Consider the following 70049-nt stretch of genomic DNA (forward strand, 5'->3'; position numbering starts at 1 on the left):
CCTTTCCCCCACCTATAAAGGATCCAATCCTGGGAGTAAGAGAGATTGTGAGAGAGCGAGCCGGTGAGTGTTTCCAGCCCCGAAGAGAAACACATATGGCCCCATGTAGGATAGGCACACTGAGGTGGGGTTATATATACATCCCCGAGTTCTGAAACCGCAGCTCTATTACTAGTAATTTGTAACCTGTCATTACAATTGTGTATTGTACATGAAGATTGGAGGGTGGCCAATGCAAGACAACAGGTATGATCAGGGAAACTATAGACCAAGGACTTGAGTTCTGGGAAAAATCATACAAACGTACTCTAAAGAACAAAATCACAGAACCAAAAGAAAGATATGCTTTAACCCATTACGTCCTAATGTCCTATTTAGAGGACAGCCTCTTAAAACAATTGGGACGTAATGGGTTAATGGGACACAGGCAACATGGATTTACCCAAGGGAAGTCTTGCCTCATCAATCTGCTACACCTTTTGGAAGAGTTTACTAAACATGTGGATAATGGCGAGGTTATTTGGATTTTCAGAAAGCATTTGTCAAAGTCCCTCCTGAGAGACTCCTGTCCTATTGTGAATTGCAAACCACGTGGGGGAAACACTAATAGAGCTGGCCACTGTGTTGGGAAATGGTGACTCAAACAGGTACTCTTCAAGCTGCTGTCCTTTAGGTGGACGTTCCTAGATATCCCAGAAAGGGACATGCCTATAGTACCTTGATATCAGTCTCATATTCCTTTCACTGGGTACCAGATTTATGTATTATTCTTTTTGCAATATAATTTTTATTGAATGCTTTCAGAGAAAGAAATGTTAACAGATTACGACATTACAGACTCCTATCGTGCTTACACATGCCTGCCAAACAGACCTGGTTGAGTGAGTGCCTGCATTTTTGCTAGGACCTCTGGTCACTGCAGAACACGGCTTTCTGAGCGCGTCTCAGAGAAAGGGGCAGAGTTCAGAATCAGGTTAAACACTTTCACTGGCTCTTCCTGGCCCTGTACATGGTCCTGTTGGGGCACTTTATTTAGTGCCAGCTTTCTCTTAAGACACATACAGCTTTCTCTCACTGTCTCAGCCTCATCCTCTCACATCCTCACTTAAAACAATTCAAACCTCCCCTTAAAATGCACAGACACAACCCGACTTTTATAATTTATATTCCGCCAGCATTCACCTGTCCTCGGAGGGTTTAGCCCCTCTGTGTGTACCTGAGGCAATTGAGAGTGAAGTGACTTGCCTAAGGTCACGAGGAATGTCAGCAGGATTTAATCCCTGATTCCCCTGGCTCGCAGCCTGCTGCTCTAACCACAAGACTGAAAGCAGGAAGTCTTCCGATACAGACCCCACACACGATTCTGGTCGCCCTTCTCAGGATGGAGATGGTCCAGAGAAGGGCGACCAAAATGGTGTGGGGTCAGTATCGTAAGACTTACGAGGAGAAGCTGAAGGATCTGAATATGTAAACCCTGGAAGAGAGGAGGTGCAGGGGAGATATGATGCAGATCTTCAGATACCTGAAAGGTTTTAATGATGCACAACCGTTTCTGTAGGAAAGAAAACAATAGAACTAGGGGGTCACGAAATAAAACTTCAGGGGGGGGGACAACTCAGAACCATCAGACAATATTTCTTCACAGAGAGGGATGGAGATGCTTGGAATGTCCTTCCAGAGGAGGTGGTGAAGACAAAAACAGACAAAGAATTCAAAGGGGCATGGGGTAAACACTGTTGATCTCTAAAAGGCCAGAGGATGGACATGAAGAAATGCGTGCAATGAGGTAACTTGCTGGTGTGGCGGTTACTACCCTTAGCAGAAGGCATGGAGATTACTACCCTTAACCAATAAGCTTTGGTGCATTTAATGCAATTGCAATATTGCTCCCCACTTCTACTGCAGGGGGAAAGGGGGAATTGGATTCAGATAATAACCACAAGGGCCCCGCCTTCTATGGTCTGGGATCCTGATATGCAGACATAAGGGATAAATCACAGGACTGCTTCTATGGCCAAAACGTGAAGCAGCACTCTGAATTGTCAAGAAAGCTCAGCACCCAGTAAAAAATGTTGCTAGCTGCAATTTTTATAAGTTATCATAAAGCTTGGGATAACTGCATGGAGCAGCATTTACAACATTGGGGTAGCCTGCACAGAATGTCAGCTTGCTGGGCAGACTTGGATGGACCATTTGCTCTTTTTCTGCTGTCAATACTATGTTACAAAGCTACTCTTCCATTCTAATAAAAAGAGAGAGCGCTACACCAACATATGCACACTGACGCAAACGTTCTGTCATTCACACCCACTCCCAGCCTTCTCTCTGTCACACACACACACTCCTGGAATCTTCAGCTGCCTAATATTTCCCCATTCATGTTCCTCTTCCTCCATTTTGGCTCCTTTTTGCTCATCTTCCTGTCAAGCTTGTCTCTCTCTCTCTCTCCTGTCTTCCTCCTCTAAGCTACTCTTCCTCCCATCCCTTCTTTCAGGCTTCTCTCCTCTCTCCCCCTCATTCCCTCTTTCCGGCTCCTCAGGATGCAGTATGTTCCTTTCTACTCCCCACCTCAGGTCACAGCAGAGAAACAGGAGATAGGCAGCATGGGGACACCGCGAGAATGCTCCCACCCTAGTCTCCACAGCCAGCCCTCGTCTGCATTTCCTTTCTAAAGAGGGAGTACTCAAGAGAGGAGCAGCAGCTACGGGGGATGGGAGCGTGCACTCTCACCTTGTCTCTCCTGTGCTGCTAGCCTCCTGCTGCTAGGTCTACAGCTGCCTGAGGCGACAGAAGACAAATCTCTGGGGGCCCTGTAGAATGGACTCTGCTGAGCCACAGCTGTTCCTCCTTCCCCAGCCCACCCCAGCGCTTCCCTCGTTATTCAATAAGGGCTGTATAACATAATCTGGGTAAAAACAAATAACAAATAAACAAATAACAAATAACAAACAAACAAATAAGCATGGGTGTAGCTTGCTTATTGCGGCGGTTACTACCCCTACTACCTCTAACTAATCAAGCTAGATATTTCACTTGGATGCAGCTCCTCCACCGCTCTCTACATTAATGGCGGGGGTGGAAGGGAATTAGAACCAAGAGCTAAGAGAAACAGATAAGTATGGGAGAAGAAATGAGGGAAGCTTGCTGGGCAGACTGGATGGGCCATTTGGTCTTCTTCTGCCGTCATTTCTATGTTTCTATGTTTCTATGTTTCAGACTCATACTCTTCCTGCCTGCCGGTGATAGTCATGGCCATTAACTGGTGGGCTATATTATGCAGGGCTGGTGTTTCTATTACGCAAATGAGGTGGCTGCCTAGAGCGCCAATATTTTGGGAGCAGGGAAATCTTGTCAGCATAAGGCCCAGAGGGGTGCAGTGCCAGGGCCAACACCACCAAAGAAGGGAGTGATGTGCTGAAGCTACTGCTGCCGGTAGGAGGAAGTGCTTTGCCGAAGGTAAGTTGGGGGAGGGAGGTACATGACCAACAGTTTGCCTAGGGCACCAAATACTCTTGCATCAGCCCTGGCTATGGACCATATAAAAAAATAACATGTAAACTCCATTTAACATCTGGGCAGTCTATTGGCCATCTCTGCCCTGAGAAAATTAGGATTATAAATTCAGGAATACAATGGAGAAGCAAAGTCAGGGTTTAGCCAGTGTTGTCCTTCATAACATAAAGCCACTCACAACCCTACTCTTATTCTATTCTTTTTCAGCATCCCTACAGAGGAACCTCCCCATCCACCCCAGCAAATCAGTCATAATAAAAATTCAAGTTACCACTTTAGCACAGTCACGAGTATGAAAGTTCCCCCAAATCACTATGGACCTATCTTGACAACATCAGCCAGTCTTTCTCACTAATGCAGTCATTTATCAAATTTTGGGGCCGATGCAATAAAATTTGCAGAAAGCGGGCACTGACTTTTCAGTGCCCGCTTTCTTAGTGCACGCATGGTGCCAGCAAGGGGGGGGGGGGGCGCCATGCAATAAACAAATTAGGGGAGTCATGCTAGTAAGGAGGCACTAGGGATGCGACCCCGTGGTTACCGGCGGTCTGCCGGTTATGAACACCCATGCCGATAAACCCGGCGTCGGTTTTCATTACTGCAGCCGGCCAGTTATGAAAATAGACGCCGAGCATATCGGTGTCAGTCTTCAAAGCGGCCGGCAGATTTTTTTTTCTTTAAAAAAAGTACAGATAAGCAGTTTTTTCTGCTTTTCTGTACTTTTTTCAGTGCGCTCGGTTATTAACGCCGTGCGTCTGAGACGCACATTTATTTTTTTACATTTGGAGCGAATGAGTAATAGCCTCTGTTAATAGCTGAGCGCACTGAAAAAAAGTACAGAAAAACAGAAAAATCTGCATGTGATGAGTGCTCATTCACTCCGCGCCAGACGCCGGTTATCTAGGCGCTAATCCCCCTACTGCATTAGGGGTTGGTTTAGCGCCTATTTAACCCGCTTCTGACAGCGGGTTAAACACTGCGCTCGGCCCCTTATCGTGTGCATTAAATTAGGGCCTTCCCGCACGTGATAACGGCCGCATCACAGCGGTACAATGCAAATGAGGGGAAAGGGAGGAGTGTGGGCGGGCTTATGTCCCGGCAGCGCTGCGGGAGATAATGTTTAACAATTTATGGCCAGCAGCACTGTGGGAAAATAACTGTACCTTTTCCCATGGCACTATGGGTGCGAAAGTGTGTGCGGCAGGTGAAAATGCACCATGGCAATGTGGCCAGCTGCACATTTTCGCCCGGCTCATCATTCTGCTGTAAATATAGCACGTCCAATCGCATGTTAAGCCGTGCACTAGCCGCTGCGCTCGGTTTTGCATCGGTTGTTGTTGATGTTCTTTGGTTTTCCAATTGCTTTTTCCTTTTAATGATTTTTTTGTTAAGTCAGGATTTGCTTACTTTGAATTGAAACTTAACAAATAAATAATTTGAGAATAAAATATGTGGGTGCATGCGGCCAGATCTTGTAGGCACCAATCCACTGAACGTTTGAGGTTAAAATCCTGCCTGCTGTTTCTCCAGGCAGCCTTCGGTCCTAGGGCCGGCAGTTATAAAAAGTTACCTCTAAAAGGCCAGTTCTGTAAACTCTCGCAACTCTTGCCAGCAGCTTCTCCCCCTGCCTGTGGCCCGGGAGCTGGTGCTCTAGGTGGCAGAAACTGACCGCAGAGCCCAGCATTTCCCTCTCCCACGGGGGGGATGTGCCGAGGGGAGGGGGGCGGCTCCTCAGGAACCACTTCAGCGGCTTTCGGGGAAACTTGGAGTGGCAGAGCCGAGGTGGCCGACAACGGCGAGACGGCCGATCGGTGCAGCCCTGCCCTGTCCTGAGCTGCCATGCTGCCGGCTGCAGCTCGCTGCGGAGCCGCCCTGGGCCGGGCCCTGCTGCCCCTCCGGCTCTGGAAGCGGGGGCCCGCCAGCGGTCCGAGCCGGAGCGCCGGGGGTGAGTGGGGGGGGGAAGGGGAGGGGCGCCGATCCCCTCTGCGGGCCAGGAGGCCCCCCCTCCCTCCCCCCTTTGATCCTTTCTCTGCCCGTCCTCTCCCAAACGGAACCGATATTCGCGCCTGATCCATTGCGTCCTGACCCGCCGCCTCTCTCTCCCTCTTCCCCACAGCCCAGAGCGGGGGCAAGGTGCCCGGCTACCAGCCCTCCCGCTTCGACAAGAAGGTGCTGCTGTGGACCAGACGCTTCAGGGCGGAGGAGGACATCCCGGCGACGATCCCGTGAGTGCCCGCGTCCTCGGGGCAGGGCTCCCTGCGGTGCCCTGGCGGCTGCAGCCTTAGGCGGAGACGGCGGGTTCGCCTTTAAAGCCGGGGTCATTTGCAGTGCAGGATCTGCGTCTCATCTAAGGGACGGTTAACTTTCTTCCCAGATTACTTTAATGTTCTCTCCCCTGCCCCCCACCCCCCAAATGTTTTCTAGAGTTCAGTTATAAGGCTTCTTTGGTTGCAGGTACTGTTTCCCATGCTTTACCGATTCTGTTCTTTTTCAGGATCTCTAAGGGGAAACCGCCCCCCCGCAGCAGATTCAAATACCCTTTGATCCTTTCAATCATAAAAAAAATCATTCCGCATTACCACTTTGCATTGACCTCTGACAAAGTACTTAGGGCCATACAATTTAAACGTCGTTATTTACATTATAACCAGAAAATTTAGTTTTGCTTCAAGAAAATGTTAACCCGATGGCATTTTAATGCAACGTGCATACTTAATTTGATTTGCAACAACTTCTCCTGGGTTTGTTTGTTTTTTTTAACCTTTATTATTCCAGTAAAGATATTTTTATGATGGGAGAAAACTACTGGTTTGTAAGAAGTACTATTCGTGGCTTATCAATGCAACTGCTTTTGCACCACTGATTAAGGGCGACAATCGCAGGTTTGACTTTGCCCCTATAAAATAATAGGGCTGGTATGGATAAACTGAAATAAGAAGCTCCATGCATTATATGTTTTATTTCGAAGTTATAAATTCTGGTTTATTGGTACATCTTGTTCCATTATTAATAAAACAGATACAGGATAGGATAAGCTTAACTAATAATTGCTAAGTTAACAGAAGTTGCCATACTGGGTCAAAGCGAGGGTCCATCAAGCCCAGCAGCCTGTTTTCAAAGGTGGCCAGTCCAGGTTATAAGTACCTGGCAAGTACCCAAACATTAAATAGATCCCATGCTGTTAATACCAGTAATAGCCCGTATCTCTATGTAGTTAAAGAGATCCTTGTATATTTTAAGCCTCTGTACCCCTTCCCCGCCCTACTCACCCTGCCTCTCCTCTACCCTCCTTTGCTAACCTTTGACCCCCCTTTTCCCTCTAATGCCGCCCGTTAAATCCTTCTAACCCCTCTTATCTCATATTTAAGTGAATACTGTTAAGCAAATGTCTCTCAACACCTCATTAGCTCTACAATCTGATTGTAACTGTACTTATCGTCAACTGTATATAGTTGCATCTATTTGTGTTTTTTCACTCCTTCAGTCCAGCCTTGCCCTCCCCTCTAGCTCCCCCTCTCCCACCCTTCCGGTATCCTCGCTTCCCACTCCCCTCCCCTGTATTATTGCTCTATTGTGCTATTGTTTTATTATCTATTTATCTGTTTTACTGTTTTATTGTTATATTGTAACTTTCCTCCGTTTGAGTTTTTTGTAAACCGGCATGATGTGTTTCACGAATGTCGGTAAATAAAAGTTAATAAATAAATAAATAAATAAATAAATAGCCCTGGCTATTTCGTCAGTCAGCTTTATTAATAGCAGTTTATAGATTTCTCCTCCAGGACATTATCTAATATCTAGACTTTTAATAAACCCAGTTACACTAATTGCCCTAACCACATTCTCTGGCAGTGAATTCCAGAGCTCAATTGTGCATTGAGTGAAAAATAATTTTATCTCTAATTTGTTTTAAATGTGCTACTTGCAAACTTCATGGAATGTCCCTTAGTCCTTCTGTTATCTGAAAGAGTAAATGACGGATTCACATTTACCCATTTTAGTCCTCTCATGATTTTATAGACCTCTATCATATCTCACGTCAGCCGTCTCTTCCCGAAGCTGAACAGCTCTAACCTCTTTAGCCTTTCCTCATAGGGGAAAGCGGGGGCCCGCCAGTGGGTCCGAGCTGGAGCGCCGAGGGTGAGTGGGGGAAGGGGAGGGGGGCGCCAATCCCCCTGCGGGCCAGGAGGCTACCCCTCCTTCCTCTGATCCTTTCTTGGCAAGGCCTCCACAATGGCTTGGGTTTTGGCACCTGTTCGAAAGCACAATTCCTGGGACAACATGTCTGGTTGGTAGATGGATGCCTCCATGCCCCTCAGAAGTGAGTCACCAACTACTACTACTACCCTCCACCTCCTAGGTTTAGTGGTTGTTGAGCCTGTAGTTTGGGGGTTTCCTTCTCATCCAGGGATGGTTTCCTCTCTTCCGCTTCCAGGGCTGCATACCAGTTCTTCAGCTGATCAGCTCAAGGTAAACCAGAACTGGAGTGTATGGTCTAGTGGTTATTGTAATCTGAGTCCAGTTATCATCTTGTGATCCCAGTTTCAACTTCTCCTCTGTTTAAGTTTTCCATCTTGGATGCCTCGATAAGTATTTCATCAGGCCCGGCGCAACCGGGTGTGCATACCATGCATTTGCACGGAGTGGCACATCCAGGGAGGTGGCGGGCCGGTGGCAGAGCCTAACCAGCCGGCAGCCGAAGAAGGAGAGAGCGCTGGCCTCCTGCTATCTTCGGGCTGTGCAGCCCATTGATTTTCCTGCTTGGGGGTGGGGTGGGGGGAGCGAAGCTGTGTGCAGGTATGCACGCACCATGCCCATACCCGGAGCCAAAGATAGCAGCAGGCCCGAGGCACCGCGGCCCAAAGACAGAAGGAGACCCACGGGGTGTGGTGGAGCTCATCCCACCACAGCCCGAAGACAGCACAGGAGGAGGTAACAGGAGACCTTGTGTGTATGTGAACTCGTATGTATGTGTGAAAGAGTGAGAGCCTGTGTGTGCCTGAGAGCCTGTTTGGGTGTGCATGTGTGTGTGTGTCTGGGTGAGATCCTATGTGCGTCTGTATGTGTGTGTGTGTGTGTCTGTGACTGTGTGAGAACCTGTCTGTGTATGTGACTGTGTAAGAGCCTATGTGTGTGTCTGTGTGAGAGCTTCTGTGTGTGTCTGTGTGAGACCTGTGAATGTGTCTACGTGAGAGCTTGTTTGTGTATGTTCGTGTGCCTGTGAGAGTCTATGTGTCACATATAGGCTCTCACAGGCACGCATACACACATAATGTATCTGTGAGGATGAGAGAGAGGCAGCCTGTGTATGCTAGAGAGAGGGAGTGTGTGAGAGAATGAATGTGTGTGAGACAGAAGATAATATTTGTGCGGGCCTATCTCCCCCAATCCACAACAATCTCAGGGTGACTGGAAATCAGATCCCAGGTATGGAGAGCAGACTTTTAAATCCTTAGTTTCAATTATTGGGTGTAATTTGATGATCCTGCTCTTTTGAAAAAAAAAAAATATTTTTTTTTGGGGGGGGGGGGGGGGGGGAATAGAACATTTTCTAATTGGATTCTTTATTCTTCAGATTTTTGAAATTTGTTTTGGTGTTTGAGAAATTTTAGGTATTCTGTTAATTAACTGGTTTGAAATATTCTTTTTATGAATATGACTTTACTATTACGTTTAATGTTTTATATTTCTTGATCTTATTTAATGTTTTATGAAGCATGGTAATGTTGCTATTTTTCCATTGTTGCTCTGCATGTAGAGGCTGGCTAGTGTGTCACTGGTGCTGCCTGGTTCCAGTTCAGTTCTTCTCAGCACAATTCCGCTAATATTTTCTGATCTCCTTATTCTGTATTTGGCGAGGGTCTCTCTGTGCTCTGCATATGTGACTGAGGTAAAGTATTTTGCCTGCATGTAATTTTTGTGAAGAGATTTATAGTAACCTGGTTTCCTAATAAGAGTTTTATTGGTGTTCTAGGGCCTGGTGTAATATATGCAGTGTTGCCTTTTCATAGATAAGGTTGTTAGGGTTGTTTTGGTATGGGAGATTTACTATATTGTAATGGTAATTCTGTTTGTTCATGGCTTTCTGAGGGCCAAGCTCACATCCAATATGCATTACAAAAAGTCTAATTCCATAGGAGTTTCAAGTGGCTTTTTTGCAGACTTTTCTGGTTGGCACCACAGGAGTGCATGTAAATGTAATATGCATGTTGTAAGTGATATTTTTGCCTCAGAATACTCTTGAATGTTGTTTTTCATGTAAAATTAATTGTAAATGCATAATTTAATTGTGTGCGTCTGTAAAGGATGTGGGAGTGTGTGTGTATGTTGGGGGGGGGGGGGGGGGGTTCGTGTGTGCAAGGCTGAAAGGTTTGCCTAATTCACTTCCTTATCTATGGGTTCTGAGGTGGGGTGGCTTTTGCCAGTTTTTAAAAATATAAATTGCAGGACGGAGCTGGGCTTTAGTTGATGGGCCCGAGATAGATACCGAATGAATCGGGGGTGGTAATTCTTTGCATTTCATCCATGTAGTCCTCATTCTCCTGGGTGCTTCTCCGTCCTGCCACCTCCTTCTAAGTTCCTCCACTTGTCTCCTGAGGGAGCTGACCTGTCCCAGTACTGTTTCATGAGAGGGTCCTCCGAGAAGTTTAAACAAAAGCCAATAAAACCATGCCGGTTTTCTTGGAAGAAGAAAAAAAAGCTCTTTTTCTCACCCTTAATAAAAAAAAAAAAAAAAGAGTTGTAAACATCCAAGATGAATCTCAGATTTGCTGACTTTTAGGTAACTGTGTGGAATTTTCCAGTCCTCTGTATTATCGCCAGAGATGTCACTTCACTTAAAGAGAACTTTTTCAAATTTTCATTCTTATTGCTAACCAGTCACAACATTTGTTAAGTGTTTAATAATGATATAGTGTATGCCAGGGAACAAAAGAGTCCATGGAGGAGTCTGAAGACTCTCTTAGATGAGACTGGACCCTAATAAAGGTCTATTGAGCAACAGTAAGGTTTCCTAAAGTGAATCCTCTGGCTCTTCAACTAGATCTAGTGTGCAGCATGACCAAAATATGCACATGAACCGGGTTTATAGAACAAAAGAATGCAAATATAACCTCTTCATTATGGAAAAGAGATCGTGGGTGAGGGTTCCTACCAAATTTGGGGAACCTTGAGCCAGAAGAAATGTTATTTTTTTTTATTCTGAATACTCATTTTGGAGACTTAGGAGGTAGGAAAGTCATGGGGGAAAAGTTGTTAGGAAACAAGCATGGAGGATTGGTTTGGTGTATAGTGTAGTTCAAGATGTACGTGAAACAGGCAAGGAAGTGAGGTGGCGTAACAGCTACACAGGCTGTAAGTGGAAAAAGGTAAAACAATTTTTATTCCAAAGCGCTTTACAATTTATTACTTCACAAATGTGTATACAGCCACCTCTGGAATAGGAAAGGCTTGCTATCATACTGCAGCTGTGCTATCCAACCACTGCTGTCTATGCTAAGAAATGAATTACGGGGTGCAGTAGGATTTGAATTCATTGGCATATCCCCCTGGCTTGCAAATTCACTGCACTAACCACTAGGCCACAATCCTTCCCTGCAAGCTCAATCTCCAAAATGATGCCACTGTTGCAGATCAAGGGCACAGCCAAAATCTGAGCTGAAACAGTTTAAAGAGATTGCACTGCACTTGTGGACATTTCTCTGTAGGTAGCAGTGCTGTCATACAGAAGACTTCAATTTTGTGGAAGACTGAGGGGAAATTCTGCTTCAAGGTTTACACAGTACACTGGCATAGCCAACATTATGCATTTCTGGAGCAGTTGCACAGTATAAAATGGGTCCATATATTATCACAGAAATAGTAAAAAATGAATAAATAAGCCACTGTACATGGGGAAAAAAAATGTCTGTCTTGTTGTTGTGGTTTTTTTCCTAATAAGTTATTGAAAATATTGAAGCAATTATGAGATATAAGAATGCCAAACTGTCTCAGATCTCATTTAAGTATTATCTACAATATTTGGTGAATTCCAAATCTGAGTAAACTGTCTTATTTATTTATTTATTTATTTAGGGCTCTTATATACCGAAATTCTTGTAACAAGTTACAAATCAATTCGGTTTACATTAAAACAAAATCTGCATTAAAAAGCATTACATTAAACAAGGAGGCTGAGAACTTGGGCTAAAATTGACATTTAACAGGGTGAGTACTTGGGTCTTAACCTATCCATGTTTGTCCATTGAGATTTAGCTCTCATGCTGAATACGTGATGCTTAAATTTAAATTCTGATTAATTTTAAATTCCTTTTTTTTTTCTCAGAAAAAGATAACAGAACTTTCGGATCTTTTAAAGGTTTTTCACAGTTTGCCTTCTCTACTTAACGCATTTTTTGCATCAATGCTAAACCTGCCTAGGGCCGCTTCTGAGAATGCTGAATTTGTTTCTGCATAGAGAACGTTTAGAATATGAGCCATTCTCCATTTTTTTCTTCTCTCTTCTTGCTAAGTTTGTAATATAAAAATAGTGTTCAATGTATAGGAAAACATTAAGTGGAAACTCTGTGATCAGGAGCAGATTCTGCAGCAGTAAGGAAATCCTGTATGAAATTCTATGTGTGCGGAACAGTTGAGGCGTTGTTCATCCATAAAAAAAACAGCCAAGTAATTCTGTAGCAGTCAATATAAAATTCCAAAAGTATGCGGGAAAACACTTAGCACACATCAGATATCGCAGAGCAGCAAGAAAAAAGTGAAGAATATTAATATGGCCCTTTGTTGTATTTCTTTTTTGTCTTCAATAATGTCTTATGTGTATAAGAGGCTTTCTGATGCTTGCTTTTGCGGGTAGCCTCAGTTTTTCCTGGGCACTGTTTTGCTGTTTCCCTCTGCACGTGGCTTGTTGCAGTACATATAACAATCTACATGTATAAGTGACATGCCAATCAAAAGAAAGCTGTGTGCTTCGTGTACTGTTCAATGTTTGCGAAGTACGCATAGCAGGTATCAGTAATCAACCTGTAGCACTAAAAATGTACTGCTAAATCAATTCTTTAGGGATCTCCCCTGTAATTTCTCTGAACCTGGGGAGAGAGAGGCTAACAGCCATGGTTAGAACAGTGGCATAAAATGACTTCACATGGACCGGCATCTGATTGGTTAATGGTCTGTGTGGTATCCTTTGTGAAATCATAGCCAGCGTTGACCAATTATAGCAAGAATTACACGAGGTAATAGGTGCCTTTCTTTCTAACATAACTACCCCTAGTGTTCAAGGAAATTAGAGGGAAGTTTCTTAAGATTTAAGGGTAGATATTCAAAAGCCATTTAGATGATATTTGGTGACTTATCTGGCAACGCTCTAGCCGGATAAGTCTTTATCCAGCTAGAATTTAGCAGATTTTGTTGGGCGTGTTCCTGGGGTAGGCAGTAGGCATTCCAGGGAGGAGCGGAGTTAGCTGGTGAACCTAACTTGCTATCTCTGGCCGGGCTGCAGGCAGGTCTAAAGTTAGCCGGATATATTTATCCGGCTAACTTTTAAGATAGCCAGGATTATTCACTGGCACTGCCTTGCTACTGAATATCTCAGTTGTTAGATGGTTAGATGTATCCGGCTAACTTATCTAGATGCTCAGTGGCTGAATATGGACCCCCTTAAAGTACAATGACCCAATATTAACATTTTTAAATGATACAGAGTACTTTATGCTTTGTGCACTTTTGAAAAACAAATCGGTGCTCATTAGTTCCTTTTTAAGAGACCTTCCAGTATTTTTACTGATTTTACTAATCTTTTTTTTTTTTTTTTTTAAATCACAGAGCTACTTATGTATATCTTGTAGAATAAGCGTAAATCTGGACTTCTAAATCTACTTTTTAAAATAATTATAACTTCAAAACCCAATCTGTGTTTCAATCTATATCAAAGACAGATTTATAGAAACATAGAAATTGTTGTGCGTCCCGTCCGCGCTAGGCCTGCACCCAGGCCTGCTCACCTTGCCCCTGCGTTGTCGGTTTCCGGGCCTTCCTTTCCTGCTGCCGCTGCAAGTGCCTCCCATCCGCAGCGCTCCACGGCGGCGTATTCCCAGGCCCTTCATGTCGGGCCTAGCTCCACGCCGGGATGCAGCGTCCACGCCGGCCCCGCCCCCTAGGTGCACACGCGCGGACCGCCTGGTCCTTTAAAGGGCCAAGGATGGGAACCAGCTCCGCGGCGCAGACTGATGATGTCACGTAAACCTCATATAAAAGCGAGGTCCTGTCCCCCAGGACCTCGCCTTGGCAATCGGGTTGACACCGTGGTGTTATTTGTTTGCCTACTCTGGTTTCCAGTGTTCCTTGTTCCAGCATCTCCTTGTTCCAGCGTCTTCCTGTTCCTGTGTATCCATGTGTTCCTGTGTCCTGCCCAGGTAGTACCCCTTCAGACTGACCTCTGGTACTGACCTTTGCCTGCCTGACCATTCTCCTGTCTGCTGCCTGGAACTGACCCTCGCTTGCCTTGACTATGTTTGGACTGACCTTGGTATTGACCCCTGCTTTGGCTGACTACCTCTGGACTGATACTCTGGCTCTGACCCTTGCGCTTCACTCGGATACTCTCTTCTGGCCTACTGTGACTACCAGACCAGCCTGCTGGGAATCCACTCACGGTTTCCACCTGCCTGTCTCGCCCGGAGAACCTTCCTGAACTGTGACCTCCTTGAGGTCTCTGGAGCTTCCAGTTTGGGTCTAGTCCATCCTATCTGCGTTAGCCAAGCACCCTTGCTCGTGGTGGGCACACCTCTCTGCTACCTCTCCAGGAGACCATCTGAGGCCCACCTAAGTCCAGGCGGTCCGGGTACCCAAGGGCTCAACCTGCGGAAACCCTGGACTGTTATTGGTGAAGCTCCAGTTAGCCTCTGTCTCCTCATGTGCTCCGCCTCCTGGTGGCAGGTGCTCTCTGGGTCCGACCAGAGCGCCGTACCAATCCTACACCAGGCCAAGGGTCCACCTCCAGTGCAACAGAAATATGATGGTAGAAAAAGACCATATGGCCTATTGAGTCTGCCCATTCACCTAATTAATAGGGATGTACCGAACCAAAACATTCATTTTGGTTTGTTCATTTGGTTCATTGCGACCCATATTCATTTCATTAGTTTCAATATGAAACATTTCTTTTGTTTTTTCATGTCATTAGTTTCATTTGTTTTCCATTAAAACCTATGTGGAAAGTATTACAGTTTATTATAGGCTCTAGAACATTGGAGTTTTATATCAATTCTAATGAAACTTGTGAGAAGAAATCATCAGAAGGGGGAAAGAACTGCAAGGTATTTAGAGTGTGGCAAAGTGGCATAAATAGTACCATAAGACTCCGCAAAGGGGTATCAGACTTATGGTTTTCGTAAGAATTCTTTAATGCAATATGAGTGGAGCAAAGCATAAGTAAGAGGAGGCAGAACACCCCAAGGTTTAAAAAGAGGATTCTAACCCAGCAATAGTTTCATGAACAATTGATGGCATTACGAGAGGCAAAGTGGCACTAAAAGTGGCTTCAGGACCCTAAGGTACCATGAAGGGGGAATGAAGCAGAAAACAGATAAAGAGACCAAGAATCAGAATGGTATTGTCAAGAAGACCTCAAAGTGTAAGAGATGGAGTATGCCAGGAAGGTACAGTGGCAGAAAGGAGTTAAGAATTTCAAGGTGTAATATCTGCACATGGCAGCAAGGCCATAAGAACATGCCATACTGGGTCAGACCAAGGGTCCAACAAGCCCAGCATCCTGTTTCCAACAGTGGCCAATCCAGGCCATAAGAACCTGGCAAGTACCCAAAAACGAAGTCTATTCCATGTTACCGTTGCTAGTAAGAGCAGTGCCTATTTTCTAAGTTAGCTTAATTAATAGCAGGTAATGGACTTCTCCTCCAAGAACTTATCCAATCCTTTTTTAAACCCAGCTACGCTGGCAACAAATTCCAGAGTTTAATTGTGCGTTGAGTGAAAAAGAACTTTCTCTGATTAGTTTTAAATGTGCCACATGCTAACTTCATGGAGTGCCCCCTAGCCCTTCTATTATCCAAAAGAGTAAATAACCAATTCACATTTACCCATTCTAGACCTCTCATGATTTTAAATACCTCTATCATATCCCCCCTCAGCTGTCTCTTCTCCAAGATGAAAAATCCTAACCTCTTTAGTCTTTCCTCATAGGGGAGCTGTTCCATCCCCTTTATCATTTTGGTCACCCTTCTCTGTACCTTCTCCATCGCAACTATATCTTTTTTGAGATGCGGCGACCAGAATTGTAAACAGTATTCAAGGTGAGTCTCATCATGGAGCGATACAGAGGCATTATGACATTTTCCGTTTTATTTCACCATTCCCTTTCTAATAATTCCCAACATTCTGTTTGCTTTTTTGACTGCCGCAACACACTGAACCAGTGATTTCAATGTGTTATCCAATATGATGCCTAGATCTCTTTCTTGGTTGGTAGCTCCTAATATGGAACCTAACATTGTGTAACTATAGCATGGGTTTTTATTCCCTATATGCATCACCTTGCACTTATCCACATTAAATTTCATCTGCCAAGTGGTACAAGGATTTGAAGGTATAGGATAAGGGGTATAGCATTAAGGCAGCATGGCATGGGAGATGCCAGTCATTCTATTGAATTATACAGACAACTGTATAGAGGGATGCTTCTTCCAGTCAAAGTATGGCTGCACTTGGTTGATACACCAGTCCAATAGGATATGTTTGTGTCATGGAATAAACCATGCACATCATAGATAGGTACCCAAGTGTGCAGTGCAGTGGAACTGCGAATGGGTCATGGGATGCTGTAGCTGGAAATGTCAGACCATGGAGGTGACGGCTGTAGCAAGACAGGCTTATGCAGGATATGTCAGACCTGAGTGGATATGGTGGAGCATGGAATGCTCTAGCTGGATGTATCAGGTCACAGTGGTAATGGTTGGAACATAGTATGACCTAGCTGTAAGTGTCAGGCCTCAGTGGTAATGGTTGAAACACGGCATGCTGTAGCTGTAAGTATCAGGCCACAGAAGTTCGGGTTGAAGTAAGACAAGCTGATATTCTTCAGTGGTGGTATTTGGAGAAAAGGCAGAGGATCACAGTGGATTGATGCTCCAGTGGTATTTTGCACATATCACTCCTGAGGCATGACTCCACTCTCTTCCCCTGCCTGCTTTTCCTCAAATGGAGTAAAGTGGGTGAAGCAGGCAGGGGAAGACAGTGGAGTCTTACCTCACTGGTGGAGCAAACACATAGTTTATCGTACTAAAATATGTTACCGTACTATGATGGCACATGTTTAATTTGTATTCTATACCACTGATAATTTTCTTTATCGTGCCTTTTTGTAAACCGTTGTGATGGTTATCCAACTTAATGACGGTATAGAAGAATTTTTAAATAAAATAAATAAAGCAGGCAGGGGAGGTCATTGGAATCATGCCTCAGAGGTTGCATTTGGGGAAAAGGAGGCAGAAGAACTCAGCAGAGTCTTGCCTCAGACATGCTTTGGGGAAAAAGGAAGCAGTGGAACTGAGTGGAGTCATGCCTCGGAGGTTGCGTTTGGGGAAAAGGAGGAAGAAAAACTCAGTGGAGTCATGACCCTGCATCATAGAATCATAGAAATGATGGCAGAAAATGACCAAATGATCCACCCAGTCTGCCCAGCAAGCTTATGCCAGTATCTGCTGCGCTCACGCTTATCAGTTTCCCAGACTGTAAATGTCAGGGCCCTTGGATGCTGTCTGAATCTAATTTTCCCTAACCCCTGCCGTGGAAACAGAGAGCAGTGATGGAGCCACATCAAATGTTAAGGGTAGTAAAAGCTGCATCAGAAAGTTACCCCCATGTTTATTTGTTCCTCAGACCTTAAAAGTCAGGGCCCTTGGTTACTATCTGAATCCAATTCCCCTTTTCCCTAACCCCTGCCATTGAAGCAGAGAGCAATGATGGAGTTGCATTAAGCCTTGATACTTTTATTTGTTAAGGGTAGCAACTGCCACACCAGAAAGATACCAATTACCCCCTTGCACTCTTTTCTTTATTTTCATCCTCTAGCCTTTAGAGATCCACAGTATTCCATGCCCTTTTGAATTCCTTCACTGCTTTCGTCATCACCACCTCCTCTGGAAGGACATTCCAGGCATTCATAATCCTCTCCGTGAAGAAATATTTCCTGACATTGGTTCTGAGTCATCCTCCCTGGAGTCTCATTTCATAACTTCTTGTTCTATTGATTTCTTTCCAATGGAAAAGGTTTGGCAATTGTGCATCATTAAACCTTTCAGGTATCTGAAGGTCTGTATCTTATCTCCCCCGCACCTCCTGTCTTCCAGAGTACACACATATTCAGATCCTTCAGCCTCTCAACATAAGTCTTCCAATGCTGACCCCTCATGAATTTGGTTGCTCTTCTTTGGACTGCCTCTATCCTGACTTTATCCTTTTTGAGATACGGGCACCAGTAGTGAACTCAGTACTTCAGGTGAGACCTCACCAAGGACCTGTACAAGGGGATTATCACCTCTTTTTTCTTACTGGTTATTCCTCTCTCTATGCAGCCCAGCATTCTTCTGGCTTTAGCTATCGCCTTGTCACATTGCTTCACCTCTTTCAGATCATCAGGCACTATCACACCAAGGTCCCTCTCCCAGTCCATATGCATTAGTCTTTCACCGCCTATCACATACAGCTCTTTTGGATTGCTGCACCCCAGATGCATGACTCTGCACTACTTGGCATTGAATCCAAGCTGCCAAATCTTCAACCACTCTTCAAGCTTTCTTAAATCACTTTTCATTCTCTATGCTCCTTCAGGCATGTCCACTCTGTTACAGATCTTAGTATCATCCGCAAATAGACAAACTTTACCTTCTATCCCTTTCGCCAGGTTGCTCACAAAGATATTGAACAGAACCGGTCCCAAAACCGATCCCTGTGGCACTCCACTTAACACTGTTCTTTCTTCAGACTAGGTTCCAATTTCCATTACACGCTGTCTCCTGTCAGTTAATCAGTTCGCAATCCACGCTACTACCTTGGCATCCACTCCCGAGCTTCTCATTTTGTTCACGAATCTCCTATGTGGGACCATATCAAAAGCTTTACTAAAATCCAAGTAAATCACATCCAGCGTTCTTCCCTGATCCAATTCTCTCTCTAGCCACCAAATCAGAAAAATCAATCAGATTCATCTGACAGGACCTCCCCCTGGTGAATCCATGCTGCCTCGGGTTGAGCAATCCACTGGATTGTAGATAGTTCACTATCCTTTCCTTCAGCAGAGTCTCCATTAATTTTCCCACCACAGAAGTGAGGATAACCAGCCGGTGGTTTCCAGCCTCCTCTTATGCTTCACAACTTAGCGCCAGCACATGGTGTACTACAACTTTTGTCAGAAGGAAAAAGAATAACATTTGTGGAGGTGTTCACTGCGTGAAGCTTTTGGGGAAGGTGGTGAATGTATTTATTCACAAACATTTGAAATGCCCCTTTTTTTCCCCAGGAGTGGTCTCTCAAAGCAGAGTGCAATCAAGTTTTTAATAGACGTAACAGGTGCATTAGCAGAAGCAATAGCCGTAGCATTGTGTGCCCTTATAAAAGCAAACTATCCGGGGTGGGGGAATTTGATTCTTTCCTAAAAAACAGACTGAGGGAAGGCCTGATTGAACAGCTATGCCTTAGCTTTTTTTCCAGAAAGTGAGGTAGCATGGAATAAGGGGGGAAGGTGAGGTGATCCAGAAGACATGTTCAAGGCAAAGCAGTAACACACATGACGTCAGAGAGATGAGGACTGCTTAGAAAGGGAAGAGCACAGATTGGTTAAAATGGCTTCTGACAAAATAAATGAGTGTATGATCACAGGAATTAATGAAGATTGCATCACTCTAAAATTGTTTTAAAGTAAATATACATTGGAAGAATAACTTTAAAACATGTGCACGCGTGTCTCTGTATGCGTGTATAGGGGTATGCTTGCTCATTCACATTATTTTAGATCTGCGTGCAAATGCGCGTACACGGTGCTAAGTGCATTTAAATCTACCCTACAATGTGCTTAGATATCTAAATGATACGTGGCATCTATTTTCAACATAGCTGGTTAATTTTGACATATCTGGCTAAGTAGCACAGTTTAAAACTTAGCTAAGTGAGATAGCCAGATAAGTAAATGAAAAGTGCTACTTAGCTGGATAAGCAAGATAGCCGGATAACTAGCCTTTAAAGACTTTTCTGGCTAACTTACTTTTTATTACATATCTGGCTAAGTGGCGGCAAATGTGCCACTTAGCCGGAGAATTTGAAACTGATCGGATAGGTGACGCACATCTGCTATACGCATGTATTTGTGCTCCTAATTTTAAACATTTACGAATGGAAATTAGACACTAATATTTTACTTAACAGTTATTGGATTTTACATGCACAAGTCCGTGAATTTTAAGAATTACCAGTTTTGCCAATTCGGCCACCCGTCTATTTGTAGGTCCTCGATACCTTCCTGGATCTTCAGCCTGAGCTCGCCCCCCTCCCCCACCCAGTCTGTATTTGGCAATAAATACTTCTATTCTCACACCACGTACTTAGCAGGTGTAATTATACAAAAGTAACATAACTTACATGTGTTGCTTTGGCAGGTTCTAAAATAGCAACGTATAGGTGTAAATGTTGGCCCTGCCCAGGACCGCCCCTTTCATACATGCACTATTTTGCTCGTGCATGCACATATGGTAATGTATGTGAACCCTTTATAAAATACATAGGGCCAGATTTTAAAATCTACACCCGATTATATAACATGCGGACACATATGTGAACCCTTTATAAAATACATAGGGCCAGATTTTAAAATCTACGCCCAATTTTATGCAACTTGCGCACGCCGAGCCGCACAGCCTTCCTCCGTTCCCTCCGCCCCCCAGCCCTACCTAAACCCCACCTTACCTTTAATTTTTAAGTTGCGCCTGCCTTCGGGCAGGCGTAGGTTGCTTGTGCTAGCGATGGCCGGCCCGCGATCCCGGGCACAGCGGCAAATGGCCGCTGTGCCTGGAGGCCCCGCCCCCCCACCCTGCCCACTCCCCGCCCACTCCCCGCCCATTTTTCAAGCCCCGGGACATACGCGTGTCCCGGGGCTTGTGCGCGTCGCCGAGCCTATGCAAAATAGGCTCGGCGCGTGCAGGAGGCTTTTAAAAGGATTACGCGCGTAACCTTTTTAAAATCCGCCCCAAAGTATTTTAGAACACACGCACATGTGATCCTTTTTGCACAAATATCTCTTTTAATTTCAAGTTTGTGTAGATTAAGTAAATATACTACATTGCAGTAGTAAGATCAAAAGTGTATTGTTGTTACACTACAATGTCATATGTTGCATGCAGCCTCTATGCAGGTACGATATTGATAATAATAAAGAATATATCCAGTACTTCCTAATGTACGAAAATAGAGAAACAATGGCAGCAGAAGGAAATGTGCTTGTGAATGGAACTCCCAATACTTTTTTGTTTCTTAAACGCATTCATGCAAAGCCAGTCCTGCCAAAAAAAAACTTCCTTTATGCTCTTTTGATCTTTTTCTCAGTACATGTCCAGGTTTTGTATATCATATTTGCATTTAAACACGTATCTTCTTTTGATTACATTATGCAAGTAATCTGGGATAACAGTTCTGCATGCTTTTGAAATTTTAGAGCAATTCTAGCACGCCCCACTGGTTTCAAATAAGGAATTAACAATGTTTGCTTTGCTATTGGTAATTGAATTTGTGTGACCTGTGTTTGTTAGCAGCAAAACATTAGTGAGTGCAGGCTGCCCGAGGCATCTCTGTCTTAAAACATAAATTAGGTACAACTAATTATCTAAAATAAAGTTGCATGGTGTTTTTATTATCTTTGTTTTAATCCTCATTGGTTTGTTTCTCAGAATCCTCTTGGTCTTACCAGTTAATTCTCTGCATTCTTAATTCATTTTATTGCTGTACTGATTCCAGATACAGTTCTACAATATGCATTATGTATTTCCTCTTTTCCTTCCAATTTTTCAGTAGCTTATGTACTGACATGATTTTGTTTAGCTCTCTTTCGCTTAGCCTCTTCTCCCGAAGGCTCACTGGTCATTCAGTATCTAGCTGCCCGTTATGCAGTCAAGGCCATGGGAGTTTGAACAGGATCCATTTTGTCTATTTCAGAGTTGCAAATTCTCCCATGTCTTGCTTCCATAACATTTTTTTTCCTACTGTTCCATTTAAAGGGAGACAGAGATATTTCCTGTTCTTCTGCCGATATAAATAATTTAGGACTCGTTATGATGTGGAATGATGTACATTTTTTTATTTCAAAATATACTTTATAAAAAAAATAAAAATAATGGTACAATATTATCTATCAGTATCACAGCATTGGTTTATACTGCAGTTACAAACTATAAAGTTATATATCTGTTATGCGCATCTGTTTACATAAAACATATACTGAAAATTTTGAACTATAAGTTAAGCAAATATTGTTCAAATAGAAATAGATACAATTACAATCAATATCACAATATCAGATCCATTGCAGTTAAAACAAGTTATATAATTTATGCATGACAGATTTCAGAAAACATGTATATATTGTACATTAAACAACTTATTGTAGATATATTCACTCCTCATCTTCCTTCTCAGACCCATAAATGATAGCTTAGTTAGGAAGCACTCCATGATCGATTTGTGGCAGGTCTGGATGGATACCACTTTCCTCTGGAGCCTGAAGCAGTTCCTGACAAAGAGGGGGATGTCCTTTTGCAGCAGAGGAACCACCAAGCCCACTGAATGGCTCACCACATGCTTATTTTTGAAAACAGTCTTTAGAACATAGATTGGTCAGCTAAATGCTTCATTGGGATTTAGACTCTGAATTTGGTGTCTATGACCTTGAGTGAGTCTTATGCAAAAAGGCAGGCCCAGAACAGGTGAAGAGTTGTCTTATTTACAGCACAATGCCTGATGCAGTGCTTATTAGGGATGTGAATCGTTTTTCAACGATTTAGATTATCGTCCCGATAAGTTTTAAATCGTCAGGAATCGTCATAGAGTGCGATACAATAGAAATTCCCCCGATTTATCGTGAAAAATTGTTTTCTTGGTTAGTGCGCACTAACGGGAGTAGTGCGCACTAACAGAAAAGGATACAATTTGACACTTTTCAGGTCAGTTAAGGTCAGTTTAGGAATGAATATGTATTCCTATTGGCTGCCCTCTTATTTATTGATGTTACCAAGGTTCCCACTGACTTGATGGTTTAATATATGGGGGATGGGAAATGGAAACGGTTGGTAGCTTGACAAAAAAAGTAATGTGATCAGTCAATGTGACTAGAACTTGTGCCCTATCCCTGTTACCGGGAGTGTTGTGATCTTCCTGCACACAGGGCCCTATCCCTGATACTGGGAGTGTTGTGATCTTCCTGCATGCAGTGCCCTATCCCTAATACCAGGAGTGTTGTGATCTTCCTGCACGCAGTGCCCTATCCCTGATACCGGGAGTGTTGTGATCTTCCTCTCTGCACTGCCCTGTGCAAGATCTCGAGAGCTGTGATCTTCTACCTTGCAGTGCCCTATCCCTGATACCGGGAGTGTTGTGATCTTCCTGCATGCAGTGCCCTATCCCTGATACCAGGAGTGTTGTGATCTTCCTCTCTGCACTGCCCTGTGCAGGATCTCGAGAGCTGTGATCTTCTACCTTGCAATGCCCTATCCCTGATACCGGGAGTGTTGTGATCCTCCTGCATACAGTGCCCTATCCCTGATACCGGGAGTGATATGATCTTCCTGCATGCAGTGCCTATCCCTGATACCGGGCGTGTTGTGATCTTCCTGCATGCAGTACCCTATCCCTGATACCGGGCGTGTTGTGATCTTCCTGTACGCAGTGCCCTATCCCTGATACCGGTGGTGTTGTGATCTTCCTGCATGCACTAATCGGAAAAAACGATTTTTTCCTGAAAAAATCGTGCCAATCACGATTTTCTTCTGCCAGATGAATTTGATCGTTAAGACGAACAGGCACACGATTCACATCCCTAGTGGCTAATGCAGTTTTGTCCATATAAAAGTGGACACACTAATTGTTATTTCCCTGCTTTTTAAAGGGTATTATTGTAACTTTTTATGTTACATTGTGCATGCCATTAATTATTTTGTTCTAAAAGAAAATGTTAAAATAAGTAGCAGCGATGAAATCTGTTGCATTCAAATAGTCTTAAAGTTGCAATGTAAAATCTTTGTTTGATCTGACCATCCTGACACAGGAAGAGCTATGTTAGCTTGATAATATTATTTTCTACTGTTGGAAAACAGGGACCCATTCATTCATTACTTCAGGACTAGCTGCTGTCAGAAGATGCTCGCAACAACTGACAGAGTTTAGAGAAATTTAAGGTTCTAAACACTGCTGTCGTGCGTTGTAAAAGATATTGCTGATGCTATATGCTTAGTCCAGCCCTGAATCATTGCAGATACCATTTAATTGGCAGGAGATGTTAAGACATTGATCAGTAAGGAAGAGGAGGGAAGCTCCTTTGACTATGCTTTACTTAAAGGACTGCTCCATGGAGAGTGGAAGAATGGATGTGCATTGTAAGCTGAGAGCAGTACACTATCTACAGTTAAACGCATTCAAAAACTTGGAAAGAACTAGTGAAAAAAGCAGTGCTGCATTTGTCTCCCATCATAACAACAACTAGTATAAAAAATATGGGAAAGAGTGGTCAGTGGCATGGAAACAAATAAATAGGAGAAGGAAAATCACCGATGATAACAGCCTGTCTTGCGTACATACACTAGAGATTACATGAGCTACCTCTCCCACATATATTTTTGTTTAGCGGAAATATGCGGACCTCTGGCATAGGGAAAGGAGAGAGTCTCTGATACGAGCAAGATAAAGGATGTCGCATAATGGTGAGGTGATGCTTCTAGGTAACTTCAGTGTAACAAAAATGGGTTGGAGCCTCCCTGCTGCAGCTTCAGTTAGGAGCTAAGAGGACCTGGATGCCTTCAAGAAGTTTTTCTCAGGAAAGTAGTTGAGCATCCCAGGCGATCTGGTGCTGACAAATGGAGACTGTGTCCCTGACCTCCAAGCGTTGGAAAATGTAAAGTCAAGTGAGCATTAAGCAATGTGGTTCAGTATTAGACCAGTGAGCAGGGTGGTGTGGAAAGGGGCTTGATATCTAAATTATATTTGTTGCTGACATCTTCTGTTGAGGGTAAAGTTAGATATCAGTTATTGTGGGGAAAAAGATACAGGGGCCAGATCTTGAAGAGGATGACTGGAACGGAGCCTTTTGGTGGACAGTGAAGAGCTCAGTCTCTTATGAGTGATTATATAAAACAGGTATAAAGTATCAATGAGATGGACTGGTCACCTGAGATGTTACATAAAACATACCCAACTCAATCTGATGTGCGCTGGAGCAATTGTGGTCAAACAGGTACTTTCTATCATTTATGGTGGACATGTTCTAAAGTTCAGAGTTTTTGGAAACAAATCAGTGACTTCTTATCGAAAATGCTGTCAATGACCATTGCTAATGATCCAATCGTATTTCTTGTGTCTGTGTTTCTGGAGGATCTTCTAACGTGCATGTTGCGTTAGGTGACCCAAATAGTGTTTGCAGTCAAGTGTGAATTAGCTGCTTTTTGGGCAAAGTATGTTACACCACTGATTTCTCTGGTCGTTAAGAGACTGTGGATGGTATTTTATATGGGGAAATTGACAGCTCTGCATAAAGACAGACTGGAGGGGCTTCTCAGTCTGGGACCCATTTATTTAGTGGAGTGCTCGGGAAATATGGATTTGACAAGTATTTAGGTTTGCTAGTTTCTTCTTTAATGACATTGCCTCACATTATACAGGTTTTGATCTGGCAACAGCTGTTTAATAATCTTTTATAGAACTCTCTTTCTCTGAATCTATTCTATTGTATTTGCAGAACCTATCGATATGTACACTGTATCCTTAAATGTTATGGTATTGTCCCTGGGGAAGATTTGGATTGGGGGGGGGGGGCAGGAGAGAATAATAATACTTTGGAAAAAGGTTGAATTGTATTTTTCTTCTTGTGTGGTATTGTGTTATTACTAGATTATTTTGTAAGTTTGTAAGTTCAATAAAATTTTTAGTTACCAAAAAAAAGACCAGTGAGCAATATCAGGACTTCAAGGCTTGCTTCAAGAGAATAGGTGACAGTTTTCAGATTGGATCCCTGAAGAGATTCATTATTCTCTGTCTCTCAGGCTTATCTATGAAGCAGGGATTCAGTGTTTAGTCCTGAGTTTAACTCCAAGAGGCAGAGGGACAAACAGTGCTCACTCTGATGCCAAGATAATCATCCTGATTGTTATCAGAACCACTGATAAATATAAGACCATAAAGCAACACCAATAGCAAATCCAAAACTTTATTATTATCAAAACCACTGCAGTTATATTCCTTTAGGTATCACCACTAAAGATCTAGATCTAGAATAGAAATCCAAAGTACAGCAACAAAGTGCATTTTATTACCATAAGAAGTAGGCCAGATTGATTCCTCTTCCAAATTTCAAGAGCTCTGTAATGGACAAGAGGTTTCTGATTTTATATATATTTATTTAAAACACTGAAAATTTCCTTCCTCATTCAATCATGACATCAAAATATCTATATATATCTATTTATATCTAGATCTATACCTATATTAGAGATGTGCATTCATTTTAAACAAATTAGACAATTTCAACGAAATTGTCTAATTCGCCATGGTCCGGGGGTGCTCAAAAACGAAAGAAATTTTTCTGAAATTTTGGAAAAATTCGTATTTCGTGTTAGTGCGCGCTAACCATAGTTTAAAATGTTAGTGCTTATTAACTACGGTTAGTGCGCACAAACAGGAGTTAGCACACTAACTCCCGTTAGTGAGCACTAACACGAAATTCGGGAACAAAAAAGAAAAAATCCAGAACTGCGGAAAAAAACGAAATTACCCGCAGGGGACATGAACCGAACCACGAAATGAAAAAAAAAAAAAAAGATTCACATCACTATATGTATACATACAGAGACAGAGAGAGTTTTCCTCATGTATTACCCTGCCTTCTGGTACTTTTCCACCGGCTCATCAACTAGCCCCCAACCCACTTATGTCCCCCCATGAATTGCTTATGTGCCAGGCTTTTGTGCTATATGCAATTATTTTTTGTGTGTGTTATCTTCAACTCTGCAGGCTAGAGCATCCAAGACTCTCTTTCCTCCCTCTGCAGGGTCTGCTGGAGTTTTGTCAAGGTCACACAATGTTCCCAGCCCAAGGATATCAGTGATTTCAGCACCAAAGTACACTGTAGTCCTAGTATTAGTAGATGGGCAGAGTCTTGGTTACATATAACAAAGCACCTATACAAACAGTCAATCTACAAAGTCTGAGACTTGCCAGACAATATGATCTAGGGTCATTTTTATGATTTCCAACATGTAGAATATTGGAAAGAATTATTTAAAGAGGTCCATATCAATATGTCTGGGGGCAAAATAGCTTTCCAAAGAATGGACTGAAATTTGGCTGACTGACTATCACAGATAAGTTTGAAAACCAGAATTATCAGGTCAGTGTTGCTAGAGTATGAACCCTCCCGAAAATACCCATTGCTTTACAATGGAAAGTGGTTAGAAGCTGCAGAATGTGGGCAAGCAACTCCTTCCCAACATAGCCCCCAGCAGCTTGGCCCAGATCAAGGAAATCAGTCAGGGGAAACAAAAACAAACCTGAAGCAGCTGGCAAAGCATGCTGCCAAGAGGTACCTCCTAAACCACCTTACCCCACACCAATTCACTCACCAAGTCACAAACCAATCTCCCAACAAACACACATACATACACACTCCTTGCAACTCTCTGTTTGACTCATGCTGCCTGATTCCAGGTACTGGCAAATTCAGGGCACAGGCTCCGTGTGCCAGTATCTAGTGGTACTCCTGAACTAAATCAGGAAAGCCCAAAAGCCTTTAACATGCATGCTAAACCAGTTTAGTGTGGGCAGTGAACAGCATTGTAACCACTAAAGGCTCACCGGTATTTTTTTTTTAAAGGCTGAAGCGCAAATCCCGAGAGATACGCGCGTGGCTGGGCCATGCGTGCGCCGAGCACATTTTCATATTGGCCCGGCCATGCACGTATCTTTCGGTACGCTTGGAAGTGCCATGCCTTAAAATAGGGGCGGGGTCTGGGTGGGACGGGGGCCAGCTGGGACAATGCCCATTTTGCGCACGCCAGCAGCCGGCCAGCGTGTGCAAATTACCTGCTGCTTTGATCTGAAGTAAGTTTTAAAATAAAAAAATATATAGTAGTTAGGTGGGGTTTAGGGGTCCGAGTGGAGAGGGGAAAAGGGAGGAAGGGTAGTTAGGGGGTTAGGGAAGTTCCTTCCCAGTCCGCTCCTTAAATGGAGTGGACTGGGAGGGAAGTAGGCAAAGGCCCGATTGTGTTGCCTTGCCTGAGTTAAAAAATCCCTCCCCCCGCACATGCGAGTGGGCACCCACCCGCACATGCGTGTGCCAAGATTAAATCGGGTGCGCATGTACGCTCAGGAATCGTATTTTATAACATGCACACAGCGATGCATAGGGGTAGATTTTCAAAGGCCCGTGCGGACGTGCACACATGGATGCGGTGATGTATAAAATACATTTCCTGCGCGCACATGTGCCCGATTTTAATATCGGCACACGCATGAGCAGGTGGCTGGCGTCTCGCGTGCTCAAGGGGAGATTTTAAAAAATAACGCGCGGTGGCGCGATCGGGCCTACACCAGTTCCCTCCCAGTCCGCTCCAATTAAGAAGTGGACTGGGAGGGAACTTTCCTATCCCCCTACCTAGCCTTCCTCTCTTTTCCCCTCTCCTCCCCGACCCCTAAACCTACCCTATCGTTATTTGTTTTGTTTTAGAACTTACTCGCTCCTCCAAACAGGAGTAAGTTCCGCTCAAGGGCAGCCAGCCCCCGGCAAGCCCTTCCCCAGGACAGAGCTTAATGGCTGCTGTCCCAGACTTCTCTAAACAATAGACTTTGGCCACAAAGAAGAGAAAGTGAGATTGCTGGGAGGATTTTTCTGCAAAAATGGGCTGTCTTTGTAACCCTGAATAGTTGAGCGTCAGTAAGGCCAGAACGTTTAGAGAATGAACACAGCTATGGAATCGTTTGGTGGTGTTGGATAATTTGATCGATTAACTTTTTGCAAACATAAGTAATATTAGTGTTTGGTAGCATTTTGGAACCAGCAAATGAATGAACCTAAGGGGCCATTTTCTGACCGTTTTCATCAGTCCATTGCGAGGCAAGAGAAGGGAGATTGTACCAAGTAGCACCGTGAGAAATATCTGATGCTGTGTTCGTTTATGAATGTTTGAAAGTGTGAAGTTTTTGTAACATTTAAAGTTTGTAGAAACAGATGATGGACCTCTCTTTTTTTTATTTATGATAATATTAAGAGGTTCCTGCTCATTTTTGTCATTCAGTTCACCTATATTATTCTGGGACAGAAAGAGAAACATTGCTGCATGATGATGTTATCAGGCAAGGGTCACAGGAATCGTAAAGTATTAAGAATCTGCATCTGAGGCGGGTTTCTGCAGGATGTGAAAATTGCCCATAACTGAACGTATTTCTCAAAACCGGTTCCCAGGAAACATACTGAACCCATGCCAAGTTCTTCAGCAAAGGGATGCATGCTTACATCTTAGAAAGATACAATGCCTCATGAACTGGTCATTAGCCTTTTCAGTTGCTATTAAAATCAGTGCTTATTTGTAGATGTGAAGGTTTGCTACAGGAAAAGAAGAGGCTCAATGCCATTTGTGATCAGCAGTGTGGTTGCCATGTTAGTTCACTTGAGTGTACAGAAATAAAAGTTAAATTCTAAAAAAGAAAGTGGAAAATATATTTTTAAAAAATGATACCTTTTTATTGGAAGAATTTAATGCATTTCATGACTAGTTTTCTAGAGCTAATACTTTTCCTCGGGTCAGAATAAATGAGCAAAAGATGACGTTTCCAAGAAATATAAGTGAATTATAAAAGGGATTCCACTGCTAGGGTGAAAGGAAAGGGGTGAGAGAGGTTTGATGGGTGATCAGAAGGTGACAGGCAGGACATTTTAATGATTCATAATGCGATAAGAAACCTAGGCCTTTATTGAGTCCTTTTTTTGTCAGTTTCATAGTGTTTGATCTTTTTAACTTCAAAAGTATAGTGTTCCAATATTGTTTTAAATTTTCTTTTAATTGTCTTGCTCATAAGGTCATTGGTGTGCAGTGGTTTGATTCTGAAAAGTGCTCCTTCAAAGAAGTCTCACTTTCGTCTCCCCTGTGGTGTCGATTAGGTGTCTGTGTGAAGTGATCGATGCCCCTGCTCTCCCATGGTAGATTTTTCAAGATTCTGTAGCAAGAGCTGGCAAATTCTCTGCAGGATTTTCCAAAATTTGGTGGCAATCATGTGGCAAATCTTCATAATTTTACATACATTTGTAATTTTTTCCTTACTTTATAGAAATAAAGTAATTTTCTGACATTCTGTGTCCATTGTATATAGTTCTTTATTAGAGGAAAAAGTATATGGCGCTGGGGACAAGGAGGGGAAGGGATCTGGGGGATGGGGAGAGGGGATCTCAAAGGAGAGAAATGAAGGGATCTTAGGCAGGAGAGATAAGGAATGGAGGAGGATAGAGGCACAGAATGAGGAGAAGAAAATGGGAGGGAAGGAGAGAAGAGGATACCGGGGATAGGGAGAAGGGGATCTACGATCAGGAGAGGAAGGAATGATCCACTCAAACGTCCCATTGTCATCAGTCTGCTCTCTCACTCCTTTAAATCCCATCACTCACACCCACCCTTCTAAATTCCTCTATAATCAACATATCTTCTCCTCATAGTTCCTTGAGTCCCTCATTGACTTGCCTCCTCCCAATTCCCTCACTCCCTGATCACCTTACTCACTCCCTGTCCCACACCCTCTCCACCCCCCCCCCCAGACTCACTCTTGGCCTCTGCACCTATCACTCACTCTAGTCTCTAGGGGAGGAGATTTCTGAGGGAGGGGGAGAAGGACAGAAGATGGTGGGGATGAGAGAAGAAAAGGAAATGGGGCTCATAGAGGGGGAGAAGAAAGAGGGAGATCCTGGATCAGGAGAGGGAGGGGGATGGATGAATGGAGGACAGATCCACTCCTCCTCACTCTCACATATACACTCCACACCATCTCTAATCCCCCACCGACCATATCACCCTACCACAACCCCTCACAAATTTACCCCACTACCACTTCTAATTCTACCTCATTCACACTCACACACTGCACACACTTTCTAATCCTCTTATTAGCCCACCATACCCTCCCATCCATAATCCCTCCATAACTCACTTCCAGGTCCCCTCCATTCTCTTACTAGCAGCCAGACTGAAACCCACTCTCCCTCCACACCCATGTGTGCCAGTCCCAGGTTCCCGATGTGGCAAGAGGAAAGGAGAAACAGAGGGCCCTTCTACCATTGCCAGTGTATGTAGGAGACTCAGGCTGCCAAAAGGCAAACTGACCCAGGAACAGATGAATGCTGATTCAGGAAAGGTGGAAGGAACAAACAGATAAGCATGAAAAGATGAGATGAGATGAGAGAAGCTGGAGCAAGCCAAAATTCATCAGGAGCCAACCTGAAAGCAAAGGAGGAATGTAACAGAGAGACTTTGGAGCAAAAGGTGCGTATTCCATATGATAGGATGACCCTGAAACTGGAGCTGCAGAAAGAAAAAATGCTGCACAATTAAACCCAGAAACAGAAGCCGAAGCAATCTTGAAGGAGATCACCAAACAAGAGAGCAAGCATGGAGCCTGAGATACTGAAGAAACTCCTGGAACCTAGCTTCACCAACGTGGCACTCTGGACTGCATCCTCTTCCTGTGCAGCCTGGAATCAGAGTGTCACATTTTGAACCGCAGAAGCTGCTTGTTACTGTTTGTAAGGTTTTGGGTAGACCCTTGGACACTGTGGCTGCTGACCATACCCACAGGTGGAAGTCCCGTGAGGGGCCACAGGTCAGGCTCAGCTTTAGGACACACAACACAGATAGATCTTTTATTAACAGTATTGAGGAGCCACCAGAGGTGGCAGCAGTGAGCAGAGATGAAGCCCAGCTGGGCTTGCAGTCCCTCTGGGCTCTGGAACAGCGATCCCACAATGGCTGTGCTGTAGTGAAGAGAAACTGAGATAGTGAGTACAGTGAAATATATGCAGGGTTCTGGAAGAGCCTCATTGGTGGATTACTCACACAGCGGTTTCTCTTGGTAGGAATCACAGGAGCTGGAATAGAGGCAGGCCCTCGAGGAGCAAGTACCTGGTTCCAGGGAACAGCTCTGAGAGAAGTAGATGGTAACTCACTGATGGTGTAGGCAGCGGTATCTTCCAGGCAGAAGTGAAGTCCAAGCAGTGAGTCCGGGAACATGGGCTCTAGAGGAGCGAGTACCGGTTCCAGACAGCGACCTGAAAGAGAAGAGAGAGGCCCCTGAGGAGCGGGTACCCCAAATAGAGTAAGTCCAATAATGGAGAGGCACAGTAGCTAGGTACGGAAAGCGAATCCCATCCGTAAGGAATCCCTTTGCTAACTCGATTAGCTAGCAATAGCGTAGGCTTTTTGAATCCGGGATGCGTGATGTCATCACAGGGGGACACCCCTGAGGTTCACAACAAAGAAAGTATTTGAAGCAGGGCCGCATGGCGTGCACGCCTAAGGCAGCTGGACAGCATGGCGGGAGGCAGCGCCCAAGCCGGACCGGGGATGCCTGAGAGGACGGCAGGCAGACGCCGCGGCAGCCAAACGTCCGTCAACCACGGGAGGAGTCACCAGAAAGGTAAGGAGGGCGGAGTGGAGACGTCGGGCAGTGACAGTCGTAAAACTGCTGTAGTGCAGCACAGTTTAAAGCATGACTCTCGGGCCCTAGACTGCACAGGAAGAGGGTGCAGTCTGGTGAGTTGATTCGCTATTGCTAAACACTGTGGGCCGGATTTTAATACCTACGCCCAATTTTATAATATACACGCGCAGCCGTATGCATGTTATAAAATCCGGGGTCGGCGCGCACCAGGGAGTAAACAATAGTGCACCTTGCACGCGCCGAGCCCTTAGGGAGCCCTGCTGGCTTTCCCCGTTCCCTCAGAGGGAACTTTCCTTCCACCCCCCCCCCCACCTTCCCCTACCGAACCCACCCCCCAGCCCTACCTAAAATCCCCCCTAACCTTTATTTTATAAGTTGCACCTGCCTCTGGGCAGGCATAGGTTGCGCACTCTAGCCAACGGCCGGTCTGCGATCCCAGGCACAGCTTTAAATGGCCGCTGTGCCTGGAGACTCCGGCCCCACCCCATCCCCACTCCACCCCTTTTTTCAAGCCCTATGACTTACACGCGTCCCGGGGCTTTATGTGCGCCGCCGGGCCTTTTGAAAATCTGTCCCTATATAATAGGCATAGGATCGATGTACATGGAGGAGGTAGGAAAGGGCGAGTAGATTGGCGGTTGCTGATATTTTTGTGATCCGGTCCCTGGCTTCCTGTGGCAAATACATGGAGAAAAAGCAATTTCGCAGCCCTTCCCAAGACTGTGAAAGTATGGGAGACTAGGGGACCTGAAATTGAGCCATGCCTTTAATGTCTAGCCTGTCTCACCACTGTAGTCAGAGCTGGATTTAACATTATGGCTTCCACAGGAAGAGCATTCGGAGTAGTAGGATTTTCCAGTGGAACCTGGAAAGTGATTTGGGGGGTCCCAGTTTTCAGGTGCCTTCAGAATTTGGCACAGGCCTGTGTTGCCTATGCCTAAATCTGGCCATGGCTGTAGCATTGAATAATATACCCTACATTAGCAGAGGGACATGAGGAGGATTCCTCTTTCATTGAATATTTTTACCCATGTGAGTAATTGTAGGGTCCTGTGATATTGTGATGCTTTGCACCGGTCTGCAAGCGTCTGTTCCTGGAATCAAATCCCTGGTCAAGCGTCTCTGGATACTCCACAATTCCAAATAACAGTTTACTAGCATTTATCCGGTAAGTCCTCAGGTGGGATTTGAACCCTGTTCCACCTGACTAGAAGGCAGATGCCTTCTCTACTGAGCCACCGCTCAGTTCCTGAAGTTTGGTGTAACAGTTCAGCTTTACAAGTTCAGCTTTATCCAATCTGCAGTTCAATATTCAATGTTCCAGAGTCTGGCCCTGTTGGGCCTAACTGCCACCACCCACCGTATCCTTCGGGTTGGGTATTTCTCTCCCCAAGGATACAACCACCCGCTAGCAGTTCTCGCAGCAAACATGTCTATTTTGTAAGTCCAGACCAACAAAGTCCCCTTGCTCACCTTCCTTGTGATGGGGTTGGTCGTCTTCCACACGGTCAGGATGTCTGGTATCAAAGCATCCTTACAGCAGCCTGGTAGTCCAACCTTCCTCCTCAGTCCCAGGCTGGAGACTGAGACTGCTCTCCTGGCTTGGCCTTTTTATCCTCCCTAGACTCCTCCTCCCCTTGTAGCTGGTTGGCTCTGTACGGCTCCTCCTCATTTGCCACCTCCCCTGGGACCCAGGGATTTGTCTCAGCAGTTCCACCCTCCATCTCCCACACCTGTGGCTCCTCTGCACTTACAGCCTCTGTTGGGAGGAACCAAGGGACGTCTTCAGCTGGGTGTTGCCCTATTTCCATTCCCCCCTTCTCCTGCATCTTTAGTTCCTGGGCTTTTAGGTGCCGTTTCTGGTTTGGGATATATATCCCATCACAGATATGTGCTGGCACAGCTTGCAGCATGGTACATTGTAGGGACAGGTGCCATTTTCCTCTTTTTGAGTTCCTATTAGAAGCTGCTTTTTACTAATATTTGCTTCAGTGACTCAATCTTCGGTAGTGGCTGTAGATCTTATATGCTTTTTCTTAATTTTCCCAGCTCTGGTTTGGATGTAACCCCAAGGGGTACCGGTTCTGTGGTTTTCCTTTCTTTGTCTTGCAGTAGATTTGTCCTGGATGCTTTAAGTGAACAGGCAATCTTTCTGGAGATGATTTTGGGGGGTGTAGCTGTTCTTGTTTGAAGGAGTCAGTCAGGACTTTGAGATATTTATCCCTGCCTTTTCTGATCAGGGCAGGTTTACTTTGATGCAATCTAATGTTCTGACCGGACTCTAGGTGGCGTTGCAGGCTTGCGTCTCTAACCGAAAAGTCATTGCAAGGGAAGTGCTGGGCAGTTTTACACAGATTGCACAGAGGGGCCAATGTAATAAAGCAAGCACAAAATCTATATAAAATTTTAGTGTGGATTTTTGGTTACTCATACGGTAAGAAAACACTTTACACTAAGCATGAGTAAAAATGAAAATCCCACAGATGTTTGTGCCTGCTTTATTACACTGGGTTCTGTCTCAGGTACATATGCAATAGATGTTTCGTGATAGCCATGGAGCACCAAGAAGACAAGGACCCAGCACTCATTCATTCCAAAATAGCATCCAAACACTTCCCAAAACCCAGGAAGGGCAATCCACAGAAGAGAAAATGTACACAGCAGGAGCTATCAGTACCCTATGCTGAGTCTGTGACAGAGATACGGATACCCCAAGGGCAGCCAGCCCTCCAGAATAATGGCCAGCAGGATTGAGGCTAAGCCAATGAAATCTATGAAGAAGGCAAAAGGATCACACAACCTGTGGATCTCCATCAGGGTTTGGTTCTTGGCATCGAAGACCAGCACTATAGGATTCACTGAGCATTCCCAGGTGATGGTCTGGCCAATGACCAAGACAGAGAAGATAGAGATCAAGCACAGTGATTAGATTCCCTAGAAGACTGGTGCTGAAGATTAAGGCACTGGGAAGCATCACTGCCTGGGGTACTCTGCTGCTTCTACTTCGCTACACCAGTAAAACTGCCCAGTGCCTGCCCAAGATCCAGAGTTTACCTTGGATAAGTTCAAGCCTTGCCTGGTCTGAACATTTCATTTTCCTATTGGTTTCAGTCAGCCAGGGGGTTGGATTAGGCAAACCTAAGAACATAAGAGGGTCCATCAAGCCCAGCATCCTGTTTCCAACAGTGGCCAATCCAGGATACAAGTTCCTGGCAAGAACCCAGACATTAAACAGATCCCACGCTACTAATGCCAGTAATAAGCAGTGGCTATTCCTTAAGTCAATTTGACTAATAGCAACCAGTTTGTAATCCAGGCCACCACCTTGGCTATAGACTCAAAAATATTAAGCACAATAGGAATATAAAACTGGATATCATCAGCATAAAGCCTATATCCAACACCCAGGTTAGCAAGTAATTGACAAATCGGAAACAAATAGATATTAAATAAGTCACTGACAAAGCTGAACCATACGTAATGGAAAAGCTGATGAATAAGATTCAAGTCAAGCCATCTTCTAATATCAATCTGTAAGACAGGACATACACCAGTGAAGTACTCGTCCTGACAGCCCTGTGCTCTTTAGTCATCTAATCATGATGGTGTGATTTAAGATGTCAAAGGCTGGTGTAATAGGATGATACCAAATATGCAGGAGATGTGGAAAACATAAGGAAGTAGAGCCTGGCAGCTAAAATTTAATGTTAAAAAAAATGTAAAGTTTTGCATTTAGGATGCAAAAACCCAAAGGATAGGTACAGTATTGGGAATGAAATTCTTCTAAACATGAAAGAAGAGCGGAATTTGTGACTAATTGTATCTGATGATCATAAGGAGGCCAAACAAGTGGATTAAATGACAGCAAAAGCCAGAAAGATGCTTAGCTGCATAGTGGGAGGAATAGTCAGCAGAAAAGTGAGGTGATTCAGATTTTGTCCTTGTATAGGTTACTGGTGAGACCTCTTTTGGAATACTGTGTACAGTTCTGGAGATCTCACCTTCAAAAGGATATAAACTGGTTGCAGTCAGTCCAGAAGGTGGCTACTGAAATGGTCAGTAGGGATGTGCAGGAAAAAATAATTTGTTTCTTTTTTTTTTGGGGGGGGGGGGGGGGGGGAAGGTTCTGTCGAGTATGAAAGGGGTAGAATCAGAAGTAATTTTAGGAAATGTTTCTTTACAGAGAGGGTAGTAGATGCATGAAACAGCCATGTAGTGGAGGTAATGGAGAAAAAATGGTATCTGAATTCAAGAAAGCATGGAAGAACTTCAGGGGATCTGTGATGGGAATTATAAAGCTAAATTAGGAAGATGGGCAGATTAGATAGGCCATATTTTTGTTTTTTTGCGGTCATATTTCACTGTTTCTAAGGTATAGGCTAGAATCATCCGACCATTTAGATTTATGCCACTGGCATTCGCAGAGTCTAAGCTGCTGCTTAACCATAACCAACTCTTTGAAAAACCAAACTTCTCAGTATTGCCTGACTACCTTATAACTCTTCTGCCTTATCTAGGGCAGATTGTAGTGTTAACTGTTAGTTCTGAATAGTTGAATCAATGCTAATTATTACTATTTCCTTTAGCTTGTGGAGCCAACTCGTGCACAGATGATGATTTGTCTCAGTCTACCTCTAATTATTTTTATTTGAGCTTCTATGTTAGAGGTCAAATTGGAATTTGAATGGAAACCTGAATAAGATAATAATCAGACCACAAAACTTCAGTAGATATATAATCTCTACTCATGTTTGCCAGCCAACCATTCCTTGTAAACCCAAATCCAGGATATGATCGTATTTAAAGGTTGGAGGGTGGATCAATTGAATACAATCTCACAGTTTTCAGATAAGAGGAGAAACATCCACATGTAGGTTAGAATCACCTTAAACCAAAAAATCCTTACAATCTGCTTTAAATAAAAGTAATACCTACCAAAGTAGAGGATTATGATCCTAAAAAACAAGGTGGGCTAGGGGGGCACTCCATGAAGTTAGCAAGTAGCACATTCAAAACAAATCGGAGAACATTCTTTTTCACTCAATGCACAATTCAGCTCTGGAATTTGTTGCCAGAGGATGTGTTTAGTGCAGTTAGTGTAGTTCTTGGAGGAGAAGTCCATCGACTGCTATTAATCAAGTTGATTTAGGGAATAGCCACTGCTATTAATTGCATCAGTAGCATGGGTTTTTCTTAGTGTTTGGGTAATTGCCAGGCTCTTGTGGCCTGGTTTGGCCTCTGTTGGAAACAGGATGCTGGGCTTGATAGACCCTTGGTCTGAATGAGTATGGCAATTTCTTATGTTCTTATGTTCTTCAACAGCTACCTGAAGTATCTGTAGCAACAGCCAAGGCCTCTAAATGTGAAATAGTATATGTATGGATATGCAAAAGTAGCAGCGAAGTCTTGGCAACAGTGAGAAGTCCACAATCACTTCAGCTGGGTCTAAAATATGAAAAACAACAATAAAAAAAAGCAATATTTGATTTAATAGCACTTTTAATTTCTAACAACCATATCTTACTACTACATAACAAGTTGGGTTGCTTGTCTTTTAATGTCAATAATGATGGGCATTTTTTAATGAATCGACTGTGTTGTTAAGAAGGATATTCGGAGATAATAAAAATAAATCAGCATGGCCATTAACATTCCACATGTTCAATAAGCAATGTGGGATCTGCCAGGTACTTGTGATTTGGATTGAAAACAGACCTTGGTCTGATCCAGCATGCCAATTCTTATGTTCTTACGTGAAATAGGATTATCACAGGAATATGATCACTGAGAGATTTCCGCATAATGCTCTCACTCAGAGATCACCAGAATGGCTAACTCTATAAAACCTTCTAGAATAAACCACAATAAAATGAAAATTAAACTAAACCATACCTTAAAAACACAAAAGACAGTAATTACTCACAAATCATGCATGAAGGAGCACAACAAAGGTACTTACCCTTCCGGCACATGGCGCATCTGGCATCAAGCCAAGCTATTTAAAAATGGCACCCCCCGCATCATCATCAGGAAGCATGGCCACTTGATGTTGGTAGAGTAGAGAGGCTCAAGGCAGCTGTAAAAGTCAATTATGCATTCTTTAATATCCAAGGAAATTGCTGTGACACATGCAGTAGAACTAAAGAATGGTGCGGCTTGTAACAGAGTGATGGTGTGCTGCTAATCCCCTTGGTGTCGGGCCAAGAAATTAAAAAATGGTTGCCCCGCATTGTCATCAGGGATGTGGCCACTTGACATCAGCAGAGTAGAGAGGCTCGGGGGGATCTGGTCGCAGTCAGATGGCATCACCTCCCACCCACGGCAAGCGACTAGAGCAGCAGCCATTCTCCTCACAGTGAGCCGCACTTTCGCTGTTATCAGTCCCTCAGCTGCACACCATAGCTTGTGCCTGTGAAGGGTAGTGGGGGTGTGTGTGTGAGTCCTCTGTGCAGCGATGTAGTTTACGCAGCCTCAAGAGCAAACCCACAAGGCCTATGCCAGCAGCTGGTGAATATGCCCAGTAGCAGGACAGACTGGAGCTTCTCACATACCAGCCACCTCCCCCGCAGATTGAGCCCTTGGGTTCTGGCGGCCGGCAGGACTTAGACGGGACCTTAAGGTGGTGAAGAGAACTAGAGTCCAAAGCCACACCGGAGTCAGGGCAGGCAGCAGACTAACAGAGTCGGAGACAGGCCAAGGTCGGGGCAGACAGCTAGCTAGAGTGGTCAGATCCAGGTGGCAGGCAGTCGTGGTCAGGTCCAAGCAAGGGTTCGAATTTGGAGAGTCAGGCCAAGGGTGGACGAAGACACTGGACAGGACGGACAGGACAAGGTGAGTCTGGACAAGGTGGATTGGATGATTAAGGTTGGAGAAGACAAGGCAGGATGAGGGAAGGCTGTAAGGCAAGGCCGGACGAGGCAAGACTGGAAAGTAAGGCTGGACTCGGGAAAGCAGGAGAACAGGAACCAGGGACACGCAAACAACCCGTACTGCAAGGCAGGAGACCCATTGCTGAGGCGAGGCAATGCTGCGGGGCCCTTGCTCAAATAGCCCGGTCGAGCTGACGTCATTAGGAGGCACTGCTACGTATTTCCTGCCGCGGGGCCTATGTTACGTGCATAGGCGGCCTGGCGGCGATAGCAGCAATCGTCAGCGTGCATTGACGGCGGTGTTCTGCTGCAACAGGAGGCCTCCGGCAGTGTCGGTCAGTGGTGGGGGGTGAGTGTGGCAGCTCACGGGGCAGTCCTGTGATCCAGCTGCGGTCAGTTACCATCAGTGGGAGGGCTCAAACCAGTCCACCTCCCGCCCACAGCCAGTGACCATAGTAGCAGCCTCTCTCCTCACAATAAGCTGCGCTTCCTCCCACTGTTACTTATTCTGTGAAATTCAGAAGTGTACAATGAATTAAACAAGAGGACTAAATCTCTGGGGGAGAGACCTGAATATTCCCCAGGGCAAAATCTTTCTGGCAGTATATGAAAAAAAAAAAATGCTACTGACCGAATGTTTACATGTAAGTGGCCATTTATGCAGCTCAGGAAGTTTGTAGAACTGAGATTCTTATTAGCCGCTTTAATGAACAGTACAGTTTTATCTTATTTAATGAAATATTAACACTAAGATTTTCGGTAAAATTGGCTTTTTGTGCACATTAAAATAATGTACAACCTTATGCAAATTTCTGCAAATACGCCACATCATTTTGTAACCCTTCTTGCAAAATCTACCTTCGAGCTTCTGCAGACAACCAGAGGCCTTGCTTTTCTATGCATTTTAACTAGCATATAAGTATGCAAATTTATGCAATTGTGCCCCAGGCTCATCACAGAATTCTGAACACAGCTATAGAAGCTTGCAAGAGCTGCTTAGGAAAATGGGAAGTCTTGCATATGGTCACATCACCGATGAACTACGTACCATAGGGCACAGCGCTTGATCCATACAGCAAAGTCCTGATTCATGCAGGATTGTCCATGTACAGATAAACAGGAAAGAAGTTGCAATAATACTTCATATTGTTCTAAATCATCATGGCTTAAGAAAATTTACAAAAAAATAGACTTGTTGGTACAATTGCAAGGGGTAATAGTGATTAAATTCCCCGTATAAGCAATGTATGATATCCCAGTTCAGTTAAATTAGTTGATATTAATAATCTGTATTTTGAGTCAAAGAAGAATATTAATGAGGAGGGAGGAGGGGCATCTGGAATAATAAAAGGCACTTTGCAAAAGTAAGACCTTTAAAGATGTTTTTGGAGGCAGAGATTTCAAAATGAAATACCTGTCCCTGCCCAATCGTTTTTCAGCATGGGTAAATATGCACTGTGAACAGCGAGCACGCTTTCACCTGCAGCAAGAGCGGGTCAATAGCCAAACCGGGTTTTTACGTAGGCCAAACACGCATTTCCCTGCTTAAAACCTTTGATTATTAGCCCCTATGTTTCTACTCTGTTTGCGGGTTAAAAACAAAAGACTGCTGCTACCAAACTCAGGAGCTAGTGCTCAGACTGTGATCAAGTTGGCAGGAGCTGAGCCTCCCTGGAGAGTGCCTCCTGATGCGGGGCTCCTGGAAGGATCGCTCTGTGCTGTGCAGCCTGCTCCAGCTTCCAGGAGGTCCTGCAAGCTTGCCCCTCTCAGTCACTGGAAGTTGTCATCCCATGTGAAAGAGGTGGTGGTGGAGCAGGAATGAGAATTCGCTGAAGGCCACACAAGTCCAGTCCCCCCCCCCCCCCACCCCTAACATGAGTCCGATGGGAAGGATTAAAAAAAGGGATGGGGGAAGGCGCACTAGCTCAAGTGATAGCAAACAGAAAGCAAAGAGACAGAGAAAATGTGACTCATTACTAGGATTTATTAGTTTTTTCCTACCATAATACTCCGAGCAGGATACAGGGTATCAGGGGGGGTCTACATATGTATGATAAGGGTTACATTTAATACTTTTTCAACTACAATATTAATTAGCATGAACTAATTTTAGAAAAAAGATTTATAATTAAAGCAGAGTAGTTTATTTTCATGATTTCCTAGGTGTCAGAGAGAATGTGCAGCCAGGGTCTTCCCTAGGGCACGGTGAATTGGGGCAACTCTTCTATGCCCAATATTTCAACATCACAGCAAGCAATGTTCCCAGTAGGCTGCATGGGGGGTGTCCCAGCACCTGGTGCCATTTTGTGTTACAAACTGTGTGGGGCCACATCGTCTGATGGGGTTCACTGACCCTGCACAGTTCGAGCTGGGAGGCGTCTGGAGCTGCTCCAAGTGGTCACAGGGAAGGGAACATTGACTTCTTTTTAATTCTATAAAAATATGAAAGGGGGCTTATACAGGCTAATGGGGCCCTGCAGGAACCCTAGGGTCGGCTCTGCAGGCATCACATTACTTCTGGATCTAAATACTGTGCTAGGTTAAAGTACACTATACCTTGAATAATCACAGAATGTCGCTCTGTGTTTTATGTGCTCTTTAAATTAAGAAACGAAAGAAGGCAGGTGGGACCTGATCAATAATGCAGATAGTGCTGGAGAACACTTGCAATTAGTGCCTTGTGAAATACAATTAAGTCCCTCACGCAGACTCCTTTATCAAGCCTGGCTTTTGTCCACTGTGGAACAAAAAAAAAGCCCCCCCCCCCTTCCATTTCTTTTTGCATGGTCTGGTTTTCATTTTTCAAGCTGAATGCTACAAAGGTTGAAAAAGCCAAATGTCATTTGAGGTGATTATTTATACAGAGGCAATAACTATCACAGCCATCTCTACACCCCCTCTAATGAGCTAAGTGCAGTGAAAAACAATTATGTTAATATTTTCTTTGTGTGCAATAAAGCAATATTTCAGCACTTAACATTTGTTTCTTAAGGAAGAAAGCTAGTTTCAGAGGAATTTTGAGAATAGGAAAACATCTAGGGTTCACTTTATGCATTTCAAGGCAATTCATTATGCAAGCCTTTGGGATGCTTTCAAAAGCTTTTCTTTTTTTTTTTATAGCCAGTCCATGATGAGGTCATGATGGCTTTCTTCAGCATCAACTGGTCTTTGATTCCATATATTTTTCTTTTATTGCCTTTCTGTTTCGTTGCCATAATGTTATTAATATCTACATGATCATATATTCTGTCTGCATCTGTTGCAGGCACTAATAATTAAAAAGGAGACAGGATAAGCTTTTAAACTGATTCAAGGAGGAAAAATGACAATTGCTCAGGAGTGGATGGTTCAGAGCAGGGTACTCTACAAAGGATGCCATAGGAAAGTGGAAATCAGAACGGCCTCACAGTGCATATGTGGAAAACACTAATTCCAAACTACCTGAACAAACTTGTAATCATGTTTTGAGAAATAATAAAAAGGATACATTTAAGTGTCTTTTTGCAGATATCAGAAGTTTAAAAAATAAGATGATAAAGTTAAGAGTGTACGGTACTAGATGAAGATATTGACATAAGCATCTCAGAGACTTGGTAAAAAAGACAACAAATGGGACACAGTGATCCCATGATACAGACTATATAAAAATGATAGAGCAGATCACACTGTTGGCAGGGTGTCATTATATGTTAAGGAATCCATCGAGTCAAGTAGGGTACACAGTCATTTTGCAGGGAACAAACCAATCTCTGCAATCTATATGGATAGTAATAAGAACATAAGAACATGCCATACTGGGTCAGACCAAAGGTCCATCAAGCCCAGCATCCTGTTTCCAACAGTGGCCAAAGCAGGCCATAAGAACCTGGCAAGTACCCAAAAACTAAGTTAACTTAATTAATAGCAGGTAATGGACTTCTCCTCCAAGAACTTATCCAATCCTTTTTTAAACACAGCTATACTAACTGCACTAACCACATCCTCTGGCAACAAATTCCAGAGTTTAATTGTGCGTTGAATGAAAAAGAACTTTCTCCGATTAGTTTTAAATGTGCCACATGCTAACTTCATGAAGTGCCCCCTAGTCTTTCTATTATCCAAAAGAATAAAAAACCGATTCACATCTACCCGTTCTAGAACTCTCACATCGGTTCTCACATTTGGCCACCAGTAATAACGGTTTAGCAAGTCCTTAGTCTTTAGTCTTTCCTCATAGGGGAGCTGTTCCAATCCCCTTATCATTTTGGTAGCCCTTCTCTGTACCTTCTCCATCACAATTATATCTTTTTTGGGATGCGGCGGCTGGAATTGTACACGGTATTCAAGGTGCGGTCTCACCATAGAGCGATACAGAGGCATTATGACATTTTCCGTTTTATTCACTATTCCCTTTCTAATAATTCCCAACATTCTGTTTGCTTTTTTGACTGCCGCAGCACACAGAACCGACGATTTCAATGTGTTATCCACAATGATGCCTAGATCTCTTTCTTGGGTAGTAGCACCTAATATGGAACTTAACATTGTGTAACTATAGCATGGGTTATTTTTCCCTATATGCATCACCTTGCACTTATCCACATTAAATTTCATCTGCCATTTTGATGCCCAATTTTCCAGCCTCACAAGGTCTTCCTGCAATTTATCACAATCTGCTTGTGCTTTAACTACTCTGAACAATTTTGTATCATCTGCAAATTTGATTACCTCACTTGTCGTATTTCTTTCCAGAGCATTTATAAATATATTGAAAAGTAAGGGTCCCAGTACAGATCCCTGAGGCACTCCACTGCCCACTCCCTTCCACTGAGAAAATTGCCCATTTAATCCTACTCTCTGTTTCCTGTCTTTTAGCCAGTTTGTAATCCATGAAAGGACATCACCACCTATCCCATGACTTTTTATTTTTCCTAGAAGCCTCTCATGAGGAACTTTGTCAAATGCCTTCTGAAAATCCAAGTACACTACATCTACCGGTTCACCTTTATCCACATGTTTATTAACTCCTTCAAAAAAGTGAAGCAGATTTGTGAGGCAAGACTTGCCTTGTGTAAAGCCATGCTGACTTTGTTCCATTAAACCATGTCTTTCTATATGTTCTGTGATTTTGATGTTTAGAACACTTTCCACTATTTTTCCTGGCACTGAAGTCAGGCTAACCGGTCTGTAGTTTCCCAGATCGCCCATGGAGCCCTTTTTAAATATGGGGGTTACATTAGCTATCCTCCAGTCTTCAGGTACAATGGATGATTTTAATAATAGGTTACAAATTTTTACTAATAGGTCTGAAATTTCATTTTTTAGTTCCTTCAAAACTCTGGGGTGCATACCATCCAGTCCAGATGATTTACTACTCTTCAGTTTGTCAGTCAGGTCTACCACATCTTCTAGGTTCACCGTGATTTGGTTCAGTCCATCTGAATTATTACCCATGAAAACCTTCTTCAGTACAGGTACCTCCCCAACATCCTCTTCAGTAAACACTGACGCAAAAAAATCATTTAATCTTTCCACGATGGCCTTATCTTCTCTAAGTGCTCCTTTAACCCCTTGATCATCTAACAGTCCAACTGACTCCCTCATAGGCTTTCTGCTTTGCATATATTTTAAAAAATTTTTACTGTGCGTTTTTGCCTCTACGGCCAACTTCTTTTCAAATTCTTTCTTAGCCTGTCTTATCAATGTCTTACATTTAACTTGCTAACGTTTATGCATTATCCTATTTTCTTCTGTTGGATCCTTCTTCCAATTTTTGAATGATGGCAAGAAGTATAGCAATGGGGCTTTGCAACTTTCCACCCAAACAGGATGGGAAATTGATTGTAAAATGCTAACAAAAATTAGATGGGCTGCCAAAATTGGAAAGATTTTTACTCCCTTATTGACTCAGTAAATGTCTCATCAGGGCATAGCAGGGAGGGTAAGTTCCTCAGTGCCATAAATGTTTGCTTCATGGAGCAATTGGTCGTAGAATCAATGAGAGCAATGTGACAACCTATTTAGACTGAATTATGGCCTGTGAGACTCAGTAATGATTTTGCAAAGGACCCCCTGAGGCAGCCCTTGACGAAACACGGCACTGTGTCCAACGTTCAGCTAAGTGTTTTCCCATTGTGTGATTGAGTTACATACAATAAGGAAGCTACTGGCTTTTGGATCCCAAGTGATTCACATGTGATATTTCCAACTTTGTACTATGTTATTTTTATTTTAAGTGTATTGATTATAAAAATATTCAAAAACATATACATAATAAATAGTAAACTAGGCCAGATCCTGGTTCGCAGCCCTGTTCATTATAATTAGGCTGCTATATAGATAAGGTCCTACATATATTTTGCAAATTATTATTGTAATTCCAGGGTAATTTGTTTCTGTTCTGAATTCATTATTATTCCCGGTACAGAGATGTGCTTTTGGGCTCTTTTCAGGGAATCATTTGGGCCATTAGAAGAGTAGGAAGTAAAAAGGGCACTGAGGGAGGATAAGGCCATAGAAGAAAAACTAAATTAATTCTTTCCTTCTGTCTTTACTGTGGAGGATGTTGTGGACATATTCACACTGGGACCATTCTTTGTTGGCAATGATTTGAAAGAAATTAAACTAATCCAAGTAAACCTTGAAGAGGCACTGTTATAAACTGAAAGATGAAATAGTAGCAAATCATTGGGAACTGTTGGTATTCACTCCAAGGTTCTAAAGAAATTGCATACCTGCTATTAGTAATCTGTATCTTATCACTCCAGTCTGTTTCTGACATCTGTGCATAGTAAAATGATGGAAGCTATTGTTATGAACAAAATTACTAAACAGGGGGGAAAACATGGTTTAATGGAAAACAGCCAACAACGATTTTGCAAAGAGAGGTTGTGCCTTATTAGAATTCTTTGATGGTGTGAATCAGCATATGGTCAAAGGCAAACCACTCAACTTACAGATTGATTTGAAAAGCATTGCTCATGCAAGAATGCCCACATGCGCACATGAAACAATCTTTAAAAGCTGAAAAATATGCACGGATTTAGCCATGCGCACCTGAGGAAAGGGGCCGGAAAAGGAGCAGGGCCAAGACTCAGAATTTTAAAAACAAAACTAACAATGCATGGATACTGGATATCCGCCTAACTTTACTGCTGCTCCTGGTGAGAAGCGAGTCTGTTGATCTCAAGTTTTAGGGCTTACAGAACAGGGTGAGGGGTCCGGGTCAAGTGGGCAGCATGCAGGATGAAGAACCAGAGGGGACTAAAAGACCTCACTATTAACTGGGCAAATTGGTGGACTAATTGGAAAACCTGGAATGTGCCTTGCACGAGCATGTTTTAAAATTCGCTGGCATAAGCGTGTAAAAGTCGACCTGGTCCTATTGAAGACACATGCGTGCTAGCTCTGCTCGATTAACGTCTTAAAATTAGGAGAACGCTTACATACAGTTGGTGTATTTTAAAACATATGGGCCAGATATTCGTACCTACGCGCGGGTGTAGATTTGTGCGTGCAACCCGGCACGCACAAATCTACGCCCGATTTTATAACATGCTCATGCAGCCGCGCACATGTTATAAAATCCGGGGTCGGCACGCGCAAGGGGGGTGCACACTTGTGCGCCTTGCGTGCGCTGAGCCCTAGGGGAGCCCCACCTTCCCCTCCCTTCCCCTATCTAACCCGCCCCCCTGCCCTACCTAAATCCCCCCCACCTTTATTTTTTTGTTTACACCTGCATCCGAGCAGGCGTAGGTTGTGCGCGCCGGCCTAGTGGCAGTGGAGAGGCCTCTGGCCACGCCCATGCCCCGCCCATTTTTTCAAGCCCCAGGACTTACACGTATCCCGGGGCTTGCGTGCATCACCACCCCTATGCGCGTAAGTGCATACACAATTAAAAATTCCAGCATATCCTCCTGTATGGTCGCACGTGTGCTCCTTTTTAAAATCAACCTCCAAGGATATTTGGATTTTTTATTTATTTAACAGCATTTATAAATAGCTTTCCTGATTTAAAAAAAATCACTCAAAGCAATTACAAAATTGGTACATACAACAATTCAATCAACTCAAACCTTAAAACAAAATAAGAACTGCAAAAAACAAAATTACAGAATAAAAACAAAATTACTGACTAAAAATCCGTAATATAGGAAGCAGGCCAAAACCTTTTCTTTACACAGAGGAGACCAACTTACTGCAACATTTCAAGTATAAATGACTGAGTCATAAGCCGGGTTTTTAATTTTCCCTGAATTGTTTTGTCTACTTCCTCTCTCAATTCAAGAGGAAGCTCATTCCACATAGCAGGAATTTTGCCTCCAGAAGATCTTCTCAGCAATTTTAATTGTCAAAAACATTTTGCAGATGGTGTTTGCAAGAGGGATTTTCCATGAAACCTCCCTGCTTCATACCATTTAAGTTTATTCTATAATCTAGAGGAACCTGTTCCTCGTAAGGCTCTAAAGGCCATAAATCAGACATTTTAATCCTCACCGTGATGTCACCTGTAGCCAGTGAAGTTACAGTAAAAGAGGACAAGCTGGAGTTCTTCTCGAATGCCCTGTTACAGTGCATTTTTCCTCTTAAGATACTCTTCAGGAAACTAAGGGCCTGATTCACTAGGGCATTTCTCCCATTCTGTGTCCATGGATCAGGGCCTAAAAAAGTAAAGGGATAGGAGGCGAGGTCTTGCGGTGGCTAGGTAACTGGTTAAAGGATAGGAAACAAAGAGCAGGCCTAATGGCCAGTTTTCACAGTGGTACTAGGAGGTAAATTGTGGCGTGTCCGAGTGATGTCTACTTGGACCGGTGCTTTTTTAACTTATTTATTAATGATCTGGAAAAGGAAGCAGGGAGTGAGGTGATCAATCTTGCAGATGACAATTCAAAGTAGTTACAAAAAAACAAACAAGCAGACTGTGAGGAACTGCAGAAGGATCTTGACAGAGTCGAGAACTGGGCATCTAAGTGACAGATGAAATTTAATGTGGACAACTGCAAAGTGATGCACACAAAGAAAAATAATCCCAGTTTCAGGTACATGATGCTGGGCTCCATAACAGGAAAAGGATCTTGGTGTCAAATGTGGATAAAACATTGAAATTCTCAGCGCAGTATGCTGTGAGAGTTAAAATAGAAAATAGAATCTTAGGAATTATTCATAAAAGAATGGAGAAAAAAACAGAATATCATAATACCTCTGTCTAGATCTATGGTGTGAGTACTGCATTCAGTTCTGGTCACCCCATCCCAAAGAAATGATATAGCAGAGATAGAAAAGGTACAGAGCAAGGTGGTCAAAATTGATAAAGGACTTGGAATGGCTCCCTTATGAAGAAATGCTAAACAAGATAGGTAAGTGCTGTTCAGCTTGAGAAGAGATGGCTGAGAGGGGATATGACTAAGATTTATAAAGTTATGAGTGATGTGGAACAGGTAAATAAGGAACAGTGGTATACTCTTTCAGATAGTGCAAGTACTAGGGGACATTCCATGAAGCTAGCAGGTAGCAGATTTAAAACAAATCGGAGAAAGTATTTTTTTTCATTCAATGTACAATCAAGCTATGGACTTTGTTGCTAGAGGATGTGATCAAGACAACTAGCATATTAAAAAGGGTTTGAACAAGTTTCTGAAAGAAAAGTCCCTGAACAGTTACTAGACTTGGAGAAAGCCACTGCTTATCCCTGGGTGTGAGCAACAAGAAATGGATGGGATCTGCTAGGTGCTTCCTAGAGATCTGAATTATCCGAATTAAAGATCCGGAGACAGGATGCTGGGCTTGATGGACCTTTGGTCTGACCAAGCATAGCACTTCTTATATTCCTATTTTTCCTTGAAAATAAAGTGCTTTCTAAATTAAGTATAATCCATTACAAGACTAATAGATTATTCAATAGTCAGTTTTTGCAAGATTACTCAAAATAGATTATGCAGAAGAGTCAAGAAACATGCAAAATGATTTTGTAAAGAATATTTTGGCCTTATTGATAGGTCTCGTTTTATGTGTGTCCTAATATTTTTTATTGCTTAGATTTTGTACACTTTTATTTATTTAAAATATTTGTTACTTCCTTAATCAAAATCATTCAAAGGAAGATACAATCCACATGGCTTAATATTCATGAATGAACAACACATTTCCTAAAATAAAAAATATAAATGTTTTATTATGGCTGCACCACTGCTACCCTGAATTTACTCTTCATTTGTTCATGTGATATTCCTGCTTTGCATGTATCAGTGCTTTAACTTCCTCATTTAACCTTCATCTGTGATCGACTGCTTTCACACATTAACATGACCGCTGCCTTGACCTAGTCCTGTCTTCCAACTGCTCTCTCGCAGGATTCTTCCCCTGACCAGGCCTGGATTTGTCACTGGGCACAGTAGGCCTGAACGTAGGGTGGCAGTTATCTGAGGGGGGGCAGCAGGCAGAGAAAAAAAATCCTGCTTCCAGTAGCAAAAAAGCTGTGCGCAGCTTATAAAATATGATATCCACATGCACATGCGTGCACCGATTTTATAATCCACATTTTATAATCGGCGCACGCATGTATGGGTGGGTGCCCCATTCGCGCTTGCAGGGGCGGTAAATTTACAATTACGCACGGCGGTGCGATCATCCTTGTTCCCTAAACCCTACCCTTCCTCCCTTTTCCTCTCTCCTCCCGACCCTAAACTATCCCTAACTGACCCTTTTTGTTTCAATACTTACTGCTCCTCCGGAGCAGAAGTATCTTCCGTGCACCGGCCGGCTGCCGGCGAGTGCTTCCCTGGGACAGCGTCTAATGGCCTGCCCCCAGCCCCACCCAGACCACGCCCCGCTCCCAGGCCCCTTTCCTTTTACTTGGCCCACTTCTGCACATAACAGAGGTTATGTGCGTGGCCTGGTCCTTTCCAAAATGCACACGGCTCTCAGCCACACGCGTCACCTCTGATTTTTACGCACGCAAGACTCTTAAAATTAGGGCATTGGGTGTAGCTGGGTTTAAAAAAGGTTTGGATAAGTTCCTAGAGGAAAAATCCATAAACTGCTATTAATTAATAAGCAATAGTAGCTTGAGATGTATTTATTGTTTGAATACTTGCCAGGTACTTATGGCCTGGATTGGCCACTGTTGGAAACAGGATGCTGGGCTTGATGGATCCTTGCTCTGACCCAGTATGGCATGTTCTTATGTTCTTAGGAGTTGATTTGTACAACACACTCTCTACCTAGCTTGATGCACTTTACCTATTTGAAGCTGTGACATATTGGTCTCTACAGAGGCGCTCTCTGTCTTGATAAAAACCTTTTTGCTGTAATGCCTCTGCAGTGGATTAATCAGCGCACAAAGGGAAAACTAATGCAGGTGCGATGAGGAAATTACCTATGCGATGCGGGAGCAGGGAAATTAGCCTACCCACACACACCCCCCTTTTATATCGTGGGCACTATTTCTGCTATAAATTAAATCTAGGGGTTAGTGTCTGACTCTGATCTCTTGGTATTGCTCTTGCACAATGACACAGACTTTCTCCCATCCCAAGCAGGGATGTGCACCTGTTTTCATTCATTTGAGTAGTTTATGTACACAACATGAACTTTTTAAATGTATAACATTTGATTTTAAGCACATAAGTAAAACTTACATGAATACAATTAAATGTTATGCACATAAAATGGCATTTATGTGCATAAACTAGTCAAATAAATGAAAAAGAAAACCCAAAATGAAGAAACCAACCAAATCTTTTTTTTTTTTTTTTTTTTTTTTTTGCGAAAACAAAAAAAGAAAACAAACTGAGTGTAAGACCTAACCTAATGGAGGCAGCATGGTGGAACATATCGGGAGAATTATTTATTTATTTATTTGGGTGTTTTTGTATACCGGGATACGTTGGGAACATCATCTCGGTTCACAGATAACTTAAAAATAGCAACAACAGGTATTGTAACAAGCTATTTACAAAGTGTACATTAAAGTGAGGTCATCATGACTGAATGGAATAGGTGACTGAATGGAATTAGAGAGAGACAAGCCATGCAAAAACATTCCTAATTCAATTCTCAAATGAAATGTCTTCAAATCAAGCGGGATACTCTGATAAATATTGCATAATGTCATACATTTTAATACCAGTGAGGTTTAAAGATCTCTATCATCTTGTTCTAGAATGGAGATGCTAGATTCTGCAAGAAACAAGGCTCGAATAAAAGCCTGCTACATAATGATTGGGATTTCAGTTATTGCTTGCTTTGCCATGATTGCATCAGGTAAGAAGGTAAGTAATGTCAGTATCATGCCATACAAAAATGGAATATTGTTTTGAGATAGTACAGTATGGTACACATTTAAGAAGAATATTCTATGATTAACTGTGATATTTAATTTCATTGCTAATGCTTGTACTTTTTATATCATACTTCAAAACTCATAATCACTAATTAAAATTATTCTCCATGTTTTCTTGATCCTTCCATTTCCATCCCTCGTTCCTTTGAAAGTACAGTGACCTCCAGATCTTAATGAAATAGGGTTTCCACTGACCCAAGTCAATCCTGGCAGGCAGGCTTTGTTGTATTCCTTCTGTGGCCTTAAAGCCGCAATTTTTCTAGGAAAGAAAGAACTACCAATCAGTTGATGCAACGGGGCATAATCAGAAGTGGGTCAACCTGTGAGAGTTGACTTGAGTTAGGCAGTAACCCCATAAGGCAGGGCTTCCCAGTCATTTGGGTTTTCAGAATATCCACAATGAATATGCATGAGATGAATTTACATATATTGGGTTTCCAACACATGCAAATTTATTTTATGCATATTCATTGTGGGGATTCTGAAATCTCGACTGTCTGTGGGATTCTGCAATAAGGAACTGATGAGTCCGTCCTGGTTTTTCAGTACATTTTCTGGAGCATTCTGGGAGCTTCTCAGCATCAAAAATTTTGAAACAGGAGATGATAAACCAGGAATGACCTAACAGTTCTGTATGACCTGAAGTCAAAAGATTGCCCTGTTTGAAGGTCACATGAGAAATTCATTTCATTAGAGGTCTTGGCCAGTAAGTGTTAGACAAGCTCCACATTGAGGTCTGAGTGCATCCTTTCCATAATTTCCCACAACTCACTCAGCTGTCCCCAGAGATACAAGAGATTTAAAGATGGATCTCAAAACCTTCCATGTGCAGTTTCTGCACTACAACATCATGCACTTCTATAAATGAGAAATTCATTAAAGGAAGCAAGCTAATGGCTATCAGCAGAATATTAAAAGGCTTTCAAAATATTAGTCAAGTGCTATAGGGAAATTTTATGTACGAATGTAATTTCATTATTTGCAAACACACTCCACACATGCTGCAGTGCCCTGAACGTAAGATACTGGTTGCTGAGTAGGATTCTTTCTGTGGGAAGGACGAAGTTATCTCCTAGTTTTTGAGACACTTTGGTCTTGTAATAAATGTGGCAGGGACTGCCAGTGCCTTGGTGGAGAAGTCAAGGACTGAGAGCTCAGCAACAATGTACCAGTAGAATTAGCAGGGGGTCAAGGAGGTTGCTACAGTGAGGAAAGGTAAGCTACCAGCATCTGTGACCCAGACAGCACCATACATACTGAAGCAGTCAGTAAGATCTGCCATAGATGCAGTATATTAATGTTAGAAAACAAAGTGCAAATCCAGCTTATTTAGTACTAGACAATGGCCAGGTATCCTGAATTTTAAGATATCTGCAGACCGATGCAATATCGGTGTGCAAAAAAACAGGCGCTCATGATTGAGTGCCTGCTCTCCTAATGCATGCCGATCCACCTCTCCCAGCGCCTGATTTAATATTTAAATTAGCTGCCACAGTAAAAAAGGAGGCACTAGGGGAAATTGTGTGTCCCTAGCACCTCCTCGGCATCAGGCACCCAGGAAAGGTGGCTGTCAGTGTGGGTTAGGAAACGGACGCTCAATATGTTAAATTTACCACGTTGCAAGGGTGCATTGGATGCACGGGAAATTTTTTACATCGTGTGGATTAGCTAATAACCTCATTTACATTTGCTTTACATGTGATGAGCTCTATTAACTACACGGGGGTATGGACATACGTTTTGGACGTGCTGATCCCCGTTTTGCATCAGGGGCTATGGGTGCACGTCCAAAACGCGCATCCAATTGCGTGTTGAGCCATGCTGTGTCCTCAGTGCACGGTATTGCATCAGCCTGATGGTGCATTATTATACTATCAACATAAATTGTGGCCTTAAATATCTATGCAAGCACCCATGCAGTTATATTGACCAATGATATCATATAGCAACTTATGCAGTTTTTCACATCCCGCCCTAGGTCAACAATAATGACCTTTAAAGTGATCTAATCATCTACCATTAGTCACATTATGGCCATTTTAAAAATTATTTTCAAAAACAATCTCAAGCTAATATCAGTTTCAATAAAGTCCAGTTTGATTGAATCCAAAACTTGTCACCACTGGCTTCTCCAAAATATTTCATTTTGGGGTACATTTTCAAAAACAGCGCGCGCGCGAACAAAAGTACACTGGATTTTATAAGATACGCGCGTAGCCGCGCGTATCTTATAAAATTCGGGGTTGGCGCGCACAAGGGGGTGCACATTTGTGCAAGCTGCGCGTGCCGAGCCCGGCGCGCGCTGCCTATTCCCTCCAAGGCCGCTCCAAAATCAGAGCAGCTTCGGAGGGAACTTTCCTTCCGCCTCCCCTCACCTTCCCCTCCCTTCCCCTACCTAACCCACTCCCCCTGCCCTATCTAAACCCCCCCCTACCATTGTCGGCAGGCGTAAATCTGCGCGCGCCAGCGGGCTGCTGGCTCGCCACCACCCGACCCAGGGGCTGGTCTGGAGGCCTCGACCATGCCCCCGGGCCGGCACCACGCCCCGACACACCTCCCACCCCGCCCCGAAATTCACGCCGCCCACCCGACACGCCCCCTTTGCAAAGCCCCGGGACTTGCACGCGCCGCCAAGCCTATGCAAAATAGGCTCGGCGCGCGCAGGGGCCTTTTAAGAGGGTTACGCGCATAACTTATGCGCGTATCCCTTTTAAAATCCGGCCCTTTGTTTTTTAATTTATACTTATCTTCTGATGAATAGCCTGTTAGGCAGAAGCCATAAAACTTACTCGAAAGTGGTGTTTTGGCATCTCCATTGCATGCCTCAGAGGTCATCAAATTATTACATAAACATCCATTGATTCATGCCAGACAAGATATCTCACAATGGGAGATGATTAGATCACTTTAAAGGTCGATCTAAGACAGAGTTTGAAAGACTGCATAAGTTGCTATATGGCATCCTTGGTCAATACAACAGCATGGGTGCTTGTGTAGATGTTTCATTCCAGTTTACAATTTATGTTGATAATATTTTGCTAGAGGTTAGTGTGCTTCTTTTATTTTTGGAATTATTAAACTAATCATATTTCCCACTTGCTAGCACAATAATTGAAATCTGGTTGTTGGTTTTTCCTCTGGTTGCAAACATGTATGTATTTCTTTGGCTAAAGCAGATTTTTATTGTATTTTTTTCTCATCTTATCACAGGCTGCTGCTCGCCACGAGTCTCTGACAAGTTGGAACCTGGCAAAGAAGGCCAAATTGCGTCAGGAGACTCAAAACGAGCCAGAGATCCCAGAAGCCAAACAGCCAAAGACTCAATAATAGTCTTGCAAACATTATAGATTTGCTATTAGCAAAAAGAACAGTGGAGATTTAAATAAAAAGTTTCAAGATATACATATGAGGCTATCTCAGGACTTTGCTAACCTGTCCTGGTGACCTCAGAGCCAGTCAGGGTTGCATGAAAAAAACCACGTTGAGTATACATGAGAGAATTCTGCATGCATTGGAGACGTGACATTTGCAAATATGTCTCATGCATATTCATTATGGATATCCTGAGAACCTCACTGTCTCTGGGGTCATCAGGACAGGTTTGGAAAGCCCTGGGCTACATCACACATGCAGACTGCTTTCTTGATGAAGCTTTTATTTTCTTTGGCATTATTCTGTAAAAGGTTCAGGGCACAGGAAGAGATGAATTTTAAAAGCCCGATGCACACATTAATTAGGGATACACAACAATGTTGGGCTCCTGCAAGCTAAGCGTTATTTTAAAAGCCGCCTAGATATGCGCATATCTTCCGCAGTGCACATATCTGAAAAGTTTTCAAAAAGGGGTAGGCTGAGGAAGTTTCAGGGCCTGGCCGTGCATAAATACTGACGCGCCCTGGCGCATGCTGAGGTGCCCTGCTGCGTATCCCTACTCCTGCTATGGATGATGTGTAAGTCATAAAATAAAAGAATTATGCCATTTTTGACAGGTTTAAAGTATCTGGGGTAACTGGGGGGAGTGTAAATTATCAAACCAGGGTGGGAGGGGGGGTTAGGACCTTGTTGTTAACTGGGAGAACTGGTAGACGAACTGGAAATGGCATGGGTCCACCTTCTAAAATCTCCCGACTTAAAATTTAGCATGTGTGCGCAGCCAGGCTATTTTATAACATGTGCGCATAGACACAAGCAAGTTATAAAATAGCCGCATCCCTGTGTGTTGGCCTACGCACGCGTGTGCCTGCACGCCAGTTTGAAAGTTCCCATCCCTGGGTTCCCGGCTAGCCACACTTTTGACAGGTTGATCCAGTCCTGGTTTTACCCCGTCACATGCAGGGACTTGCAGTTGTGATTTCTTAGGATCAGCCTGCCTTGTAAAAAAAATGGAGCCAGTTGACAACCGTTTGTCTACCCTCCCCTTTGCAAGAAATGAAGAAATAGGCCCCAGGAGCTATGAAAAGCTCCCTTTTATTTAAATACAGGTTTCTTCTAAATATATCATGCTTGCTATTGGCAGGATTCTGACAGTTAATGCAAAATCTGCTTTGTAATGTAATGTTGATTTTTTTTTTTTTTTTTTAATGGAGGCTTTATTACCCTCCTCTCGTCTCTCGAGCAATAATCATTCTTTATAGCCTCATTGGTTCACTTCAATAGCTTTCTTAGTCGCTTTTCACAAGGCCCCAAGGTGCAGGTACAATTATTACAGAACTGTTAAACAATATTAAACAATGGAAAAGCAAAATAAAAATCATTTTCCAAACGCAGATGGCCTCTTTCCATCACTCGAGGCACATGTCTCATTCTGATTGCATGACCGGGCACGATTGAATTCTGCACTGCCATATTCTGTATTTTTGGGGGGGTTATTTGATGTGAGAGGATTGTAACAATGTACACGTGGAGTACAAAGAGAGATCTGTTTCTATATTAACAGCTGCAGTATCTCAAAAATTGGAAGGATGATCCATCTGAAGAAAAAAGGAAAAAAACATAAGCATTGTCAAGTGTAAAACATTGATAAGATAGGTGAAGAGAGAATTTGAAATGAAGTTGGCCACAGAGGCAAATACTCAAAATAAAAACTTTTTAAAATATATCCGAAGCAAGAAACCTGTGAGGTAGTCGGTTGGACCATTAGATGACCGAGCGGTTAAAAGGGCTCTTAGGGAAGATAAGGCCATTGCAGAAAGAATAAATTAATTCTTTGCTTCTGTATTTACTAATGAGGATGTTGGGGAGATACCAGTTCCAGAGATGGTTTTCAAGGGTGATGAGTCAGATGAACTGAACCAAATCGCTGTGAACCTAGAAGATGTGGTAGACCTGACTGACAAACTGAAGATTAGTAAATCACCTGGACCAGATGGTATACACCCCAGATGGTATACACCCTGAAGGAACTAAAAAATGAAATTTCAGACCTATTAGTAAAAATTTGTAACCTATCATTAAAATCATCCATTGTACCTGAAGACTGTAGGGTGGCCAATGTAACCCCAATATTTAAAAAGGGCTCCAGGGGCGATCTGGGAAACTATAGACCAGTGAGCCTGACTTCAGTGCAAGGAAAAATAATGGAAACTATTCTAAAGATCAAAATCACAGAGCATATAGAAAGACATGGTTTAATGGAACACAGCATAGATTTACCCAAGGCAAGTCTTGCCTCACAAATCTGCTTCATTTTTTTGAAGGGGTTAATAAACATGTGGAATTTGTTGCCAGAGGATGTGGATAGTGCAGTTAGTGTAGCTGGGTTCAAAAAAGGTTTGGATAAGTTCTTGGAGGAGAAGTCCATTAACGGCTATTAATCAAGTTTACTTAGGGAATAGCCACTGCTATTAATTGTATTAGTAGCTTGGGATCTTCTTAGTGTTTGGGTAAATGCCAGGTTCTTGTGGCCTAGTGTGGCCTCTGTTGGAAACACAATGCTGGGCTTGATGGACCCTTGGTCTGACCCAGCATGGCAATTTCTTATGTTCTTATGGATAAAGGTGAACCGGTAGATGTAGTGTATTTGGATTTTCAGAAGGCGTTTAACAAAATCCCTCATGAGAGGCTTCTAAGAAAACTAAAAAGTCATTGGATAGGAGGCAATCTCCTTTCGTGGATTATAAGCTGATTAAAAGACAGGAAACAGGTTTAAATGAACATTTTTCACTGAGAAAATTGACAACAGTGGAGTGCCTCAGGGATCTGTACTTGGACTGGTGCTTTTCAATATATTTATAAATGATCTGGAAAGGAATACAACGAGTGAGGTTGTCAAATTTGCAGATGATACATTATTCAGAGTAGTTAAATCACAAGCAGATTGTGATAAATTGCAGGAGGACCTTGCAAGACTGGAAAATTGGGCATCCATAAGGCAGATGAAATTTAATGTGGCCAAGTGCAAGGTGATGCATATAGGGAAAAATAACCCTTGCTGTAGTTACACGATGTTAGGTTCCATATTAGGCGCTACCATCCACGAAAAAGATCTAGGCATCATAGTGGATAATACTTTGAAATCATCGGCTCAGTGTGCTGCAGAAGTCAAAAAAGCAAACAGAATGTTAGGAATTATTAAGAAGAGAATGGTTAACAAAACGGAAACTGTCATGACTCTGTATCGCTCCATGGTGAGACCGCACCTTGAACACTGTGGGGTGGATTTTCAAAGGGTTACGCGTGTATATTACACGCGTAACCCCAAGAACCCGCTCCAGTGTGTGCCGAGCACAAGCCCCGGGACGCGCGTATGTCCCAGGGCTCGAAAAAAAAGGGCGGGGCATGGGCGGTCCGGGGCGGTGGCGTGGCCAGAGGGCTCCAAAGGCTCTCTAGCCGGGGGATCGAGTACCGGCACTTGGCCGACGCGCGCAACCATCGCTTGTCCAGAGGCAGGCGCAACTTATTTAATAAAGGTAAGGGGGGGGGGTTAGATAGGGCTGGGGTGCAGGTTAGGGAGGGGAAGGGCGGAAGGAAAGTTCCCTCTGAGGTCGCTCCGATTTCGTGGAAAGCCATCGGGGCTCCCTTAGGGCTTGGCGCACGCAAGGTGCACAAGTGTGCACCCCCCTTGCGCGCGCCGACCCCAGATTTTATAACATGCACGCGGCTGCGCGCACATGTTAAAAAATCAGGGGTAGATTTATGCGCGCCAGGTTGCACGCACAAATCTACACCTGTGCGTATATTCGAAAATCTGGCCCTATGTACAATTCTGGCACCATATCTCAAAAAAGATATACTTGCGATGGAGAAGGTACAGAGAAGGGCGACCAAAATGATAAAAGGGATGGAACAGCTCCCCTATGAGGAAAGGCTGAAGAGATTAGTGAGAAGAGATGGCTGAGGGGGGATATGATAGAGATCTTTAAAATAATGAGAGGTTTTGAACGAGTAGATATGAATCGGTTATTTACACTTTCGGATAATAGAAGGACTAGGGGGCACTCCATGAAGTTAGCATGAGGCACATTTAAAACTAAATCAGAGAAAATTCTTTTTCACTCAGTGCACAATTAAGCTCTGGAATTTGTTGCCAGGGGATGTGGTTAGTGCAGTTAGTTTACTACCATGGAGCACAAGTCCATTTAAAAAAAAAAAAAAAAAAAGTATAAACTCCAACCACCATACTTCCCAAAGGTACAAGTCATGAGGAGTGGATGTGGTGGAAGAACAGCACCCATCCCTCTTATCTGAAAGCAAAATTAATGTAACAGCAACTCCCCCACCCCCAAGAGATCCCACTTCCTCTGCATCTAAAAAATATTACCACCTCTACCTGCGCCCCTTAGAACTCCCCCCAAACTCACCTACGGGTCAATACAGTACAGTGCGCTCCGACGGAGCACACTGTTAACCTGCCATTGGACGCGCATTTTCCCTTACCCCTTATTCAGTAAGGGGCGAAAAACGCGCGTCCAACCCGCCGAACCTAATAGCGCCCTCAACATGCAAATGCATGTTGAAGGCCCTATTAGGTATTCGCGCGTGATTCAGTAAGTAAAATGTGCAGCCAAGCCGCACATTTTACTTTCAGAAATTAGCGCCTACCCAAAGGTAGGCGCTAATTTCTTCGGGCACTGGGAAAGTAAAAACTGCTTTTCTGTGCACCCTCCAACTTAATATCATGGCAATATTAAGTCGGAGGTCCCAAAGGGTAAAAAAAGTAAAAAAAAAAATTTTGAAGTTGGCTGGCGGTTGTCGGGTCGAAAACTGGATGCTCAATTTTGCTGGCGTCCGGTTTCCGAGCCCGTGGCTGTCAGCGGGCTGAAGAACCGACGCCGGCAAAATTGAGCGTCGGCTGTCAAACCTGCTGACAGCCACCGCTCCGTTTCTACCGCCGGACCTAATTTAAATACTGAATTGTTTGCCCGCTCTCCCGCGGACTTTACTGAATCTGCCCGCTAGTGCGTCTCAGTCATCTTCCTTCCTGCTGCTTCTGATGTTAGTAGCAGATACTTCTATTGTCATCAGAATAAAGCTGAACACTAAGCCACAGGAGGGAAAAGTGAGTCATCCTGCTGGCTCAGCTGGAGGTACAGGGGGGATTCGAAGGCAGGGGTAGGCAACTCCAGTCCTGGAATGCTAAAACCAGGTCCGGTTTTCAGGACCTCCACAGCGAAGAAGTATGAAATATATGTGCATCCAATACAGGCAATGCATGCAAATATACCTCATGCTCATTCCTCCTGAAAACCAGGCCTGTTCTAGGGTGTAGAGCAGTGGTTCCCAACCCTGTGCTGGGGTCCCCCCAGCCAGTCGAGTTTTCAGGACATCCACAATGAATATGCATGAGAGAAAATGTGCATGTTCTGGAGGCAGTGCATGCAAATTTTCTCTCATGCATATTCATTGTGGATGTCCTGAAAACCCGACTGGCTGGGGGGTCCCCAGGACAGGGCTGGGAACCACTGGGGTAGAGGAAGGGGAAACTGGATGGGAGGCTATTGGCTCTCCCACACCACTTGGGCCTTTGGGGAAGGGAGGGCCCAGCTTGCCCTCCCCCCCATGATTTTTGCCTTAGGGTTGGGGGGGGGGAGTGTTTGCAGTGGCCACTGACTGTCCAGCCCCTGGAGGAGACAGGAGGAGGATTTGACCAGATAGATTTAAGACTGCTAGGTCAGCACAAATATAGCTGGCCAAGTTAGAAGGCTGGAGCTGAACATCCACAGGAGCTGCCTTACTTTCGGGCCGATACAGTAAACCGAGCGGGAGAGCACCTCCTCTCCTGGCGCACGCACAGGCCACTCTCCTGTGCGCGCGATTCAGTAACTTAATTTATTTAAATTAGGGCCCGCGGTAAAAAGAGGCGCTAGGGACACTAGCGCATCCCTAGCGCCTCTTTTTTGACGGAAGCGGCGGCTGTCAGCGAGTTTGACAGCAGACGCTCAATTTTCTCCGGTTTCCAAACCCATAGCTGTCAGTGGGTTTGAGAACCGACGCCGGCAAAATTGAGCGTCCGGTTTTTAACTTTTTTTTTTTTTAACTTTTGGGGCCTCCGACTTAATATCGCCTTGATATTAAGTCGGAGGGTGCACAGAAAAGCAGTTTTTACTGCTTTTCTGCGCATTTCCCCGGCGCCAGCAGAAATTAATGCCTACCTTTGGGTAGGCGCTAATTTCTGAAAGTAAAATGTGCGGCTTGGCTGCACATTTTACTTTCTGAACCGCACGCGAATACCTAATAGGGCCATCAACATGCATTTGATGGGGGGGGTTGGACGCTTGTGTTCGACGCGCTATTACCCCTTACTGAATAAGGGGTAAAGCTAGCGCGTCAAACGTACGTCCAAATACCGGCTACTGTACTGTACTGTATCGGCCTGTCTCTCACCCTGGCTTAGCTTCAGCCCCAGGCATCAGCCTGTTTGTGAAAATTAGGAGGGATCAGTTTAGCCAGGCAGTCCAGTCAATTAGCTTTGATCAAGTTAGCCAATCCATTACTGTACCAGCTCGATCCTTTCCAAAACAGGTGATTAAAAAAAGTATAGCAAATATGTCATCTGTGTTTTAACCTTTCCTTTCTCATCTGCCAATTAAATCTATTATATACTTATGACTGACCCCTTTCATTTTTTTTCCCAGAAAATGGCTTTAAGTAATATTAAATAACTTTGCTGATTTTAGATTTCTAACTGATCAACTTTCATCAACGGAAAAAAACAAAAATATGAACAATACTGAATGACCTTAGGATTCTCTTCTTATTTCCATCCAAAATGGCCCAAGTTTTAATCTGTGAACAATTCTTTGTATCCTTTAAAAGATCTGGTGTCTCTTTGCTTTTATTTTATCATCTGACTTTTTTTTTTTTTTTATGTTTTCAGAAATACTTTGAAGTAAGGAGATAAAACTTTGGCAGCCTTGCTTTCGCTGAACCAAAACAAATTATGTCACAACTGTCAACTACTTCCCGAGTTTACATTATCACATTATTCGCTGCCAACAGTCCCTTGTCAGCTTCTACTTCAATCGAAGGGTAAACAAAACCCACTCCATACAGCAGGCAAACGGAGAGATGAAAGGAGGGTGGCAGTGCAAGAGAAGGCTGTGGGAAACCCTTCCCAGAACTGCTAGTTTCCATTTTCAGGACTGTGTAAATATTGATTTTACTTTAGGAGAAGGAGGAGGTGCCAAACACCTTTAAATTGGCCACGCACGTAAATCTCGGGGTTCACGTGCGTGGCCGGGCCTTGCGCCTTTTACAACCAGCCCGGCCACGCACGTGAACCCCCAGTACGCACCAAATCTCGGCGCTTCAGATGAAGAATCTGATGCCTTCTGTCATTCTGGATGCCGTGCTCAGCTGGCAGTATGGTGCTCAACGGCATTTTCTCTGCTCTTTTGGTTCCAGTGTTTTGTAGAAAACTATTAAGACAGCTTGAAATGCTGATGAGTCTGGGTGCCAGTTTTATTTTGGAAAGGACTTATAGTTTTATTGGCACTGACTTCGCCCTCCAATAAGATTTATTCAACTTTACTCCTTCCTTACATAATCCCACCTATAACCCATCTGGTTCAGTTCTTCCTATGGGGGCTCCCACCTCATTTTTTTTTCTTTTTATCTATGTGTCTTGTCTGTTGACTAGACATAAGCTCCGAGGTGTGGGGACTGTCTCTTGTGCTTCTGGATACTCTGCACGGTAGCGTTATACAACAATGATCATAACTGTCCCACTTCCTGCTAGCTGAGCCCTTGAAATAGCCACTGCCATTAGCAACGGTAACACGGAATAGACTTAGTTTTTGGGTACTTGCCAGGTTCTTATGGCCTGGATTGGCCACTGTTGGAAACAGGATGCTGGGCTTGATGGACCCTTGGTCTGACCCAGTATGACATTTTCTTATGTTCTTAATGTAACACCTGATCTGAGGCAGACGTGAAATAGTAGGCTCTTGGCGGGTGTGTGCTGGACAGCATGCGGAGGAAAGCATGCCATGCTACTTAGCAATCGATACGGCAATCTCCACTAACATAACAAGGTGCCGATATGATCACTTCAACAAGACAGAAAAACACCGCAACCTGAACCTTGATGGACTAATGCACTGTCAGAAAATCACGACTAGTGGTGAAAGGTAGTGGTGTCATATGGGGCCCAAGCAAGCTACCATCCAAGCTCATAAACTACCACCACCAACCCACCTAATCTCGACAGTCAATAATTCTTAAGCAATTTTATTTTGACAAAATAATATCATCACGTAATGTTGAGGATGGTGTGAGCCGTCGCAAAGAGTGCTTGAAGTCTCCTCTCTAACACAAAAGTTATGACCATCACCTGAGGAAGGACTTTATTCCACAGCATGGCCACGTAGGATTGTTGCGATAAGAAGTCAGCAGGGTCAGATGGCAGAGAAACAATTTCTGATTAAGCATCAGTCACTTCTTAGTAATCTATGGATATCATATAATGGTACTTTGAGTTTAATTTTAAATGCAAAAAAAAAAAATTGTCAAGAGATTAGGTGGGTTGGTGGCAGTTTATTATTATAAGTTTGGCCAAGGTAACCTGGATGGTACCTTGCTTGGGCCCCATATGACCCCTCCACCTTCCACCAATAATTATTATTTTATTAGTCCATTAAGGTTCAGGCTGGGGTGTTTTCTATCTTGCTGAAATGCTACTTAGCAATAGCATGCACCTATTAAAGCCTAAGTGTATTTGATTATTCCTGTATTTACATAATGTCTATGCACTAATTTGAGTGGGCGCATACTGTGCATTCCAGAACAGATTAGCATGCACACCAAGGGGTCAATATTAAAACCCGCGCGCGGTTCCCAGCGTGCGCACATGGACGTGCATGGTATGAAATCCGATGGCCACGCGCGCGCGTGGGCGGCGCACGACTCACGCGCACGGGAGGGGGGTGGGGTGGAATTTTCCAATTATGTGCAGCGACGTGATCGGCCCTTTTCCCAGTTCCCTACTCCCCTACCTAACCTTCCACCCTCTTCCCCTGTCCTTTCCACCCCCTAAACCTAACTTTTCCCAAATGTTTTATTTTTGTACTTATTGCTCCTCTGGAGCAGATGTAATCTCCCTGCACCGGCCGGCTGCCGGCGCACACTTCTCCAGGACTTCCATCCTGCTGCCCCCCCCCCCCCCTTTGGAGAGGCCCGGCATTTCGGCATGTACCAGAGTTTATGTACGTGGTCGGGCTGTTGTAAACCCCGAAACTTATGCACGTAGTCCATTTAAAATTTACTTAAAAGGGTTTCATGTATAGCACGTATGCCAAGATTATCGGCGCCTGTGAGCAACAAACATGAAGGGGGGGAAAAAAAAAAAAGAACATAGCCAATATGATTAAAAAACAAAACAGCAAAGAAAGTAGCCTACAATCAAAATAACACGAGACTGACCTAAGGACTCTGGGATATATAAGACACTTAGGCCTGGATTCACCATTCTATCACAGAATGGTGAATCCAGAGAAAATGGGGGGGGGCGGGCCTGTGAAAGCCGGCAGCCATCGCACCACCGCGGTGTTATCACTGCCAGTTTTCGCACCCAATAGCATCATCGTGAAAGGTGGTGCTATTGGGCGCACTACTGGCGATGATAACGTGGCTTACCTTATCACCGCCAGCGAAGACATCACGGAGTCCGCCTCCTCACCGCCTGACTCCGCCCCTAGCAAAGGGACTTTTCGCCTGTGATAGCGGCTTATTGCGTACGATAAGCTTTACAAAATGACCCCCTTAAATATTTCTTCTTGAATACCAACAAAAGGAATTTGTAATTTAGTAGCCAAAATCATGTTAAGCTAATTGAAATCAGTTTTTTTTTAAATCTTAAGAGTCTACATACCTGAAATTGTCACCAAAGGAACCCAAGAAAATAACATTACAAAAATATTATTTTTCATTACAATAGAGAACCACTATACTGCATCAGACCAAGGGTCCATTATGTTTCCAAGATGACCAAGCTAGGTCACAAGAACCTGGCAGGATCCCAAATAATAGATAGATTCCATGAAAACTATGCCCAGAGATAAGCAGTGGCTTTACCCAAGTCTCCAGGAATTTGTCCAAACCATTTTTTAACCCAGTTACACTGACTACCTTTATGACAACTTCCAGCAATGAATTCCAGAAATTATGCACTGAAATATATTTTCCTGTGATTTGTTTTAAATGTGCTACTTATAACTTCATGGATTGTCCTCTAGTTTTTCTATTTTTGGAAAGAGTAAACAACCAGTTTGCATCTACCCGATCCACTCCACTTGTGATTTGTCTTATCTATCCTCACAAAGAGAAAGTATAATATTCAATTTTATTTTTCACACTTTTATTATAACAATACCCATATATCAGAATCCTAACTAGACAAGTAAAATCTAACCATCTCAACCATACCTCATTCATCCAGTTAAAAACATATATTGCACCATATAACAATTGTTTTGCACTTATATATATTCTATTTATATCACACATTAAATCTTTATATTTTTGAGTTCATGTTATTTCTTCATCATTTCCTTTCCTCCACATATATTATATTCATTATATCTTCACTTGATCCTTACCATCTGTGTTTCACTCTCTCCTTCTAGTCCAACAAAGATATCTCCGTTTCACCCTTTCTCCTAAGGGCTTCCTCAGGGACTAACCAAAGTTATTCATGAATAAGGATTCTTCCACTCTCATCCATATGAGAAAAAACCTCACATGCACCAATATTGTCCCTCAGTATATATATCCTTTTATTTATACCAGTGACTTTCAACCATTTTCAAAAATTCCTTCATTTCTTCAAGTGATCATCATTATCTGTCATATTTTTATCAGAACTGACGTCTACTCTTGCCGTTCTCTACACTGAGGGAGACAATATTGGTGCATGTGAGGTTTTTTCTCATATGGATGAGAGTGGAAGAATCCTTATTCATGAATAATTTTGGTTAGTCCCTGAAGACTGCTGTAATTTCTTATACTCTACTTCCGATTTAACAACTTGGAATAATGCTGTCTACAAATTTGATTCTCTCACTCACTCATTCTTCCCTTTTCCAGATCATTTATAAATATTTTAAAAAGCACCTGTCCAAGTACAATTCCCAGGGGTATTCCATTCTTACCTTCCTCCATTCAGAAAACTTACTACTTAGTCCTACACTCTGCTTACATTCCTTTATCCAGTGTATCATCCACAAAGGAACATTACTACTTGTACCACAACTTAATTTTCTGAAGAGTCTCTCATAAGGGACTTTGTCAAATGCCTTCTGGAAATCCAGATACACTATATCCATTGACTATTATTCACATAGTTATTAAGCCCTTCAAAAATTGTAACAGATTGGTGAGGCAACACTTCCCTTTTTGGCTGTGTTCCATCAAACCACATCTATCTATATGTTCTGTATTTTTATTCTTTAGAATAGTTTCTATGATTTTTCCTAGCACTTAATCACTCACAGCTATAGCTGCCTGGAGCCCTTTTTAAGGATTGGTATTACATTGGTCACTTCAGTCTTAAGGAACAATAGACAATTTTAATGATAAGTTACAAATTACTAATAACAGGTCAGCAAGTTCATTTTTTAGTTCTTTCAGGATTCTGGAGTGTATACTATCTAGTCCCAGTGATTTGCTACTCTTTAGGTTTAAAAATTAGCCCTATTACATCTTCCAGGTTGACCATGATTTGCTTCAGTTCCTCCATTAAATTCTGTTTCCAGAATTGATATCTCCCCAACATGCTCCTCAGAAAACCCTGAAGCAAAGAATTAATTTAGTCTTTCCGCTAGGCCTTGTCTTCCTTAAATGTCCCTTTTATACCTCAATCATCCAACGGTCCAACCACCTCCATCACAGGTTTCCTGCTTCAGCTACACTTGAAAAGGTTTTTAATCATAAGATTTTGCCACTGCTGCCAGGTTCTTTTCAAATTTTCTTTTTGCCCGCATTATCATGTTTTGCATCTGCCAGTGCTTATGCTTTTTCCTATTTTCTTCATTTGGATCCTTTCCATTTTGTGAAAGAAATTCTTTTGACTAAAGTAGCCTCTTTCATCTCTTTCATAACTATGCCAGCAATAATTTGGCCTTCCTTTAGCCTTTTTTAATGCATGGAATACATTTGACCTGGATTTCTAAGATAGTACTTTTAAATAATGACCACTACGAACTAATGTAATTACATAACTTCCATCTAATGTACATAAGAACATAAGAAATTGCCATGCTGGGTCAGACCAAGGGTCCATCAAGCCCAGCATCCTGTTTCCAACAGAGACCAAACCAGGCCACAAGAACCTGGCAATTACCCAAACACTAAGAAGATCCCATGCTACCGATGCAACTAATAGCAGTGGCTATTCCCTAAGTAAACTTAATTAATAGCCATTAATGGACTTCTCCTCCAAGAACTTATCCAAACCTTTTTTGAACCCAGCTACACTAACTGCACTAACCACATCCTCTGGCAACAAATTCCAGAGCTTTATTGTGCGTTGAGTGAAAAAGAATTTTCTCCGATTAGTCTTAAATGTGCTACTTGCTAACTTCATGGAATGCCCCCTACTGTTATTTGAAAGTGTAAATAACTGAGTCACATCTACTCGTTCAAGACCTCTCATGATCTTAAATACCCCTATCATATCCCCCTCAGCCATCTCTTCTCCAAGCTGAACAGCCCTAACTTCTTCAGCCTTTCCTCATAGGGGAGCTGTTCCATCCCCTTTATCATTTTGCTTGCCCTTCTCTGTACCTTCTCCATCGCAACTATATCTTTTTTGAGATGCGGCGACCAGAATTGTACACAGTATTCAAGGTGCGGTCTCACCATGGAGCAATATAGAAGCATTATGACATTTTCTGTTCTATTAACCATTCCCTTCCTAATAATTCCTAACATTCTATTTGCTTTTTTGACTGCTGCAGCACACTGAGCTGACGATTTTAAAGTATTATCCACTATGATGCCTAGATCTTTTTCCTGGGTGGTAGCACCTAATGTGGAACCTAACATCGTGTAACTACAGCAAGGGTTATTTTTCCCTATATGCAACACCTTGCACTTGTCCACATTAAATTTCATCTGCCATTTGGATGCCCAATCTTCCAGTCTTGCAAGGTCCTCCTGTAATGTATCACAGTCTGCTTGTGATTTAACTACTCTGAATAATTTTGTATCATCCACAAATTTGATAACCTCACTCGTCGTATTACTTTCCAGATCATTTATATATATATATATATATATATATATATATATATATATATATATATATTGAAAAGCACCGGTCCAAGTACAGATCCCTGAGACACTCCACTGTTTACCCTTTTCTACTGAGAAAATTGACCATTTAATCCTACTCTCTGTTTCCTGTCTTTTAACCAGTTTGTAATCCACAAAAGGACATGTAAATTTTAGGACCTTCAAAGAGTGGCTAGGTATACAAGTATATATCACTTAATAAATACCACTTCTTAAAACAAGCTGCTATTAACACTCATAGAGATCCCATAAAGTGAAACAGGATATGTGGGACTTTGCAAAAACTGAACATCCAACAAGATAAGTGTTTGTTGGAGACATTTTTGACATATTTTAAATGCAAAAAGAAAAACGTATTTAAAAAGAGGGACCGATAATGACAGTTAATAGCCTATTTTAAGAAGTGATATTTATCAAGTAATATATACTCGTATATCTAGCTGCTCTTTGAAGTTCCTACACATATTTATATGAAATTTACATCACATAAAGAGGAAGTTATGTATGACACTTGATAGTGGTCATTTGCTTCTTTTATAGCAGGAGTATTTATATATGTTAGATTTGTATCTCTGCATAGGTCTTTGTTATTTTCACTTTTAAATAATGTCCTTGACCTCACATTATCAGTCTCATTTTTGAAAGTTAAATGCTAAAGCAGTATTTTTCCTTAATGTCCTCCCTCTAGTGGTTAAATTTGATTGTGTTATGATCTCTATTGCCAAGTGGCCCCATCATCATTACATTTTGCACCAAATCCTGAATTCCTCTAAGGTTTAGGTCTAAAATAGCTTCCTGGACCAGTTGCTCCATGAAGCAGATATTTATTGCAACTAGCAGCTTTACCTCCATAACCTGTCCCAATGTGACATTCACCCAGTCAGCATTGGGACAATTTAAATCTTTTGCCAAACTTGTTAGCAATTCATTGTCTGTTTATTCTTGCCAGCAGGTGGTAGTATACCCCCACCACTATACTCTTATCCATCACACATGGAATTTCTATCCATAAAAGATTCCACAGTGCAGTTATTCTCCTAAGGATCTTTATCCTGTTTGACTCTATGCTATCTTTAACATATACCACCACCCTCCACCAATTTGATCCACCATGTCACTGCAATATAATTAGTACCCTATTACACTTTTCCACTGATTATCCACTGATTATCCTCCTTACACCAAACAGCTACCTTTTCATTCAGTGCTATACATTCCAGCTCTCCCATCTTCTTATTTTTTTTATATACACAGCATTTAGTAACATAGTAAATGTTGGCAGATCAAGACCAAACAAGACCATCTAGTTTGTCCATCAGCGATGTTATGTGCATCTACTCAAAATAGATCAGATTTTCACCTGGAGCCCATCCCCACAATCCCCTTGTGTCCCATTTACCAATTGCAAGTGTTGCTCCATGCAGTTTTTTCCATGCCATCAAGGAAGCACAACACACCCATATCACTGGTACATTTGCTCAGTGCCTTCATTACTATTCTCTGTTTATCCCATTCTATCTTTAAGTCTATTACCATCTCTGTCATCACCACTTCCTCTGGGAGGGCATTCCAGTCATTTACACCTCCCGACATTGTTCCTAAATCTACCCTCTTTGGAGCTTCATATCGCGACCCCTAGTTTGACAGCTTCCTTTTCAATGAAAAAA

General features: G+C 43.1%; 1 protein-coding gene across 2 annotated transcripts; it reads left to right on the top strand.

Moving 5' to 3' along the window:
- The first annotated feature begins 5134 nt into the window (after window positions 1-5134).
- FAM162B (family with sequence similarity 162 member B) lies at window positions 5135-56420 on the top strand. 2 transcript variants are annotated; one of them, XM_029596446.1, is made up of 4 exons: window positions 5135-5458; window positions 5630-5738; window positions 51475-51575; window positions 54865-56420. In XM_029596446.1, the coding sequence occupies exons 1-4, from the start codon at window positions 5353-5355 to the stop codon at window positions 54999-55001; spliced, it is 453 nt and encodes a 150-aa protein (XP_029452306.1). In that variant the 5' UTR covers window positions 5135-5352; the 3' UTR covers window positions 55002-56420. The 2 variants fall into 2 exon arrangements, with proteins under 2 accessions (XP_029452306.1, XP_029452307.1); XM_029596447.1 differs by having other exon boundaries at window positions 5151-5458; window positions 51475-51583.
- The last annotated feature ends 13629 nt before the right edge of the window (window positions 56421-70049 follow it).

The sequence above is a fragment of the Rhinatrema bivittatum genome, chromosome 3 (assembly GCF_901001135.1).
Source record: "Rhinatrema bivittatum chromosome 3, aRhiBiv1.1, whole genome shotgun sequence".
NCBI classification, from domain to species: domain Eukaryota; kingdom Metazoa; phylum Chordata; class Amphibia; order Gymnophiona; family Rhinatrematidae; genus Rhinatrema; species Rhinatrema bivittatum.

Excerpts from the sequence above, each read along its gene's own strand:
- FAM162B (XM_029596446.1), top strand. The coding sequence starts at position 5,353 with ATGCTGCCGGCTGCAGCTCGCTGCGGAGCCGCCCTGGGCCGGGCCCTG. Across the intron at positions 5,459-5,629 it reads TCCGAGCCGGAGCGCCGGGG|CCCAGAGCGGGGGCAAGGTG; the intron begins GTGAGTGGGGGG and ends TCTTCCCCACAG. Across the intron at positions 5,739-51,474 it reads GACATCCCGGCGACGATCCC|AATGGAGATGCTAGATTCTG; the intron begins GTGAGTGCCCGC and ends ATCTTGTTCTAG.